This window comes from Arachis hypogaea, chromosome 16 (assembly GCF_003086295.3).
Source record: "Arachis hypogaea cultivar Tifrunner chromosome 16, arahy.Tifrunner.gnm2.J5K5, whole genome shotgun sequence".
Lineage (NCBI taxonomy): Eukaryota > Viridiplantae > Streptophyta > Magnoliopsida > Fabales > Fabaceae > Arachis > Arachis hypogaea.
This window is the reverse complement of record NC_092051.1, coordinates 140,323,637-140,389,858: the sequence shown is the minus strand read 5'-3', so window position 1 is coordinate 140,389,858 and position 66,222 is coordinate 140,323,637. Positions and strand designations below refer to the sequence as shown.

The 66,222-nt window shown below is 33.7% G+C and overlaps 3 protein-coding genes and 1 long non-coding RNA gene across 7 annotated transcripts in view; all 4 read right to left on the bottom strand.

Annotated features, from left to right (window-relative positions):
* LOC112755344 (rust resistance kinase Lr10) overlaps nt 1–7,051 on the bottom strand; it is a 7,406-nt gene extending 355 nt beyond the window's left edge. The window contains exons 1-6 of one of the 2 annotated variants that reach the window (XM_025803377.3): nt 6,582–7,051; nt 3,775–5,226; nt 3,163–3,659; nt 2,236–2,268; nt 1,952–1,975; nt 1–1,223 (exon numbers count right to left, since the gene is read on the bottom strand). The exon at nt 1–1,223 is cut by the window's left edge and continues 355 nt beyond it. In XM_025803377.3, the coding sequence (XP_025659162.1) occupies nt 1–1,223; nt 1,952–1,975; nt 2,236–2,268; nt 3,163–3,451 (1,569 nt within the window). In that variant the 5' untranslated portion in view covers nt 3,452–3,659; nt 3,775–5,226; nt 6,582–7,051. Of the gene's footprint in view, nt 1,224–1,951; nt 1,976–2,235; nt 2,269–3,162; nt 5,227–6,581 lie in introns of those variants that run through there. The other variant, XM_072221336.1, reaches the window with a different exon arrangement.
* A 178-nt stretch (nt 7,052–7,229) lies between these two features.
* On the bottom strand, nt 7,230–7,954 carry LOC112755346 (uncharacterized). The gene has a single exon (XM_025803378.3). It carries the CDS (start codon nt 7,827–7,829, stop codon nt 7,467–7,469), a length of 363 nt encoding a protein of 120 aa, XP_025659163.1. The 5' UTR covers nt 7,830–7,954; the 3' UTR covers nt 7,230–7,466.
* Nucleotides 7,955–25,030: 17,076 nt separating this feature from the next.
* On the bottom strand, nt 25,031–37,956 carry LOC112755343 (glutamate synthase [NADH], amyloplastic). Of its 3 annotated transcripts, XM_025803369.3 has the most exons (22): nt 37,053–37,956; nt 36,834–36,953; nt 34,858–34,962; nt 34,440–34,592; nt 34,136–34,236; nt 33,939–34,035; nt 33,362–33,471; nt 32,921–33,024; nt 32,629–32,808; nt 32,189–32,532; nt 32,034–32,104; nt 31,487–31,956; nt 30,522–31,391; nt 30,032–30,186; nt 29,583–29,744; nt 27,909–29,486; nt 27,337–27,543; nt 26,963–27,231; nt 26,538–26,843; nt 26,128–26,395; nt 25,687–25,944; nt 25,031–25,577 (listed from the first exon to the last, which is right to left on the bottom strand). In XM_025803369.3, exons 1-22 carry the CDS (start codon nt 37,419–37,421, stop codon nt 25,281–25,283), a joined length of 6,594 nt encoding a protein of 2,197 aa, XP_025659154.1. In that variant the 5' UTR covers nt 37,422–37,956; the 3' UTR covers nt 25,031–25,280. The 3 variants fall into 3 exon arrangements, with proteins under 3 accessions (XP_025659154.1, XP_029149773.1, XP_025659156.1); XM_029293940.2 differs by lacking the exons at nt 34,136–34,236; nt 34,440–34,592; nt 34,858–34,962; nt 36,834–36,953; nt 37,053–37,956 and adding an exon at nt 33,817–33,877 and having other exon boundaries at nt 33,961–34,035; XM_025803371.3 differs by lacking the exons at nt 33,939–34,035; nt 34,136–34,236; nt 34,440–34,592; ... (1 more) ...; nt 36,834–36,953; nt 37,053–37,956 and adding an exon at nt 33,734–33,881.
* Nucleotides 37,957–61,300: 23,344 nt separating this feature from the next.
* LOC140180393 (uncharacterized) lies at nt 61,301–62,004 on the bottom strand. The gene is made up of 2 exons (XR_011874600.1): nt 61,880–62,004; nt 61,301–61,750 (listed from the first exon to the last, which is right to left on the bottom strand). It is a non-coding gene; the product is annotated as an uncharacterized lncRNA (long non-coding RNA).
* Nucleotides 62,005–66,222: the final 4,218 nt, after the last annotated feature.

Genomic DNA, 66,222 nt, shown 5'->3' with positions numbered 1-66,222 from the left:
GGTTTCACCAAGATAACTAGTACCAGAGGAATTCATGCTCGACGCTTGGTTGGAATTGACCTCCTTAACATATCTAGAAGCTTCATGTGAATAGAAAGAAGGCTTTGGAGGCAATGCAAGACTGCCGTCGTTATCCCCTTCCAGCATCTCTACTACCTTGTTCATCGAAGGACGATCACTAGGCTTTAGCTGTATGCACCAAAGTGCAACTAAGAACATCTTTTTAACTAGGCTCTTTTCCTCCTCTGAGGCATCTTCGATTTCAATCTCACTCTCCTCATAAAGCTGATCATGTATCCAAAATGGGAAGTAAAATTGGCTTGATTCATCGGCATTAGGATTTGAATTCCTCCTCCTACTTGCCATTTCCATCAAAAGCATTCCAAAACTATAGACATCAGCCTTATAAGATACTCCTCCAATGTTTTTGTAGAACAACTCCGGAGCCATGTAGCCTAAAGTTCCTCTTGCTGCAGTCAAAGTGACAGTGCTACCATCCACGGGATATAGCTTTGCAAGTCCAAAATCAGATACCTTTGGGACGAAGTTGTCATCTAAAAGAATATTATGCGGCTTGATATCAAAATGTAGAATTTGCATATCACAACCTTGATGTAAATACGCAATTCCACGAGCCACTCCAAGAGATATTTCATACATCTTCTCGTAACTCAAAGGCACAGTCCCTTCCTTAGCAAAAATGTATTTATCCAATGATCCATTAGGCATGAATTCATACACCAGAGCACGCTTTTTTTTCTCGACACAATATCCAACAAGACGTACCACATTAACATGATGTATTCTTCCAATTGTAGCAACTTCGTTGATGAAGTCTTGGCCATTAGCATTGGGTTCGTTCAACATCTTTACCGCTACATCAGGACCACTACGAAGTTTTCCTTTGTATACTGCCCCAAAGCCACCTTTACCCAATTTCACTTTGAAACCACCACTCATTTTCTTGATTTCTTTGTATTCATACCTTATGGGATTTAGATTGCTGTCTAGCAAAAAATGTTCAATGTTTCCATATATTGACCAATGTCTTCGTCGCCATATGTAGATCAATACTGAAAGTAGAACTGCAACTCCAAGTACGTATCTAGTTACAAGTATTACTGGTATAATATTTCTACCAATGAATATTCCCCCATCAAAATACTCCAGCCCAACTGCGTTGCCCAGGTTTCTTGTGCTGAATGTTATTCTACTTCCTAATCCTGCACCCATAATTGATCATTAGGCAAGGTAACCTTCTTTGAGTTCTTTCACGGGTTAGTTCACAAACATGCATAAGAATCTATGATGCACGAATATTGACACAAACACGAGACATGACACGACATGGGATATGCGGACACACGAATTTAAGAATCTTATAAGACACAGAGACACCACATATATATAAAATATAAAGTTTTTTTTTAAATAAATTGTAATGATATTTTGGTATTTTATTGATATCAAGATATAAATTAATTTTTTAATTATTTTTAATTATATAAAGTATTTAAAATATTTTTTGTTTTTAAAAATTAATAATATATACTATTTCTAAACTCATTTCAAGAATACATGTCAAAAATAAAGTTAAACATATTGACACGTGATGATATTTAAACGTGCTCAAGTGTGTCTGGAGAAGAATTTTTTACTTTTTATTAAGACACAGTTGGACACCGAAAACACGCGTGTCGGACAAGTGTCGATGAGTGTCGTGTCCGAAATGTGTCCGACACACGAACAAGGCAAATCAGAAAAGTGTATGTACTTCATAGATAAGTATATACATTTAAAAAAAAAATTAGATGCCTTCCAATATGTGAGTATGAGTAAACTATTCATGCTAGATTCAATTAATTAACACGAGTTAGACAGCAGAGTTTAACACATCGCCGCTCCTTACTAAATTATGCAAATAAACACTTCAAAATGTAGATAAACTTACCAAATACAATGCCTCTGAGATAAGCTGCAAAAGGAATCAAGAAAAATAGACTTAATACATATATATACTAGGGGAAAAAAAGCAATGATAGACATAATGTGTCTATTATGCTCATTATTATTATACATACGCTAGTGATCCACTAACCATAGTCAATCATCATATTCAGACTTCATTCTTTTCAGTTATACTTCAATTCGTACTTTAAATATATCAACATTTTATTAAATATAGATTAAAAGGATAAAAAATAATAGGAAGAAGGAATATCCTTACGATCTTACCTCGAGCATAACCGATAGCCTGTTCTGCAATTCCTATAATATTCAAAACATCAATAATTTATATCAGCAAATGATAGAAATGATTATATGATTAAAATAAATAAATAAATGCTATATGATAATATGAACCATATTTGATTAGGTCGACTAAGTTGAGACATATTATCTGCTTGTCAATTGATTATAATATTTGTGAATAAAAAATTTAAATGACTTTAACCATTGCCTAACGATGAGCTGATATAATCATAGTGAAACAACAAGTATATACGTAAGATCAAACTATGACAAGCCGTCTCCTATGTCTCCTATCTACTTTCCGTGCGTGTACACGTTATACTGTTATAGACCATGGAAAAACAGGTCAGTTAGTCAAATATGATCAGTTTGTGAAGCTAGTTAATGGAAGAGGATATTTAAGATAATATGATTATAAAATTTTAATATACAAGTCAGACCCCCCAAAAAAGGAAAAAAAAAACCCAATACATTAATTTTTTTAACTGCATTTTTTATACATAAATAGATTGATTTAGTTTTACTCTTTTGGCCATTAAAATAATTTTATTTTCAAATGACTATATAGAATCATTTAAAGTGTAAAAATAATATATCTATATGATTTTGTTTCATCTTAAGAATGGATATAATTTTTTTTTTTACATACAACTTTTTTTTTCCAAGTTATACTACATGGCAAATAGTTTTTTTTTTCTTTGAAAGAAAGAGAATAAAAATGGATCTGATATTATATGTAAGGTAAAATACTATGAGACACTTAAATTAAACTTTAACTTATATAAATGGTTTGCAACTAAAGAAAACACATGTATAACTGAGATATTCCTATTAAAATGAAAATAAATTATTAATTAATTAATATTAATATTAATAATATTTATGAATGAATGAGTGGCGTTCACATACCGCACTTATCGGTTGTATGGTAAGCGTAGTGGCAATAGCGCCTGTCACATTGGACTTCTCCAGTCGAAACATTGACCACCTTGCAATTTGTCTTCTTTCCACACTTCTCCTCGCAAACCGCCGGCAACCAAGAGACGCTAAACCCTTCGCCAACCACCTTCCGGATCTCCTCATAAGACACGTTGTTACTCCCTTCTCCGATCTCCGCCGGAATCTTATCCGTAAGCGTAGCCACCATCAAACTGCACCCAACCTTGATTTCAGTCACACTGTACCATGCTCCCACCATTACATACACATTCCCCAAGTCCAAGGCACTACAACGACTTGCGGTTATATCTACCTTCACGTATGCAGCGCCATCAGTTACTGCATCGGTGCAGTTAAAATACGCTACTCTTGATGGATCGAAAGTGTCTACTGTATCTGGATCGAAATTGTTTAAAGTGAATGGTTGCGATCCAAAATCATCGGGGCCGATGGCGAACTTGAAACTTCTGTCATATAAGAAAGTGCGAGGGATGAATGAACAATTAGCGTTGTCGCTGAGACCCGCATCACTCAACTTGATGCTATAATTCTTGTAATCGATGTGGTGAACGTGGTAGTTACCTGAGAAGAGAGTTAGCACTGTGGCGTTGTTGCTATCGCATTCGAGTTCGTACCTTTTGTTGCCGCAGTGGCTTGGGTCGCCTTTGAGTCGGAATGGGAAAGTTATGTTGCGGATTTGGCCGCAGGAAGAAGGGGGGCATGGCGAGTGGTGCTTCTTGGCGGTGGATGGTTGTAGGAAAAGGAGGATGATTGTGAAAAGGAGTGATACAAATTTTGGTGTGATTGAAGAGCAGGGGAATGGTGCTTGGCTTTGCATTATTGTGTTTGTGTGCTGCTGTTTAGTTTGGTCTTTCCATTTTTGGGAGTTTATAAATAGATAAAATATCATTTCTCAAATATCATATCAGAGTCAAAAACGTTTCGGTCGCTACTGAGCCCCACCACCCCAACTTGCTTCAATTTTACATCAATTATTCATGAGAAAAGGGCAATAATAATAATAATAATAATAATAATAATAATAATAATAATATGGACTGTTGTTATTAATTTTAGAGAATTGGACAAATCTATCTCGACTTTTTAGTCCACCGACATTTCAGTCTCTAAAGATTTAAAAATATATTTAAGTCTCTTATATGTGCATCTGTATCAACCAAGTCAATTCAATACAACGGGAGTCACTTTTAATTTTTCCATTGAGTCTGATAGACACAAATAAATATGAGAAATCAATATGTCTAGATTTTAAAAAGGTCACAAATTTAAAAATATTTTTAAATTCTTGAAAACTTAAAAGATCAAAGCTTTATTTGTCCTTTTCTCTTAATTTTGTAATTATGTGTGTAAAAGATGTCAAAATATATGTTTTGTTAACACTAGATAAATACAAGATAATGGACTGGGACAAATTTGTGAATATTTTAGGCAGTTCCATTGGATGGAATTCTAGCAGAGAGCTCTATCAAATTCTTTGCCTTCTTTGTTAGGGCTTAAAAGGTCAAGGAGGGTTGATCTCGATGCCCAATAAGAAGTTGAAGTGAATCCATCGGAAATCCAACCAAAGGAAATATGCCTATCAAATAAGCATTTAAGAAACTCCATGGAAAAATGAATTGTTGATGGATCATGGATCTGATCAAGGCACAAGCCATGAAAAGATGAAATGTAGTTTCCTTTGAAATTTTCTATCTTTTTAAGCAAGAATAAGAACAATAAAAATAAATAATTCTCATTCTAAAACAGAAAATTAGAACCAGACCATAAGACATGGCTCCGGCATTGTGTCTTAGCACTTACCTTGGTTTTGTAGCTCCTACAACCATGACAATGACAACATTTTCTTCTCAAAGCCATTCAAGAGAATATAGAGGATAGTATAAAATTTGCTTTCACAATTATATATACCATACTCGGCCAAAGAGTACACTAGCTTTAAAATCCATCCACTTTGCCAGTTTTCATGTTCGGTCCAATTTGTTTACTTGACTAGCAACTACTAAATCTTTTTTCCTGTATCAATAATGATATTAATTAAGGACACTGTTTATCTAAACAATGATAAGGAACATTTTCAACAATGAAGCATTATCACGTTTAATATTAATAAACACGGTAACGGTTGAACAGTTCAGTAACAGAAAAACCAAACATATCAACTGGAAAAAGATGTTAAAAAGAAAAATATTACTTCCCCACTTCCCCCGACTCAGGATCAAGGCATCATCTGACCCCTCTCAAAAGGTTTGTCTACAATAGGACAAAGAAACCCCATAACACCAAGGCCACAAGAACCTTTACATTCTATTCGCTACACATGATTAGTAAATTCTGGGAAATTATCTGCTTCAGAAAACCTCTCTAATAATGCTTCATGCCACCTATTTTATGAGAATATCTTCAATTTGAGCTAAAGAATGTTCCCGATATGCATAAAAATGAACACTTCAAAGCGTAAGTCCACACCCAATGATAGAGAGGTGTACTAGAGACTAGAGCTTTAAACGGACTGACTCAGTTTTCAGAGGTGAACCATACTTTTCCTTTGTCTCTCACAGACTCATACTCTTCCTTCCAATAAGTCATGTGAGTATTAGGATCCCCTACCTCCCTAGAGTGAAAACTATTGCACTCAAAAACAAAAAAACCACTATGTTTAATGCATCAGCCACTTGGCTTGGTCATATAGGTTATTCAACCCGCACATATTCAAAGAAATTAGCAGGAAAATTCACAAATACCACTTTAGGTACTTACTCCTTTCTTGTACATTCATAATCAAGTAATGAGAAAACAAAACACCTCCATTCTTCACCCAAAACAATGGAGATCATCAAACATATATATTTACTAGTTTTAGCATTAAGCATCTTTGAGCATTAGGGAGACCTACAGTGAAGAGAGAGCACTAAAGGAATAACTGGCAGTCTTTAGAAAGTCCTCAGATTAAAACTTCTGGGCAACCCTCCATTATAAACCACGGGATAACCCATCACTGATACCAATATAGAACTAGTATCCAAAAGATATTGTTTATTAATGGAACAACGTTCTACAATGATAAAGGGCAAAGTAGCGAGCCTCCTCAAGTCTTCCAACACACTAACAAATGATCAAGGAAACCTAACTAAATCCTTCTTACCTTTATTTATACTCCAACTTCACTAACTAACTAATTGATGGGATTCTAGAAGAGATATTCTACCAAACTCTCAATAAAGTATTACACTGATCAAAATCACTAAACTAGTTTAATCTTCAAATTTAGTTTGGTTTGTTAGAGAGAGACACAAAAATAAAGTAAATAAATTAAAATGAGAGTGCAAGCACCATAAATAAAATATTTAACATGAAAAACTAGCAATTACCTGAAGAGAAAAGGCAAGCCCCAGAATTGTATTGCATAGAAAATAGTTTGCTGCAAAATTGTCTCTGAAGTCTGAACTAAAGTTGAAAGATGCCAAGGTTCATTGTTGGGGCTATTTTCTTCAGCCAAATCACTAGTTGGCAATATTATCCACAAAAAATAGTTGTAGCAGGTTTGGGAAGTTTTAAGGCTCTAGTTTGGAAATATTTCCATCAAAACATTCTTACTTCCCTATATTTACTGCAACAAATGTACCAAGAAGGATCCCTCAGTTGGCGAATTGCTTACAAAATTACAATACTTTCAATTCCAGCATAATCCCTTCTATGCGACAGCTTGCTCTGAATTGATAACTTCTGACCAAATGATAAGGAACGATAAACACCAATTTCACCTTCATATTCGAAAGACATATCATGCACCTTTAAAATGTAACCAGTACCTCAAGATTCGCCGAACCATCTCTTGGCTCTCGTCTTTACCAATCATTAAAAATGACCACAGCAGTAAACAAAAAGAGGAAATAGCACAATATCAATCTTCATCCACAATATTCATCTCAATAGTAAAACCAACAAGACCATCTCAATTATAAATAAAGTTACATGCCTTCTACAGTTGCTAGAAATAAAAATGAGATGTTTCTGCATTGTTAAACCAAATCATCAGTTCATTCAAACCCGTGGAAATTACATAACCATCCTATTGAGAGCAATCACTCAACTGATTCATTAGGGAGAAGAAAATAAAAAATTACATAATCCTCTCTTACAATAAGTATAACATCAGAAGAAGTAAGCAAATCAAGCACAATATCCAACGGAAATGTATTAACTTTATTATGCCTTCATTATTAATATTTTAAAATGGAAAGAAAAAAAAAAGCTCAGAAATCAAAGCATCGACCCTTACGCTCCCAATCGCCGTACCTGGTGGGCTCGGGCCCTTTGGGCCCACCAACCTCACCGGTCTCGTCGTTCACAAGCTCGCCATCTTCATCATCATCGTCGTGTTGTTGTTCTTGTTCTTGTTCTTGTTCTTCGGTTCGCATGCTTTCCTCTTTGTGAGAAAGGCTCGGTGCGTGTTCTTGTTCGGTAACGGTGTTTTCGCGGGGCTGCTGAGTCGAGTAGGAACAGAGGAGGCGCGAAACTGAGTTGGAAATAGAGCGAGTCAGGGGTTCGGATCTGGTGAGGTAAGGTGCAGGGTTTGGTACCGTGGAGAGCAAGCGAGGGAGAGAGGAGGTGGTCATTGTGCTTGTTGTTCGGATGAAGCGAAACCCTGGAAAGTGGAGAGGGAAGAGGAAGACGAACGAGTAATTGCGGTTTGTGAAATGTATTTGTCACCGCACTCGCACTCATGTCGTGTCAAGCTATGAGAATTCCACGAGTACTTGTTTCATTTCGTTTCCATGTGAAAATGCGCCAGTAAAAACCAATAGGAACAGCACGATGAAAACTCACATGAAGCATATATTCTTCGAGAAAGTATAGGAGCCAATGACCTAAATAAAAGTTTAGTATTAGAGATATGATTATTAGTGTTACATTGTCCTATCAAGTTATGTTTTTGGGATGAGTGGTTTCAGGACATGGTATTAGAGTTCTAGATCCGGAATGTCAAGAGTTTGAACCTTGGTGAACTAAAAATTAACTTTTTATAACATGAGATGTTTATTATTCCTGGTATTCGGATGTTTATTCTGGATAGTATAGGTGATATTCATTTTATTCATAAACCAAAGATTTAGCCCATCCCTAGCACTACTCATATTCTTCTTACCAGGAGGATGGAATACTCCAATTTTTTTTCGATAATGGAAAGTTAATAATTAAAAGATGTCAGATAATAATTTAATTAAAATTATTAAATTATTTAATAATTTTTAATTATTAATTTTTTGAATTTTCATTCTTGAAAACAGATAATCTGCCTGGAGAATAATTAAGAAAGAGTGAAAATATATTTATTGAATCTACTCTTTTTTTTATAATTATTTAATGACACAGATAATTATTTAAAGGTAAAAACTCAGGTAAAGTCGACTTCACGCGAAGTTGATATCTGAAAGCCGTTAAATGAATTATTTATTTAACGGCTTTCAGATATCAACTTCGCGTGAAGTCGACTGCACCTGAGTTTCCACCTTATTTAAATCTACTTTATTATACTATCTACTCTTTTTTTTTTAATCTTAATCATATCAATAGACAATAATTATCTGTGTCATTTTGTTAATATATTTATTGGTCTCTTAGGTGTAATTTTCAAATTGTTGTGGTTGAGATTGATCAAATTCTGAGACCCGAAAGTATGTTTATTGTTCGAGACACTGCTAAAGTAATTAATGAGCTTGAGAGCATGGTGAAGTTTATGAATTAGGAGGTTGTATGACTTATACTAAAAAAATGAGGGCTTTTTAGGTGTTCGAAAGTCTACGTAACGGCCTACAGAGGTTGTAACGCTCGAATATGTTGTTTGATTGATAGAATGGATAGGTGAATTTTGAATTATGGCTTAGAAAAATTCTTGTGTAATTGTATTTTAACATTTATCTATGTATCATAGTAGTTAGACATTCATGTATTTAGCTTTTTTCTTTTTTTTTTTTTCATTTGGTTATTGATTTCGATCTCCATTTAGAGGTTGGTATATTTTGTTATAAGATGGTGATATAGATAAAGAAATTTCATCAAATTCTTGAAAATATAGAGGTCCTCGCCTTAGAAGTCAAATAATTAAGATTCTGGACTGTTATATAATAAAGTAGATAGTATTTATGTAATTGAATATTTCTAAAGGAACAATAGATTGGAAACATAGACGAAAAAAGTTAGAAGAATTAATATTATTAGTATAGAAATTGAAAAAAATTATTAAATTATACAATTTAAAAATAAGGCCATTTAAATTTATAGTTAAATTTTTTAATTTATATTTATAATCCAAACTTATCAATAGTTTATAATATGATTTCACAAGTTATAAAATGTGATATTAGTCATTGTTATATATATGAAAAATATGACTCATTTAATATTTAAATATTTTATTTTTTATTAATATTATTATAATAAGATACATGTAATTTTATGAGAATGATATAATGTGGACTTTGGTTATCTAAGAATTGACTAAGTGGCTGGTATAATTCCACGTTACGAACCGACGAATGCTAGCAATTAGAATGATAAAAAAAAAATAGCCAAATAGATGTTCGTAGAGATTAATCGCGATTTGGGACTTAATAGAGATATGTTAAATGTTCATGGGTGGGATTGTGGGAATCTATCCATATGAAATGGATGGGGACGGGGACATAGTTACCCTCTCCATAAGACCTGTTAAAACAACGCGAATATAAAATTACCGATTTTTTCTAATATATATATATATATATATATATATATATATATATATATATATATATATATATATATATATTTGAATTTAGTAACCTTAATTCTTGCCTCTAATTCAAACACTTTTTTTTAGACACATCTTTAGTCTTGATTTTGCATCTCTCTCTAACTCACTTTCTCTGTCTCTTAAATTTGTCACTATACCGCTCAATTTCGTTCCAAAAAATTATGTTATGTAATTTGTTGAAAGATATTTTATATTTTTTTTGAAATGTTATTTATTATAATGAATATATTATGAATTGTGTTGAATTATATTGAATTAATTATTTTATGATTATTATATTATGATTTTTTTTTATTTAAAAGAAAATTAAAAAATATCTATAAATAACTGTGGATATCTGCATTTCTTAAGGGGATAATTAAAGAGGGACTTGCGACGAAAATGGAGAGGGGAGGAGGGTATTTTTTTTAAATAGAAGCAAAGGATAGGAATGAAAGTCTGCCGCGTCCACACGAGCATCTATTACTATCTCTAACTAACAACTGAAATTCAATTTGAGTCGATTTGAGATGGGACACGTGGACTTCATCTGCATTGAGTCCCAAGATAATGAACATAATTCGGATTTAGAATTCAGACAATGGACCTAGGTTGATCTTGCTCACTTGAGTTAATATTTTGAGTTATTGTTGCAAAACATACTATACTATTAAACATTATTACATTTAATATATATAAAAGTTAGATATGCTTACAAGAAAATTTTTAATTAAACTAAAAAATTTTAATTATATTTTTTCTCTTTTAGTCTAAATATTATTTACTAACGCAATAAAATAAATAATAATAATAATAATAATAATAATAATAATAATAATAATAATAATAATAATAATAATAATTACTCACATAATAATTAAAATGACATCGTAATATATACATGATACTATATATATTAAAGATGATTATATATAAAAAATTTTTATTTTTAATAAAGTTAGTTTATGTGTAAATTAACTAATTTTTATAACATATGGTTTATTACATAATTTTTCTCTATTTATATCATTAATATACGAAATAAACAACTTAAGTTAGGACAATAAATATAATATAAATATCCACTTATTTATTAATATTAAAAAAATATATAAATAGTAGAAATATAATTTTTTTTGGTAGAAAAATAATAATAAAGATTATTAATTAAGTTAATTAAGTAATAAAAAAAAATTATGAATAATTTTTTAAATAATAATAGAAGAATAAGACCACTATTTTTACATAGTACAATGTTTATAAAAAAAATTGGATAATAAATCAATTCTCAATAAATTATACATTAATTCTATCAAATAAATAAATAAATTATATATTAATTCTGTCAAAAAATAAATAAATTATACATTAGATATTATTATTTGTGTACTAATATATATATTATCAATTGATGAGTTTGGAAAACTCTAAATTAAAAATGTGATGACCAAACATTATTAATAGTATTAATTTGATTAATTGCAAAAATATTAATATGTTGATTAAATTAATTTTTGCAATGCAGATTTTAATTGGGCCGAAAATAAAATTCTGGTGCAAGCCTCATTATACTCAGCCTTGAATTAATGCAAGAATACATGATGAGTATGGCTGAATTGATTTGGGCCAAAATGAAAGAAAATTGGCAAGCCCAAATGTGTTACTTATAGCTCAGTCTTGAAACAAATGTTTAAATTAATTTGGCTGAAGCACGTTGGGCCAGAATGAGTCTTAATGCTACAAGCCCATGATTGGTTCTCATGCATGATCCGAAACCAATTCATCAGGAAAGCAAATATTATCATTTGCCTTATATCTTCCAACGGATCTCAATTCTAACCATGTGATGAATTTCAAAATTCATTCAATTATCATTTATTGCATGGGAACTATGAGAGAGAAATTGACAAATTGATTTGATGGTGATTATTAATACTACACGCTACTTCACCTAAGGGAAGTAAAAGCAACTCACTTTAATTAATTTATTCAAACACACTTGATTGCTTTTATTCATATTTTCTTCTCTCTCATCTCTTTCCTTCTCTTCTTCGGTCCTTACACAACAAACCATGGAGACTTTGAGCTATCAAAGAGAAGGGAAGGCAAGCTACAAGACCATCTCAATGATGGCAAGAAAACATAAAAAATGTAGTGGCTGAGATTCTTATCACTTGTAGTAAGATTCTGTGATGAGATCTTAACTTCTCCATACCAAAAATGGATGAAGAAGATTCAGCCAGCAAGGAAGAGATTCTTGGAGGCATGGCTTATCTTCGATTCTGCTCAACCACCACAGGAAGTAGCTAGAGTGGCGAAGTGATGGAATAGGCAGAGATTGGAGCAGATGAAGCCATCATCATCATGAAGCATCAAGGGCCAAAAATCCATCTTGGAGAGCAAGTCAAGGATGGAGCGCTCGGATTGATGAAGGGTGATGACCAAGGAAGGACTAGAGGTAATTGCATGTTGGGTTTTGCATGGTTATCTCTTCTCTCTCTCTGTGGCCGAACCGGATCTATTTCTTGGAGAAGAAGAAGTTGGCTTGGTTTTTGGCTTCAAAAGTGGAGGCTTCCCTCTTCTATAAAAAGGGAGAATAGCCACTGTTTGGAGCAAGGAGAAAGTTTGAGAGTGCAAGGCACATAATTCTCAGAGCTACCTGAGCTAATAGTTTTTCCTTCTCCTTCAATGTATTCTGTTTAGTATTTTTCTGTTTAATTTTGTCATGTCTTGAGTCTCATGGAAAAAGGCAAATAGTGAGGTTTGTATGAAAAAGCCATAGAGCGGAAAAAGGCAGAGAGTGCAAAATTAAAAGAAAAAGCCATAAATGTCCTTAGAGTTCCTTTGTTCATCTATGTTGTGTTTCATGATTCTGTGGGAATCCCCTTGTAAGTTGGGTTAGCACTTTACAGATTGTAATCAGGAAGATTATAGTGAAATTCCATCATGTTTGTGATGGAGACTGGATGTAGGCTGCACTGCACTTAGCAACTGAACCAGGATATATCTGGGTGTAATTTTCTCTCTTCTCTACTCCCTTTCTGTTTCTGCTGCACAGGAGCTAAAACCGAAAATATCTCGTGTCAAGTGACGAGACAAAAAGAAAAGTCTCGTGGCTGGGGACGAGACAAAAGAAAAAGTCTCGTAGCTAGTCACGAGATAAAAAGACAAAAAGTTTCCAAAGTTGGTTTCAAAGATCAGTAAGTATTTTCAAGCAAAAAGGGGGCTAAGATTCAACCCCCCTTCTCTTAGCCACTGATAACCATCAATTGGTATCAGAGCTTGGTCTCAAAGAGATCAAGCTTTGCAGCTTGGAGTAAAGATCATCATGGCAGAAAACAGTGGCTCAAATGTGGTGTCCTACATACAATAGGACCGAAGGACAATCAAGCAACAGACCTCCCCTTTTCAATGGGAAAAATTATACCTATTGGAAGGAGAGGATGAAGATATTTGTACAAGCAGTGGATTACAGACTTTGGAAGATCATCCTGGAAGGGCCTCAATATCCAACTATTACAAGTGCCGAAGGAGTTGTTTCTCTTAAACCTGAAGCAAGTTGGACGGATGAAGATAGAAAAAAGGTGGAATCTCAACCAAAAGGTCATTAGAGATGTTACATATTGATCTTTTTGGACTAACAAGAACTCAAAGTTTAGGAGGTAAACACTATGGTCTTGTGGTGGTAGATGATTACTCTAGATTTTGTTGGGTACTTTTCCTTGCTCATAAAAATGATGCTTTTCATACCTTCTCCACTCTTTGCAAGAAAATTCAAAATGAAAAGGATTTAAATATTGCCCATTTAAGAAGTGATCACGGAAGAGAATTTGAAAACCAAGATTTTGAAAAATTCTGTGATGACTTAGGAATTTCTCATAACTTTCCATGTCCTAAAACCCCCCAACAAAATGGGGTGGTTGAAAGAAGGAATAGGAGCCTTCAAGAGATGACTAGGGCTATGCTTTGTGAAAATGAGATTCCTAAATTTTTATGGGCTGAAGCTGTGAATACAGCTTGTTACATTTTGAATAGGATAATCATTAGAAAAGGGTTGAAGAAAACCCCTTATGAGCTATGGAAAGGAACCCATCCAAATCTTAAGTACTTTCATGTTTTTGGATGCAAATGCTTTGTACTTAATAATAAAGAAAACCTTGAAAAATTTGATCCAAAATCTTATGAAGGAATGTTTGTTGGATATTCCACCACAAGCAAGGCCTATAGAGTTTATCTCAAGGAACATAGAACTATAGAGGAATCCATACATATTACTTTTTGTGATTCTAACTTAATTCCCAGTGCTGTGATAGATAATGATTCAGATGGTGAAGAGGCTGGAACAAGTGAAGAAAATCCCAAATCTGCTCAAAACGAAGAATCTGCCAGTCCAGTTTTTCTCTCGTCAGATTGGAGGAGATATTTTCATTTTATCTCCTGAGCAGACACGAGAAACTGAAACAGTGAGACCACCAGAAACTCATCAAAGCTCAACACCACTTCGGAAGCCTAGAGAATGGAAGTCTATGAGGGGTTATCCTCATGACTTCATAATTGGTGATCCCTCTCAAGGAGTAACAACAAGATCCTCCGCCAAAAGGCAATCCGAACCAAGAAATTTTGCTCTCTTGTCTCAAATGGAGTCCAACAATGTCAAACAAGCTCTTGAAGATCCATCTTGGGTCAAAGAAATGCAAGAAGAGCTTGCTCAATTCGACAAGAATGAGGTTTGGACACTAGTACCTCATCCGGATGGTAAGAAAGCTACAGGTACTAAGTGGATGTTTAAAAATAAACTTGGTGAGGATGGACAAGTTGTTCGTAACAAGGCTAGATTAGTGGCCCAAGGTTATGATCAAAAAGAGGGTATAGATTTTAATGAGTCTTTTGCTCCGGTAGCTAGAATGGAAGCAATTAGGTTGCTTCTTGCCTATGCTGCCCATAAAGGTTTCAAAATGTTTCAAATGGATGTTAAATATGTTTTCCTTAATGGCTTTATTGATAGAGAAGTGTATGTGGCTCAACCCCCCGGTTTTGAACATAAAGATTTCCCAAATCATGTTTTCAAACTATCTAAGGCTCTTTATGGTCTTAGACAAGCTTCAAGAGCTTGGTATGAAAGGCTTAGTGCCTTCTTGTTGGAAAATCAATTTCAAAGGGGTACCACCGACACTACTTTATTTATTAAAGTATCTAATGATGATATACTCCTTGTTCAAGTTTATGTTGATGACATTGTTTTTGGATCGGCCAATGTATCCTTGTGTGAAGAGTTTGGAAAACTTATGACTAGTGAGTTTGAAATGAGTTTAATGGGAGAGCTAACTTTCTTTCTTGGCCTCCAAATCAAACAAACTCCTAGTGGTACTTTTATTCACCAAGGAAAGTATGCAAAAGAACTTATAAAAAAGTTTGGCCTAGAAAATTCCAAACCAATGGGTACACCAATGCATCCTAACACAAAACTTGAAAATGATGATGATGGCCAAGATGTGGATGAAACAAGGTATAGAGGAATGATAGGTTCACTTATGTACCTTACCTCCTCTAGATTGGATATTGTCCAAAGTGTGGGTGTATGCTCAAGGTTTCAATCTCACCCAAAAGAATCCCATCTAACGGTTGTTAAACGCATCATTAGATACATTAAGGGGACTTGTAATTTTGGATTATGGTATCCTAAATCTGATGATTTTTGTGCAGTAGGGTTTTGTGATGCAGATTATGCGGGAGATAGAGTGGATAAACGGAGCACATCCGGCATGTGTTGCTTCCTTGGAAGCTCACTCAACATGTGGTCAAGCAAGAAGCAAGCCACAATGGCTTTATCCACGGCTGAAGCAGAATACATTTCCGTATCTGCTTGTTGCTCTCAATTAATTTAGTTAAAAACACAATTGGAATATTACAAATTAAAAATCAATAGTATACCCTTATTTTGTGATAATATGAGTGCTATAAATATTTCTAAAAATCCTGTTCTGCACTCAAGAACCAAGCACATTGAGATAAAATATCATTTTATTAGAGAGCATGTGCAAAAGGGTATTATTGATATTCAATTTGTAGAATCTGAAGACCAAATTGCTGATATTTTTACAAAACCCCTCTGTGAAGACAGATTCTGCACCTTGAGAAAAAGTTTGGGAATGTTTGATTTAAGTTCTATTGATAACTTATGAATATTTGACTCTGTTCAGTTTTATCTCGTAGGTTTGGACGAGATAAAAATAAGGGCATGTTAGAAGAGCTATAATCAAGGGGGAGGCAACGCCAAATTCAATTTTCATGGGTCCCACAAAAAATTTCTTGACCCCACCATGACAGTTTTGTTAGTTCCTCATTTTTGTTTGAAAAATAAATTCACAAAATCTCTTGGTGTCTTATCAAATCTTGTTGGAAGAAGCATGTTGTCAAATCAAATCTTTCCTTCCAACTAATCCCTTGATTCAAGGAAACTCCCTTTTCAGTTTTTGAAACCTCCTTGGTTAATAACCGCGCCCTTAATGGTTAATAACTCCCTCCACTATCTCTTTCCAATCAAGCATTTAATGCCCCTCTAACCTCCCTCCACTCACCTCACCCTTTGGCCACCTCTCTCTCTCCAACTTCCATCACCATTCATCTTCCTCATAATGAAAAAGAAAACAGCACCAAGGAAGAGTGAAAGAATTTGTCTCTCTCAAAAGCCTTCCACTCCCCAAACACATACACACATACACATTCACTCCACTTCTTCATCTTCTCCTTCACCTCCCACCAAGAAAACCGAATCCATGAGGCGCAAGGTTATAGCCCAGAAATCATCTGGAAGGAGAAAAAGTGACAAGAACAAGGAACCAAGCATGGAGGAAGAGGAAGAGGAATCGCATACATCACCTCCTCCATCACCATCGAAGAAGTCCACCCCTCATGCGTTTGGGAAAAGCTCTCAGAAAACCAAAGGTTTCGTGCTTCATGAAACCCGTGAACCCGCAAACCTTGGCTCAATGGATTTCAAGAACAAATTTCATAAGCCACATTCTCACTTTGATCCCTCAAGGTTTTCTACATGTGCTTTCTATGAATTCCACAAAGAGATTTTGGAAAAGAGGCATCTGTGCCCCTCCTACTTGGTGAATCTCGAGTCTCTGGCCTCCAAAGGAATCAATCTACAAGCCCTATTTGATAGTCTCAAATGGTCACCATTGCTCCTTATTCACAAAATGGTTTACCCAGGGTTGGTGAGACAGTTTTATGCGAATCTGAGATTTATTGATGGCAGCCTTCACTCCTACGTGAAACGTGTGCATATCACTCTGAATACTGAGACCATTGCTTCTGCCCTTGGTTACATTGATGAAGGGCCGAAGGTTTACATGAGTGATAAATGGGATTCACACGTTGGGGTTGCATACAAGCAAGTTCTTCATCAAATCTGTGAAAATCTGTCTGGACTGGACGGAACCATTCCTACTCACAAGGCTTTGGGACCAACCAACTCCCTGCTGCACCGCATCATAACTCACATTCTCACCCCACAGAGTGGCTCTCATAACAGGGTAACCGTAACTGATTGTCTCATTATATTTGCTCTCATTACTTCATCTTCCATTTCATTTAGTTATCTCATGATTAGACATATGTGGGAGTCTGTAAAGAGTACAAAAAAGGCTAATTTACCTTATGGAATATTTCTCACGTGCATCTTTGAGTACTTTAAGGTAGATTTAACAAATGAGGATGTAGAGAACAAAGTCTCTATGATCAAAGGAGGCGGGGCTGTTAAAAGGGGAAAGAAATCTATGGCTTCTGATGATGACTTTGAGAGCCGGCCAGAATCCTCAAAGGCGACCGATTCCCTAAGAGACATTCTCACAGAATTCTCAAACATGTCCGATCTCATGGTTCAATTTCACAAATCTGCTCGCAAACTTGCATATGAAAATGAGTCGGCTTGGAAGAAATGCCAAGAAAGGGTCGGTCTAATGCTTGAAAGCCTTGATGATAAAGTTGGTAGTGAAGTAGGGGTTGAGAGATCTGACTTTAATCTTTCTGATGATTAAACTTATGTTTACTGTTTGATATTGGCACATTTAGGCTCAATTTGATACTTTGTTTTGGCTTGTTTCTATTGGAACAATAACTCTGTGATACTTTGTAGACACTTTTTAGTTATATTTTGCATATTATGCTTCCATGTTATATCTTCTTGCAGGTGCCCCTTTGATGACAAAAGGGGGAGAAAGTGCTGAAAATTGAAATGAAAAACAAGGGGATGAACAAGGAAAACAGGGGATGAAATTTTCGTTTGAAAATTCATGATCACCCTTGTTAAAATGATACATGTTGATAATATTTGATTTGATTCACTGTGATTACTGCTGCTGAAAATGCATTTGGCATTTGGTTTATGATGATGTTTGACAATGCATTTGTTTTGATTATATAAATGCCTAGTTGTTGAGTTATCTTGATGAATATGCATGCCTGTATTAAAATAAGAATATTTTGATTCATCTTGGTAAACATGCTGACTTGATAACTTATTTTTGGCAGTTCCTTTAAACTTTGATATGTATATGCTACCATGTTTGATGTGATCATGTGTGTTTCAAAAATATTTTCCTAACCATAATCATATTGCTCTGATATCTTGATTGGAAAATATTTGAAAATCTTTTGAACAATTTTTGTACTAAATTGATATGTATAATAGTTGAGCAGAAAATCAGTTTATGATATCAAATGAATTTTGATTATCATCCAATTTTGCTCATAAATCAAGCATTTAGCATCATGTAATGAATATGCTAAATAACATTGTTATTTGAAGCTTGATTAAAATGTTACAGGTTAGTGCTTCCCTTGGTAAAAATGGCATATATTAAGGGGGAGTCTTGTGATAATTGGAAAGGGGGAGAAATTCAAATCTTCAAAGGGAGTACTCTATACTCTAACTCTTAAATTTCTTTCCATTTTAATTTTAATAATGTTTATCATCAAGGGGGAGATTGATGAGTTTGGAAAACTCTAAATTAAAAATGTGATGACCAAACATTATTAATAGTATTAATTTGATTAATTGCAAAAATATTAATATGTTGATTAAATTAATTTTTGCAATGCAGATTTTAATTGGGCCGAAAATAAAATTCTGGTGCAAGCCTCATTATACTCAGCCTTAAATTAATGCAAGAATACATGATGAGTATGGCTGAATTGATTTGGGCCAAAATGAAAGAAAATTGGCAAGCCCAAATGTGTTACTTATAGCTCAGTCTTGAAACAAATGTTTAAATTAATTTGGCTGAAGCACGTTGGGCCAGAATGAGTCTTAATGCTACAAGCCCATGATTGGTTCTCATGCATGATCCGAAACCAATTCATCAGGAAAGCAAATGTTATCATTTGCCTTATATCTTCCAACGGATCTCAATTCTAACCATGTGATGGATTTCAAAATTCATTCAATTATCATTTGTTGCATGGGAACTATGAGAGAGAAATTGACAAATTGATTTGATGGTGATTATCAATACTACACGCTACTCCACCTAAGGGAAGTAAAAGCAACTCACTTTAATTAATTTATTCAAACACACTTGATTGCTTTTATTCATATTTTCTTCTCTCTCATCTCTTTCCTTCTCTTCTTCGGTCCTTACACAGCAAACCATGGAGACTTTGAGCTATCAAAGAGAAGGGAAGGCAAGCTACAAGACCATCTCAATGATGGCAAGAAAATATAAAAAATGTAGTGGCTGAGATTCTTATCACTTGTAGTAAGATTCTGTGATGAGATCTTAGCTTCTCCATACCAAAAATGGATGAAGAAGATTCGGCCAGCAAGGAAGAGATTCTTGGAGGCATGGCTTATCTTCGATTCTGCTCAACCACCACAGGAAGTAGCTAGAGTGGCGAAGTGATGGAAGAGGCAGAGATTGGAGCAGATGAAGCCATCATCATCATGAAGCATCAAGGGTCAGAAATCCATCTTGGAGAGCAAGCCAAGGATGGAGCGCTCGGATTGATGAAGGGTGATGACCAAGGTGTTAGTGTTGCAAGTGTGAGGAGTGTTGAAGTTAGTCCCACATCAAAGAAAGCATGGAAAAGTGAGGAGTTTATAAGATGAGAGACCCATTAACTTGACACCTTAAGGTTTTTGAGTTGGATGTGGTGTCTTCTCATCTTATGTTCTCTCACTTGATTCCTCCCCGAATTCTCCCCAGTTGTCAAGAGCTCCCCACGGTTGGCCCAACAAGTGGTATCAGAGCCGATGGTTTAATCGGTCTAGTTTTAAGGAGTATTCAAGGTGAAGCATCGAAAGTCTTCCCGGCAAAGGTGGTCCGGGCGGCGTGTCCCGCGGTGTTTTGCGGCGGTGTGATGGACGAATACTCGTGGTGGTGGAGGAGCTAGAAAGAGGGGGAGTTGATGCTTGATGTGGAGGCTCACACTTGAGGGGGAGATTGTTAGTGTTGCAAGTGTGAGGAGTGTTGAAGTTAGTCCCACATCAAAGAAAGCATGGAAAAGTGAGGAGTTTATAAGATGAGAGACCCATTAACTTGACACCTTAAGGTTTTTGAGTTGGATGTGGTGTCTTCTCATCTTATGTTCTCTCACTTGATTCCTCTCCGAATTCTCCCCAGTTGTCAAGAGCTCCCCACGGTTGGCCCAACACAAGGAAGGACTAGAGGTAATTGCATGTTGGGTTTTGCATGGTTATCTCTTCTCTCTCTGTGTGGCTGAACCGGATCTGTTTCTTGGAGAAGAAGAAATTGGCTTGGTTTTTGGCTTCAAAAGTGGAGGCTTCCCTCTTCTATAAAAAGAGAGAACAGCCACTGTTTGGAGCAAGGAGAAAGTTTGAGAGTGCAAGACACAGAATTCTCAGAGCTACCTGAGCTAACAGTTTTCTCTTCTCCTTCAATGTATTCTGTTTAGTATTTTTCTGTTTAATTTTTTCATATCTTGAGTCTCATGAAAAAAGGCAAACAATGAGGTTTGTATGAAAAAGCCATAGAGCGGAAAAAGGCAGAGAGTGCAAAATTAAAAGAAAAAGCCATAGATGTCCTTAGAGTTCCTTTGTTCATCTATGTTGTGTTTCATGATTCTGTGGGAATCCCCTTGTAAGTTGGGTTAGCACTTTACAGATTGTAATCAGAAAGATTATAGTGAAATTCCATTATGTTTGTGATGGAGACTGGATGTAGGCTGCACTGCACTTAGCAGCTGAACCAGGATATATCTGGGTGTAATTTTCTCTCTTCTCTACTCCATTTCTGTTTCTGCTGCACAGGAGCTAAAACCGAAAATATCTCGTGTCAAGTGACGAGACAAAAAGAAAAGTCTCGTGGCTGGGGACGAGACAAAAGAAAAAGTCTCGTAGCTAGTTACGAGATAAAAAGACAAAAAGTTTCCAAAGTTGGTTTCAAAGATCAGCAAGTATTTTCAAGCAAAAAGGGGGCTAAGATTCAACCCCCCTTCTCTTAGCCACTGATAACCATCATCAATTATTAAATTATAATTAATTTCTAACCTAATTTTTGTTAATTAAAATTTAAATAATTGAAATTATTAAATACCGAATATTTTGCACTTAACTAATTTTGTTTTTGTTATTAAAATTTAAAACAGGTGAGTTGTTAATCAATTTTAAAGTCAAATTTAAATTTGTGTAAAAAATTATTTTTAATTTTATTTTATTGACCAAAATTAATTTTAAAATAAAAAATTATTTTATACATCATATTATAAGATAGTATAGTCATTTATTTTTTTAACGATAATTATTGCCAAATAAACTGGTATAAAAATGGGAGAAAAATACATTTACCAATCTAAAAATAATAATTTTTTTGAATAAATTATATATATATATATATATATATATATATTGAATACCAAAGTTATTATGATTTTTTTCCACACAAATTAATACTCAACGATAGTGTTTTAGTAATATTACTAAGGAATATTAATCAATCTAATAGCTTTTGTAAAAAAATAAGTTTATATATAAGTTTGAAAACTTGAAAATCATGTCATAAAATGTGAAATATTAACCGATAATAATGTTGATCATATTGTTTTAACTTCATAAATGAATATGATACCAATAAATAAAGTTGTCACATTTAAATTTTAACAAAGACAAATCTCCACAAGTATTGCTATCAATGATAATTGTTCTACTTTCAAGACAAATAATATTTTTTCCCCGTATTTTTCAACTCGGCAAGCCGAGAACTAATCCACCACGGATTGAAACTCCATTTATCAAGAGTCTGTCGCTAGCCAATGAGTTGTTATATACATAAGCGAGATTCAAAAATACTTCCGTAAATAGACGAGTGAGATAACTACTCAACCAACTCAAATTGATTAAAATAAATACTAATTATTTTTAACATTTTTAACATTAAAAACCGTTAACCTTTGATTTTAATTATAACTTTATAAAATATTTATAGTAATAATTGTTATATGTTTTTTTTGTTTAATTTTTTAATAAAAACTTCATATATTTTTATTAATTATTCCGTGCACTACATGAGAACATTGCCAAATAAAATGGTATAAGAAATTAAAAGAAAATGTATTTAACAATTTAGTAAAATAATAATTCATTTTACAATAGAATAAATTATATATCGAATAACAAAAATTGTTATTAGTTTCTCTTCCCATAAATTGATACTCAACAATGGTGTTCCAGTAATGTTATTAAGGAATATTAACTAACTTAATAGCTTTTGTAATGTCTGAGTTTGAAAACTTAAAAATCATATCATAAAATGTGAAAATAATATTGATGATATTGTTTTGACTTCAAGAATGAATATGATGCTAACAAATAAAATTGTCGCAGGTAAATTCCAACAAAAACAAATCTCCATAAATATTGTTATCAATGAGAAATTATTCTACTTAAAAAAATCTATTTTTTTCTATGGTGTTTTTTTAATTGGACAGATCGAGAACTAATCCACTACGTATAGGGTTGGCAGTGAGGCGGGTTTTTGCCTTACCCGACCCTGCCCGCCATCCTTAAACTTCTCAACTACTCGCTCCACCTATGCCTGTGGGTAGTAAAATATTGTACCCTAACCCTTTTATGTGGGTAGTAAAATGTTGTACCCTAACCCTTTCCTGCGAGTACCTTCCCCACTTTTACGCATCCTATAATAATTAAATAATACTTTAAGATTTACATATTCATACGTAAATTAAGATTAAAAAATTAAAATTTATACATAAATTAAACTGCAAACATAAAATTCATATAATGTCAAATAACATGAAATTAAAAAAAATTAATGTCTGATCACTACAAATTTAACATTAAATGTATTAGCATTACTCTAAATGTCAATCTCAATATCGTTAGGAGCAACACTGTTGTTTTGTGCGTCCTCTCTAACATTACTAGCCATGAAATAATCTTAAAGCACCTATATTGAAAAAATTGAAAAATCTAAACAAACCATATATAAAGTACTTATTGAAAAAACTGAGCAAATCATTACAATATCAGTAATTAGATCCATTGCATATATATAAATCAACCAAAATCATAAAAGCTCTAATTCTCGATCAACATATATAAACTATTGCAACATGCCAACATCAGTAATTAGAACCCAAAATTAATAACGATTTAAAATGAAAAATACAAAATGAACTTTATGTAATGAGAACATTCACACTTCAATGAAGAATTAATCATGAAACATATTTATTTTTATATAAAATAATCTTAGAATCAAAGATGAAAAATATTAGTATATAATATGGACAGAAATCATTGAAATGTAGATTAGATCCACTGCACATATATAAACAAAATTGCAACACAAATTCACAACTTCACCAATAAAATTACAACACAAACTCACAACTTCACCAAGTAGAGATTCAATGAAATACAGATTCAGTCATTCATAATGTGTGAGAGAGAGATGGAAACTTATCTGCGGACAGATAAATAGAGGAGGAAGACAGCGACACGCTCAGGAGAAAGAGGCTCTAGTAACAGATCACACAAAGCTGCAACGACGACCAAGTGATGAGACTGTAGAAGAAGAAAAGAAGAACTTAACAGACTCACAATGTGATGGGAGAGAGCGGGGGGGAGAAATTTACCTAGAGAAAAGGGTCTCAATAGGAGGAAGGCGGCAACAGGCTCAAGGAATTTACCTAGAGAAAAAGGGGCTCAGCAAGAAGGTAGCGATGGACTCAACAACGACGGTGATGGGTTCAGCAGCGGCGACGACGAGAGCTATGAAGGTAGGCAGTGACGGGATCAGTAGCTGTGACGATGATGAGAGCTGTGAGGTTTTCTATAGAGAAGCCGAGAAGAAGAAGACTCTGGGTGAGGATGACTAAGTCTCTCTGGCGTGGCTATGGAGTATGGACTCGGACTAATCATTGAATCTGTGATGTGAGGCAAATTCTAATCAATAAAAGGTGTTTATATGTATATACCTTGGGACGGGTACACCTTAAACTCGACCCGTCCTGCCCCACTCGAACACTCGTCCTGAACGAAACCTGCCTCGCCTCGAGTCGAGTTATTATTCGTCTTGATACTCCATTTATTAAGGGTCAATCGCTTGCCAATGGATTACACATAAAGCGAGATTCGAACATCCTAATACTTTCTTAAGCGGATAAATGAGATGATCACTCAACAAACTCAAATTAATTAAGACAAATATTAATTATTTTTAATATTAAAAATCCTTAAATTTTGATTTTAATTATAACTTTATATAATTTTATATATTATTCCGTACAGGATACGGAACATACACTAGTTAAATCCTTAAAAGTGTTTTGATTTTCTCTATGTTTGGCTTGATATTACCACACCCTTAGTAGTTATACACAATTTTAAGTAACATCATTTTAAGGTAATTTAACCATATCAACTGTCATGCTTTAATCGATGGATTGAAATTGAAGAACCAAATGGAGGACGACGGATCCAGCCTAACATAAGTTAATACTACTATACTAGATCATTTTCTCTTATCAAGTTTCGTAGCCCCGTGAACTCATTTGGACTAGTTTAAAACTTTATACTGTACATTCCATTTATATAACCGTCATCTTTATCAGTTATAAACGAGCTAACCTTCCCAATAATAACACCCTCAAAAGAAAAGTGCCAAGACAAAATTTTTCCTTTCTACATACTACACTCCTTTATTTTTCTCATTGTTTTTCCACTTTGGATCACCAACTTGCCACACAAGAAATTGCCCAAGGTAAACAACCTTCCTTTTCTTTTTATTCTATGCGCTTTTATTGAGTCTTAGGTAATCACTGTGTGTTTGCTACTGTCCTGGTGCTTCTTGTTGAGGTCTCGTTGCCTCTTGACTAGTTCATCCTTACTCCCCACAACTTTGTGCTCTTTTTCCTCTTTAATGAGGTACTTGTCAACTTGTGCCGCGGCTTGTCGTCCCTCTGAAATAGCCCATACCACCAGGGATTGACCCCGGCGACAATCGCCAGCTGCAAACACTCCTTTGACACTGGTTGAGAAGCGACCATAATCAGCCTTGAAATTTGACCGGTTGTCTCGCTCCATACCCAACTTCTTTGCAATTGTCTGAAAAGCAAACAAACACCAAACAAGGTATGATCAGCTACTGAAAGATCAGCATAAAAAGTTCATAACTAATTCACTCCAGAGTAACCAAGCTACTAAGAATACTTACATATTCAGGGCCAAGAAAGCCCATGGCTAGTAAAACTAGGTCAGCTTGAATGATCTCCTCAGTGCCTTCAATTTCTTTAAATTGAAACTTGCCAGTTTGATCCTTCTCCCAACAGACACGTACCACTTCAAGTCCTTTCACCACTCCATTTTCATCTCCAACAAAACGCTTGGTCAGTACCTCATATGATCTTGGATCTTTCCCGAATTTAGCAGCAGCTTCTTGGTGCCCGTAATCTACACGGAATATGCGAGGCCACTGCAATGTGGAAACATTGTGATCAAACTCAGTTCATGCACAGATCCATTAAAATATCAACCACTCATTTAGCTATTTAGTAATGACAAATGAAGTTTAAGTAAAAGAACATTGTCCAATTCCTCATGTCTACAAAGTAAGAAACATAACAGATATTTGGAAAATCAATGGATCTAATTTAACCTGAGGCCAAGGGTTTCCTGGGGCTCTTGTGCGAGGTGGCTCAGGAAGAAGTTCGAGATTTATAATGCTACTGCAACCATGACGAATGGATGTCCCTATGCAATCGGTACCAGTGTCACCCCCACCTATGACAACAACTTTCTTGCCCTTGGCAGAAATGTAATTACCATCCTGAAGATTGCTATCAAGCAAGCTCTTAGTGTTCGCATGAAGAAACTCCATGGCAAAATGAACTCCTGAGAGCTCACGTCCAGGCACCGGAAGATCTCTGCATGAAAAAGTAAACTCTTTGAAGCATCCTTCTATAACAAAATTCTGAAGCATCCTTCTATAATAAAATTCCTGGTAAACTTCAACCGCAAAAGAAATTGAACTAAAACAAGATATAGAGGACTCCCACTGTGTCTCACCTTGGTTCTGTGGCTCCAACAGCCAAGACAATAGCATCGTTCTCCTCTCGAATCCGATCAAGAGAGTACAAAGGATCACGTCCAACGTTAGCATTCACAACAAAAGTTACTCCTTCCTCAGCCATAAGGTTGACTCGCCGTTGAACTATATCAACTTTGTCAGTTTTCATGTTGGGAACCCCATACATCATAAGCCCTCCAATCCTATCAGCTCGTTCATACACTGTTATTGTATGGCCCATTTTGTTTAGTTGATCAGCAGCTGCTAGACCAGCTGGTCCACTTCCAATAATGACAACCCTTTTCCTGAAACAGCAGTGGTAACAAGTAACTAGTAGTTCAATATTACTAATCATTCCAATGGGGTTGCAGTTACAACAAAAATGAAACTGAAAAAGTGTCCAAAAAATACAAACATAGCATACCCAGTTCTCCTAAGTGGAGGTCGTGGCACCATCCAACCTTCCTCAAAAGCCTTATCTATGATGGCACATTCAATGCTTTTAATAGATACCGGATTTTCGATAATACCAAGGACACAAGAACCTTCACAAGGTGCAGGGCACACCCGACCAGTAAATTCAGGAAAGTTATTTGTTTCAAGAAGCCTTTCTAATGCATCCCGCCATCTATTTTGGTACACTAATTCGTTAAACTCTGGTATTTTATTTCCAAGAGGACATCCAGAATTCTCCTGAAATTTTATGCAAATATCTTAGTTTTACAAGCAGCCGAAAGACTTAAAGGAAAGTTTTAACTTGTAAGTACAACAATGAAAATATTGAATGGCAGACCACACCTGATGACAGAAAGGAGTACCACAGTCCATGCATCGGGCAGACTGTGTTTTCAAAAGGGGACCAGGCTTTGTCTTTTCCATCACCTCCTTCCAATCATTCATCCGAAGATTAGGATCCCTATACTGAACACCCTCACGCTCATATGCAACAAAACCTCGATGTTTAACGGCATCAGCAACTTGAGTTGGCCTCTTGGGCGATACAGCCTGAACATATCAGAGACATTAGCAGAAAATAATGTGCAAAAAGAGATCTAGGAAGACATTAAAGAGATGTATTCTATTCGTATAGGAACAATAGCAGTATCCCATCTCAGCCCAATGACTATGGACGACTAAGACTTCTAGGCAACCTACTGTAACAGATGAAGTTAAGACCCCAATTTCATCTCACCACATTTTAATCTAATATTACAAGGAGGATTTGCACTTCGTTTCAAAGATCACCAATTCAAACTTAATTTGTTTTGTTCAGGAAAAAAGGAAAAATAACAAAAGGTATACAAGCATTACAAATGAAACATCATAAAGGATAAAAGAAAAAAGAAAAAAGAAAAAAAGCTTGCAGTTACCTGACTTGGCTTCTCATTCACAGATGAAGTTGCCAGTTTCTTAAGCTCTTCAAATGCATCCCTCTCAACAGCCTGCGCTTCATCATCATCTACTGTATCGTTGGAGGTCTGCTCAGACTTCATATTTGCAAGAGCGCGCTTGTACTCCCTAGGGAACACCTTGATGAATTTAGGAAGTAGATTCTCAAAATCAGCAAGAACTTCTTTGGCAAGCATGCTATTTGTGTGCCGTTGATGTTGCTGTATCAACATTCTTAGGGTAATAATATCCTCTTCCTCTTCAACCTTATCCAAATCTACAAGCTCGGGGTTGCATCGAGATTTGAATTTTCCATCCACATCAAGAACATAAGCAATCCCACCACTCATACCAGCAGCAAAATTTCTACCAGTTTTCCCAAGCACAACGACAGTCCCGCCAGTCATGTATTCACATCCATGATCACCAACCCCTTCCACAACTGCCTCAGCCCCTGAGTTACGCACACAAAATCTTTCTGCTGCCATCCCATTGAAATATGCTTCACCACAGGTTGCACCATACAGCGCCACATTACCAATTACAATGTTCTCCTTAGGGTCAAAGTTGCTTCCTTTTGGAGGATACACTACAATTTTTCCTCCTGACAATCCTTTACCGACATAGTCGTTGCCATCACCTTCAAGTTCCAAAGTGATGCCAGGACAGAGGAATGCACCAAAGCTCTGGCCAGCACTGCCAGTAAATCTGATATGGATGGTGCCAGTTGGAAGACCAGCAAAGTGGTATCGTTTAGTAACCTCATGGCTAAGCATAGTTCCCACAGCACGGTTTACATTCTGGATTGGAGTTTCAATGTATACTGGGAGACCCTTTTCCAAAGAAGCATTGGACAAACTGATGAGCTTATTATCCAAGGCCATGTCCAAACCATGATCTTGTTTTTGCATACAGCACTGTGCGGCTCCCGGTCTTAGTTCAGCTGCAGGTCTAAGCAATAGAGAGAGGTCAAGGTTTTCCAGTTTCTCATTGCTCTTAACAATTTCCTTATCAACTTCAAGCATATCTGAACGGCCAACCATCTCATCAACAGTTTTAAAGCCAAGGTTGGACATAATTTCTCTCATCTCTTCAGCTACCATGAAAAAGAAGTTAATAACATGCTCAGGTTCTCCGGCAAACTTCTCTCTAAGTACTGGATCTTGGGTAGCAATGCCAACAGGACAGGTGTTCTTGTGACACTTCCGCATCATGATACAGCCAAGAGTAATGAGTGGAGCAGTACTGAAACCGAACTCTTCTGCTCCAAGAAGAGCAGCTATGGCCACATCTCTTCCCGTTTTGAGTTGGCCATCAGTTTGAAGAACTGTGCGACCACGTAGGTCATTTGCAACCAATGTCTGGTGAGTCTCAGCTAGGCCAAGTTCCCAAGGCAGCCCAGCATTCTTTATGCCGGTCCATCTAGATGCCCCTGTACCTCCATCATGACCTGAGATCAAGACATGGTCCGCATGACCTTTAACAACTCCGCTAGCAATTATCCCCACTCCAGCTTCAGAAACTAACTTCACGCTAATTCGAGCAGATGGGTTGGCATTCTACAGATTAAGAAAAGCAATTAAAGAGCAAGAACTAATAGCAGAAACATTCAGCCTGACTTTACCGTCCGTAAGAGAATCTATATACAAACATACCTTTAGATCATAAATCAGTTGCGCAAGGTCTTCGATTGAATAAATATCATGATGGGGAGGTGGACTGATAAGTCCTACTCCAGCAGTTGAATTTCTAGTGATGGCAATGTCTCCTATAACTTTGTGGCCAGGAAGTTCACCTCCCTCACCAGGTTTTGCACCCTGAGGATAAGAATTCGGATGTTAAAACAATACGACCCTACATTAAGTGAAAAAACTACACTTTTATTTAACCTCACCAAAGGTCATATGTAGGTATCAACTAAAGCAGCAAGAGCACCAGGAGGTGCCTTGAAGTCACAGCGTCATCTGCCATGAATATAAATTCATAAACAATAGAGCCATAACTCCAACAGGATTGTAGTGGCTAGAGACCAGTCGATGAAATTGAGATATAAGGCAAGAATGGACAATAACCTTAATACAAATGAACAGATTTCAACAATTACCTGGGCCATCTTTATCTGTAGTTCATCAGCATTAGTAAGGTAGTAACTTGAGACTCCAAATCTTCCACTAGCAACTTGTTTGATGGCACTCCTTTTGGGATTCATTGAACCATCAGGAAGAGGCTCCATACGAGATGGTTGTTCACCGCCCTCACCTATGGCAAATTTGCAGAAACAAATCATCAGATAAAAAATTACTAATTTTGAGGATGCTAATCTTCACATGGAGGTGAAAAAACGGGTAACCCCCCAAAACTTTTCATTAAAAAATTAAGCTAGAAAGCATGTTCATGTGTAGACACCCTGTGTCGACATCAAGCTGGCCCTAGCCACTGATGCTTCTTATGTGCCTTGAACATGAAAAAACTACACTGAACCACACCTCATGATTTATCAAAATAAACTAAACTTGGTAAGATGAGAATTGTTGCCTTTTTTAAATGGAGAAAATAAATCAGAGGAAACTTTTTTAAAAAGAAGTCTAGCAAACCTGTATTTGATTTCCCTCCAAGTTTATTCATAGCCATTGCTAATGTTGTGTGTGCCTCCAATGATATTGACCCGTAACTCATGGCCCCAGTGCAAAACCGTTTAACTATTTCACTGGATGGTTCCACTTGATCAATGGGAATCTTTGTGGATATCTCTTTGAATTTCAGAATTCCCCGCAAATTGCAAGCTTTATTCAACTCGTGAATGAGCTTAGAATACTGTTTATATGCATCTATACTGTTAGTTCTGGCAGCTTCCTGAAGCTTTGCTATTGCAAGCGGATCATTCAGATGAATTTCACCACCTTTCCTCCAATGATAATCCCCGGGATTGGGCAATGCAACAGCTTCAGCACTTCCAGGAGAGAAAACCCGAGTAGGAAATGCCAATGCATGCAGTTGTAGAGCATCCCGAGCAAGCATCTCAAATGTAGCACCCTCAACTCGACTAGGTGTTCCAGCAAAGCACTTTTCAATCACCTCTGAAGAAAGACCCAGAGCTTCAAAAATCTGAGCACCTTTGTAGGAGGCCAAAGTTGATATTCCCATCTTTGCAAGAACCTTCATCATGCCATAGTTGCTTGCTTTAAAGTACTTCTTGACCAACTCATCTTTTGAGTAGAATTCACCACTTGCTTTAGGTGGGATCCTTCCATCAACTTGGAGTCTCCATATTGCCTCCACAGCCAAATAAGGGCATATAGCATCAGCACCAAAACCGACAAGTGTGCAGAAATGGTGCACTTCACGTGGTTCAGCAGACTCAACTATTAAGGCAACTCTAGTGCGCTCAAGACTTTTAACAAGATGTTGATGGACAGCACCAACGGCCAGGAGGGAGCTCACAGCAACACGTTTCCTCGAGAAAGCTACAGATTAAATCCCACAAAAATACAAATTATAGACAGATAAGTACATGTATAGTAACTCTACACAGTGCGAGGAAAACACGGCAGTATAATACCTCTATCAGAAAGAACAAGGGTTGTGTAGCCTTCACTAATTGCACCATGTGCTTCTGCACATATCCTGTCCAATGCTTCTTCCAATCCTCTCTTACCACATTCCTTTGAGTAAGTTATGTCTATAACTTTGCTCCGCCATCCTCTATAATTCATCTTTTTAATCGCTTCCATTTGTTCAATGGTCAAAAGGGGACTTTTTAGTGAAAGGCGGTGACATTGTTCCTCTGTTGTTTGTGTCAGATCACCTTCTGGACCAACCATACATTCCATTGAAGTAACTATTTTCTCACGAATAGGATCAATTGGAGGATTTGTCACTTGAGCAAACATTTGCTTGAAGTACTCGAAAGTGAGCTTTTCTCTATTGGACATGACAGCTAATGGAGTATCATTTCCCATTGACCCTAGGGCTTCTACACCATCTTTTGCCATAGGAAGTAATAGCATTTCCAATGATTCAACCGTATATCTGCATTAACAGAGCAGAATATAACTTCAAACAAAGTGGAAAAAATGCAGAAAATATTCACAAAGGACGTTGCATACCCAAAAGCTTTCAATGGAGCCAGTAGACCATGAATTCCCATATTTTCCATATCCACATCATCACTAGAGAGCTGTAGTTTATTGTAGATGCAATAGTTAGTCATGCAACACGAAATTTAGGAAAAGCTAACATTGGTTGCTCTTTTAAAACTTACCGGAGCCACTCCTGCGATTGTTGGTGGAACTCTTTCAGATTCATCAACAGAATCTACTATGTCTTTGAGTTCAATCTTCTGTCTTTTGAGCCACTCCCCATAGGGCCTTGCCAACGAATACTGTTCCTTTAAGGCATCATCATCAACAACAATGTGCTTCTCAAAATCTACCAGAAGCATCATGCCAGGATTTAATCTTCCTTTCCTACACACATCTTTAGGAGGAATGTCTACGACTCCAACTTCACTTGCCATTATAACTCGTCCACTGTGAGTAACATAGAAGCGGCCAGGTCGCAGTCCATTCCTATCCAGTGTGGCTCCAAGATAGTGACCATCAGTAACTGTAATGATGTTAGATCAAATTAGTGCCAAATTGTAAAGCCAGTGTCGAGAGGACATGCACATGATATAGAATCAGAGTCCAACAAACAATTTACATGATATAAGAGCTGGTCCATCCCATGGCTCCATGAGAGCTGAATAGTATTCATAAAATGCTTTACGTTGAGGATCCATGTTTTTATCGTTTTGCCATGCCTCAGGAATCATCATCATAACAGCTTCAGGAAGACTTTTTCCAGATTGAACCAAAAACTCAAGAACGCCATCAAAAGCTCCTGGAAAAGAATAACTACCCATTAGATTCAGTATGTAAATATAACCTAGTCGAAAAAATAAAAATACAAATTTAAAATAAAATCAAAAAAATAAAAAGGGAAAATTTTTCACCTGAATCAGATGAATTTGCATTGACAATGGGCAAAAGCTTCTTTAATTCATCCTCTGATAAACCAAGTGCCTTGCACTTCAGTAACCCCTCACGCGCCTTCATCCTACAAAATATACCATATTAGCTGATACAATATAGATCAATCAGAACATGATGAGAACATCCAACACAATACTCAATGCTGCTATGCCCACCCACAACTAGCATCAAGCTTATTGCACACCATAATGAAACAAAGTATCCTCTTATTTAAAAAATAAGATTGAGAAAAGAAAAAAGTAAGCTAGGTATCCATTAACTCTAACAAACAATACTGAATGGTCAGATCAGCAGCACTGGGACAATACTGCTAGCCAGTTTAAAATCGCAGTGCAACATATTATTCATTCATATTTGTCATACCGTTAACTAGCATAGTGCAAAAATTATTCAAGGCATACCAGTTGACATTGCCTCTTAGAGTGTTGATCTCTCCATTGTGTCCCAATATTTGCATAGGCTGAGCACGATCCCAGCTAGGGAAGGTATTTGTAGAAAACCGTGAATGTATCTACAGATACGCACAATAAACTTCAGTCTTCATGCAGTGCATACTAGAAACCAAAGTAGAAATTCAAAAATGTTTTCCTCCAGGAACTTCAATACAAGCATATATTGAAGTGCCAGGAAAAATTTCAGAGGCACTATCCACTTTCACCAAAATTATTTTTTCCTCCATCACTTTGAAGATATTGTCTCCAGACCAATTAACGACAGAAAGCATCAGCAGAAACTTTTGCAAACATCATAATCTTGATAATGAACTTTCTTACCAACTCAACCATTGCATTCAATCCAAGTATCCAAACTCAAATAGTAATCAAGGAAGCGGAAGAACTTAAGAGATCATTCAAACCTCAATGCCTCAGAAGTCATTCCCCAACCTTGCATCTCTTCAGTTACTGGTTGTTCCCTTGCTGTTTGTTGGAGTATAGAGTTAGTGGAGAAAGAAGATAGGTTAATGGATAATATATTTACCAGGGCCATGTAGCTCGTAAACCTTTCATTGCCTAGGTCCGCAAAATAATATTCCCTCAGTTGAGCTGGTGTTAGCTGACCTTTGTAAACAACAGTCCTGTACCAAATTTGATAAAACATGAGAATTTTACTTAGAAAACCTTATGTAATAACAATAATTTGGATCTCAAGAAAATGATGTCGCCTCTTAAACATACCTTGACGAAAGTGAACAGATATAGAAATCAGCAATGCCGTCATTTTGGAGGTTCAAGGCGGATGTAATAGCGGCCATGCTAAGCTTCCTTAATATGTACATCTATAAGGAAAGAGCCAACTATCAGTAACAAAGACCAAAATCTATTCAAATCTTAAAATACACCATTTATGTATAAATCATTATATTCGCTGGAAATAATTTATCTATCAATTCATTTCCTGGGGAACAACTGCAGTTCAATCAAAATGTTAACAAATTAATGCAAATTTCTTGCTGCCAATTTCCGCATGTAGGCAAGGTACCTGTCTTTCCAAATCAACTTTTGATTGAGCACTTGGAGTAAGAAACACTTGCTCAATCACCGGTTCAGTCTGTACAGCTGATTTGCCCAATCCTGTGTTGTCTGTGGGAACGGAGCGCCAACCAATAACTGAGTGCCCCAGACTCTCCGCAACCTGAACACAAAAACAAAGCACAGATACAAACAACTGTCAATAAGATATAAAATCATGAAAATGCTACTGCTGAAACTCAAAAACACATAATACAAAATATCACAAAAACACTTCTTGAGTCATTGTTAGCTCGGATTACAGCATGCAGCTACACAGTGAAGGCTGGAAACAGTATATTGTGTGCTGAATCGAAACTAGACAGAACTCTACAACCACTATCCATCATGAAAATTTTCAGACAAAGATATTTCAGAATTAGATTTACCTTTTGAAATATATTTTTGCTTTCTTTCCTACGAATATCAGATTTAGGCAAGAAAAGCATGCCAACTGCATAATTTCCTTGGGGGGGAAGCTCAAACTCCACAACCTGCATTGAAGCAAAAACATCTTTGAATTGACAAGAACTGCAAAGTCTGAATCCCAGATTTTTCCTAATTGTAGTCCTTTAACCAATAAATAAAACTTTGATAATGGAGTGAGAGCATTATTTCTTGTATGCACTGACATTTTAAAATATTTTACACTATTCTCCAACCAAATAATTCTATTAATCTATAGTGGATGTAAAAAACAGCTACAGTGGCCTAGTCGCCAATGTGATACTGCATATATTAGATGACAGTACAGGAAAAGTATACGCCGTCAGTAGATCTATACAAATTCCTTCTGCTTAACAAAAAAGCTATTGAAAGTATTAATCTCAAACTAACTTAAGGAAAAAAGGAGTTCAGAAAAGTGCTAGCAAAAACAGGACATAAAGAAATATATTTCATTTTCAATGATTCTTTGATAGAGGAAAAAGACAATTTATTCTCCTCTTTATTAATATTATATTTTCAATTTTAGACATATGCATCACTGAATCATTTCAAAATATTCCATTTGAGCAAAACTGAAAGAAAGTCCTCTTCCACTTGTATTTTTCAACATGATGATGATACCTAAGAATTTTATGCTTTTCTGTTCAAACCAACACAAGAATAATGTTTATAAACCAGAATCTAATGCAAACATTAAAAAATTAGATATATCTGAGATTAGTTTTTGTGCAGCTTTATACCATCGTTCAAATCATTCGTTTCAGATTGTAATTGACTCGAACAAAATTTTGTAGCAGCACAATATTTATGATTAAATATATATACAGAACTTTTTTAAATAACAGTTCTCTCATATTAAATTTATTATTCTCCATTACATATTTAAATATATTATTATATGTACAAAAACTATTCTGGTGTCCAAAAACCTTTTTATAAAAGTTTAGATTTAGATTTAGATACTAAAGTTGACATACAGGACAGTGGCAGTTTAAAAAGATATGAATTTAAATTTCTTTAGATCTAAACATAAATGAGTTAGCTCTAGATGTGATTAATGACATAATACAATGGCATCATTTGATTCATATAGCGATCATACCAAGTAAAATAAGGCTTTATGGTTTTTTTATGGAATTTAAATTTCTGTTGAAATAACTATCCACTTTAATTCTATTTATGTAATGATTGAACCAAATTCAATAGTCTTTAGAAAAAAAGCTAATAAAGGCAGCAGTTGTCGACTTGTCGTGTCATCACAAAAAAAAAAAAAAAATTCTAAACTTATACACATTTTTCAAATTATTTATATGTTTTTACTGTGTTACCTAATTACTGTGTCTATCTTATTTGCAAAGACAACAAAATAAGTAATAGAGTACAAAAATATAATTAATCCAATGCAAATATATAAATAATTGAACAATACATATAATTGGAAATATGAAATTTAATTTATTTATTTAAAAAATCCCATAAAAAAAACAAAACCAAAAGCATACTCCTTCACACACTCCCTCATACCACACGCACATAAATGTTGGTCCCGAATAATTTTTGCTTTCATTAAATTAATTAAACAAAAATAAATTAACAATTAGCTCCTAATAAAACAAAAGATTAAATTAACCCATATCTTTTAGAATTTCAGAAAATTTAATTCATATACCAAATTATTTTTAAAGAGTCACCAAAAAAACAGGAAGTCACCAAAAAAAAAAAAATATTTTTAAAGAAAATTAGAAATAAAACAATTCAGGACTGAATTATTTTTTGACTAAAAAAACTCATTTTCCGTACAAAGTGCAAAATTTAGCAAGGACTAGGAGTTTACGGTTACACTTACACATACACCTAATAATAATAATAATAATAATAATAATAATAATAATAATAATAATTTAAAAACAAAAAGTACCTCCTTGTAAAAATCATGAGGCAGAGCCACAAGAATCCCTGCTCCATCACCAGTGTTGGCCTCGCACCCGCAAGCACCTCTATGCGTCATTCTCACCAACATCTCTAACGCATCTGTTACCTGCACACCACACAACACACAATCAAATAAAAAAAAGTTAGTTACATTTTTATCCAAAATCAGAAACCGTAACCGAAACACGCAAATCAACTTTCTCACAGTTTTGCGGCTACTTTGACCAGACAATTCAGCAACGAACCCAACCCCGCACGAGTCCTTATCCATTTTGGGATCATAGAGCCCCAACGGCTTCTCTGGCACTGCCGAGAATGCGGACCGGACTGCCACCTTCGGTAACCAGCCCGGCCCACCAAACTGCCACAAGAGGAACCTCTCGGACCCGCTTGATCGCAGCCGCGGGCCGAAGAACCTCTTCTTGTCCCCCGGAGCAGAGCATAGTGTGAATGCTTTGCTCCGATTGACGGAGAGGCTCACCAGCCGACCCTGTGGGGAATTGTTGAGTTTTCGGAAACCATTCAGCTGAGGGTTGTTGAGAGACGAGGACGTTAGCGAGAGTGACTTTGACATTTGATTCAATTTCTTTTTTTTTTTTTATTGAAGACTTAGATAGTTATCAAGTGGAGTGTTCAACTGTTCACTTTTGTTGGAAGAGTTTTAAATATTTAACTATGTATGGAACTCTTGTTGCTTATGGCAGAAAATATACAATAAAATAAGTAAAAAGGAAGGATTGGATTGGATCGGATTAGAGTTTTTTCGCAATATATGTGACAGATTACAGATCTGGGATTAAAGGACCAGATTTAATCGAAGATGAAAATGGTACTTGTATGCGTGAACCAAAAGGAGGGAAGTTGTTAATTGAAGGCTTAATTTAATTCTGGACACTACAGAAGTGAGAAGACCGCTTTGGAAAGAGGGTGAATCGGAAGAAACAGACAGAAAGAAGAAAGGGGAGAAAACAGCGCCGCTTCAAGGAGCTGTTTAGTATCGTGTGAGGGTTCTTTGGTGGAGAGAGGCACAGAGGATGGTTTTATAGAGGGAGCGCGTGGTTTTTTAATTTTTAAATTGGGGTCAATGCTGAATAGTGAATAGTGAGAGTATGTCTGAGAGTGTAGGTGTTGATACTTGAATGGAGAAGTGAACGGGGTGGGAAGACTGGGGAGTGTGGATCCACCGATCCACCAAGTTCTTGTGACTTTGGATTGAATAAAATATCAAAATAATTCACTAAATTTTCATCGGAAAAAAATAGTAATATTGGGAAGAAAATAGGCTAATTTTTTATATGAAAAAAATATTGGTATTTTTGTTGAAAATATAATTATTTGGTATAATTATAACTAGATGAATTTTATCGATGGAGAATCAATATGTACGGTGCGTGATAGATATGTATCATTATTTTGACAGCATGTAGGGTGCGTGTTGAACACGTATCAATATTTTAGGTAATATATAAAATGTGTGTTAATATTTTTTTTGTATATTTATAATACTTTAATACACTTTAAATATCATCTTTATCTCCATATTAAAAATAATTTCAAAAGAAAATAACATTCATTACGTTTCTAAGTCTTTTTCATAATTCAATCTAATTAAATTAGTCTACGCCCAATAAAAAAATCAGTTTATTAGTGAAAGTATATTAGACACGCTTTAGCTTCCCATTAATACGAACATATACAGTCTTATTTAATATGAATATCTTATTCTTTTTTTTATGTATTTTTTTTTTATTGTTGTTCTTTTGTCGTTGTATTTTTTTTTTATAATGATGATAAAAAAAAAGTAGGAGGAATTTTAAATTATACAGAATTAATTAAAAAATAACAATAAAATTTTTTAACTATGACACAGAAGTTTTTTCATTTTGACACCAAAATTTTTTCAATCGTGACATATTTAAAAGGGTAAAATAAGAATTATAAAAATGTAGAAGAAGAAGAAGGAGTGTTTTGAATTATACTGAATTTATAAAAAAAATAGCACTAAAATTTTTTAACTGTAACACATAAATTTTTTAATTTTAACACCAAAATTTTTTAACTGTGTCATTTATAACTAAATGATGTATTTTTCTTCTTATTGAACTAATTGGATGATATTGAATTAATATATAATAAGTTTAGCCAATTCTGAGTCATTTATAATAAATTGATGTATTTTTTATTTTAAAATATATTTGAATGTATTTTGTTGGTCGAGTGAATTAAGGTTTTAGATTTGTGATTCTTTAAATTTTTTTTGTGTCATTTAATAAAAATTTTCGTGTCATTTTTAACTAAATGATGTATTTTTTTAGTTATACTAGGTGTACACTAGTATAAAATACATGCTAGAATATGAATACACATTGAAAATAAATTAAACTATACATATATTTATACACAAATATATTGGTGATTAATTTTAGTAGCTGATTTTGGTATACAAATAACATTTTTCATTTTTTTTTATTATTGAATTGATTGCATGGTATTAAACTGAAGGAAAAAGAGGAGGATGAGGAGAAAAAATTTTGAGATATAGAGAATTTAACAAAAAATAGTACCAAAATTTTTTAATCGTAATACAAAAAATTTTTTAATTTTAACACTAAAATTTTTTAACCGTAATTTTTAAATTTTAATACTAAAATTTTTAACGTGTGATTTATAACTAAATGAATTATTAAACTAATTAAAAAAAGCACGTAGATATAAAATAATATTTATTTATTATATTTATATCGATAATTCATATTTAATAGTAAATTAATTTTTATTTCTCTCTACTTTTTTTCAAATTGTATTAGCATCTGTCACTTATTTATAGATATTAACGTTTTTATTTATTTATCTTTTTATAAAGTAAATGATTCCATTAGCACCCAATTAAATTACACATTCAACTGACGAAGTAGAAGTTTTTGAATCTCCAGGTTAAGATATCTCTTCCTTGAGAAGGAAGCTTAAAGTTTTGAAGGAGGAAGATGCTTAATGATCGCTGGAAAATGTTATCGATATATATATATATATATATTATAATTTTTTTTAAATGAAAAAAACTTATCTCAATGAAAAGTTTTAATTTCTTTAATAACAACACTAGAGTCATGTTAATTATGACATATCAATTTCAGCTGATTTGGGAACCACTGTGTGTGAAAATAATTTAGAATATTTGGTGAAATTAAAAATAATTTATTAAGTAAAAATAATAATTATTATATGTAATAAAATATTTTAAAATTTAAATAGACTATAATAAATATAAATATAATAATAAATTAAAATATTTATTAATATATAAGATTATATTAAATTTGTTAATTTTAATAAATATAAATCATCTTTTAAAAATATTTATTTAATTATTTTTAAGGTATTTTTAATTTTTAAATAACATATAATTTTTTAATTTACTAAATAGAAAATGAAATGCTTGTACTTCAGAAAAATAGATGTAGTTTTTCAGGAAATCCTTTTTTTCGACTAAAGCTTAGTTTGGTAAAGCTTTTACTTTTTAAAAGTAGTTTATAAAAGTTAACCTTTAAAAGATAGCTTTTTAAAAGTGGTAGCATTTATGTTTGGTAAATTAAATTAAAAATTGCTTTTAATAATCACAAGCAACAACAATTGTATTTGGTAAAATAGCTTTTAAAATTTAAAAATACTATAATAAACATAAATGCAAGCATTAAATTTGAAAATTAGTTAACATATAAGGTTATATTAGACTTTTAAATTTTGAAAAGTACAAGCCAACTTTAAAAAGCTCTATCTTAGGTGCTTTCAAAAGTACCTCGATCTTTTAAAAGTTGCAAACACAAGCACATGATCTTTTTTATTTACCAAACATAAAATGAGAAACTTAAACTTTAAAAAAGCACAAACACCTCTTCGAAAAGCTTTATCAAACCAAGTCTAAGTACCATTGCAATACGGTTGATTCTGTTGGCACTTAGTAAAATGGTATTTATTGTTATCACTTCTTCTATTGGCCGCGTCTTTTGTCTGATTATATTTAGAATTAAAGGTAATAAAATAAATTTTTATTAATTTGCATATAAAAAACACTACCAATGTAATTATTATATGTGTTTGTTGAGCTGTTAGTTTATATAATTATTTTAATAAAAAAAATTTATATAATCGATTTAATTTTTGGTAATGTTAGTGAGACTTAAAACAATCAATTTAAAAAATTTAAATTTATTTTATTTAATAATAATAATATTAAAATAACAAAAAATAATCAGTGTAAATAATTAAAATTTATTTCATTTAATATTTATTTATTATAAAATACATTAATAAAAATACTTAAATAAAAAATCTATTATTTATGATTTATTTTATTTTTATTTGTTTGGTTTTTATTTTTTTTTATTTTTTTATTTTTACAAAACCCTGGCATGGTCATAAATATAAACAGAAACAACACATGCATAGTTACGTGATGAACTCCGATCCGTTAGCCAATGCAGACGAATTTAATATATGAACAAAATAGAAAAATATTAGATAAATTAATTACTTTTATAAATAAGTTTAGTCAATTTTTTTATGTGACTTTTCTTTTTCTTCTTTTTTTATTTAATTTTTTAGTTATCCAATAAACTATATACTAATTTAATTATCAAAATAACTTAATCATACAGTATTATCGAACAAAATATGTACTTAAAACATGTAATCAACAGCTATCACAATTAAAGAAAGAAATAAGCAACTTTCGAAAAGAGCATAAAATTTTGCACATTATTGGGGTTCTATTGAATAATAAGCAATTTAAAATTGCCAATTAAGCGCCTAAATCTGAATAATTCCCAAAAAAAAGGAAAGAAATCCATCACAAATCTTATTCTCATGTATAGAATTTCTTCGGGCCCCATTATCCAACTATATAATAACAAAACATAAATCGACTTATTTTAGTAAAAACAATAATAAACTTTTATTTTTTATTTTCATCTCTTATTTTTTATAAAATATTATAAAAATATAAAATAAAAATATAAACAAACACAATCTAAACCTTTATATTTTCATAGTGTTTATTTATAATAAAAAAAATAAAATGATTATATTTTAAGAGAACAAAATCAAAGAATGAAAACATATTTAGAAATACAGTTTTATTAATTAACTGAGCACCTTCAATATTTAATTAATGAAGGGACACGATTTTTGCCTGTTTTTATTTTGGAACGTAAAAAAATTTATATATTTATTTTTATGTAAAATTATTAGTTAAAAATTATTAAATAATTTTATATATTTGACTTATCTAATAGTTTTTAATTATTAATTTTAGATAAAGACAATTGTAGGTTATCACTTTATATATGGAACACGATTTTTTTTTCTCATTATAATCCAATAAGTAAATGTTTTTTATCCCTTTATATCCATGTTTCCACAAAGTTGTAGACATTAACCAAACATAGCAAAGTCTCACACGTGGTCCTCCATACTTCTAAACTCCATCTCCATTTCATAAGAATAACACCAAATAATACTAATCCCCACTCCCACTTATATAAATCTATGAAAATTCCAGAAGAATAAAGTAGACACAACCATAATGTACAAATAAATTATTTATGACAATAAAATATGTAGCAGCATAGAACCCATGTGCTATAAATCATACCGAAGGAAGAATTCATCCTTAAAGATGTGTTGTTCCTGTAGTTAAATCAAATATTGAATTATATATAAGAGTAAAGTATTATTTTTATCTCTAATGTTTGGGATAAATTTTAAAGTTATCTCTAATATTTGAATTGTTCTATTTAAGTCTCTAACGTTTTAAAATTTACTTAATGTTGTCCTGCTGTTAGGAATATGTTAATAAAATTGATGGCGGGATAAAATTAAGACAATTTTGAAACATTATGAACTTAAATAGGACGGACACGTTGGGACAAAAACGATACATAGAAATAAATTTTAATTTTATCATTCAATAATATCATTTTTTACGGTACATAATTATTCAATTATTTTTCAATCACATCTAAGTAAATTATACTTAATCACATTAATTTTATTCTAAATAAATTTATTTTTTTATAAGTTTACTCTTAAAAATTTTTACTCATCATAAAATGTTTGTAGAAGGACTAGTACATAAACTTATGGGAAAAAAATGATACATATACAATAAAGTAATGTGATTTTAATCATTTTATAAACATTTCATGAGAGTAAAAATATTTAAGAGTAAAATTATAAAAAAAAAAAACTTTATTTAGAATCAAAGTAACATGATTAAGTATAATTTATTTAAATGTGATTAAAAAATAATTGAATAACTATGCACCGTAAAATATTGATATTAGTGAAGGATAAAATTAAAATTTATTTCTATGTATTGTTTTTGTCCCCAATATTTTCGTCATATTTAAGTTCTTAACGTTTCAAAATTGTCTCAATTTTGTCCTGCCGTCAATTTCGTTAACAGATTCCTAACGACAAAACAACATTGAGTCAATTTTGAAACGTTAGGATTTAAATAGGACGATTTAAATGTTAGGGACAACTTTGAAACTTACCCAAAATATTAGGACAAAAACGATACTTTACCCTATATATAATAAAAGAATATATATATAATTTATATTAAAAAAAAATTTGTTACTTTAAGTCGATTAACGATTAAAAAGTAATTAGTTTAACTTATTAATTATTCTTTATCGATTTCTTTGTAACTTGTAACTCATTTTTGTTTTAAATTAGACTGTTATTTATTTTTCTCTTCAAAGTTGTTATGTTATTTACAAAAATCACTTTTAGAGCATTTTTAATGTTTAGTTTTAAATTTAATTTTATTTTGGTTTAATAAAATGAAACATTAGTATTTATGAGGTTATATATTATATATTATATATAATAATTTAAAATTAAAAGTGAGATTTATTATTTTAATATTTAATCTCAATTCAATTAAAATTTTATATTATTAGATTTTTTTATTATTTTTAATTATTTTATTAAAATAATTATACAAATAATAAAATTTTTAATTTTTAATTAAGATGATACTTTTTTTTTAAAGTGAGATTAATTTTATTTTATTTATCAATTTTAATATAAATTTTAATTTTAATTAGTTTATTTTTTTAAAATATTAAAAATATACTCTAAAAGCATTTTATTGAAAATGACAACAAATATTGTTTGTGAAGTAAATACTCTTAAGTACTTTATTGGTCCAATAAATTTAGTTCATTTTGACCTTTCTATAAGTTGATAAGCTTATATATCCACGTATAATTAGTATAAATAGGTGATTTGATTAGTTTAGTTTAGTACGATAAAAGCAACAATAATGTAGTGAGTATTGAGAGAAAATTGTAAAATTTTTTTGAGGATTGTGTTTTTATATTTGTTTTATATATCACAAGTCATTAGTCATTCCTTTAATTAGAGAATTTTTTTTTAAGTATCATCTTTTTGTATTTATATTAGATTAAATGTTTACATTATTTAGTTTGATATTTTAGATGTAATTGAGACTTAATTTTAGATAGAATATTATAAATTATTATTTTGTATCTGGTTAGAGATTTAATTAGTATAAAATAGTTACGCATATTTATATAATTTTGTTGTATTTTAATTTTTTTAATAAAATAAATAGTATTTTTTTATGTCAATGGTGTAAATCTCGTATTTCTGTTTCGGTTACTCCGTTTTCGAACATATATTTCAAGATAAATATAAAAGAAAAGTATTATAAGAGGGTCTCGTAGCATTTCAGAGGAAGAATATCAAATTTGCCAAATGTCAACATTAACCAACGTGGAATTCATAAAAATATTAAGTTTTTATACAAATGCTAGTAATTTAGTTATTGTCGGAAAAATAGACATGAATAAAATAAGAGAGTAAACTTTGTTAAATTCTGTGGGTTGATGTCATGAAATGTGGCATGTCGAAGCCGCCCATGCGTGTTCATGTTATAAACTAACGACTTCGATGAATACTTTTGGCTCTATTATTTGTCTGGCTTGGACTTTTGGAGTGATGAAAATAACATTGAACTAATTAATCGACCATGAATCCGAATGCGAATGCGAATGCGAATGCGAATGCATCATCATCTGGTTGCATCGTATACGACACGACATCGTTGGTTGGCAAATCGCAATTATTTAAGTTAAAAAACAATTTGTTAATCGGCGTTCGTTAATCGTCAATCGTTGTCAATCGTCACCATTCCGGCTGCATGTTGCTATATGTATAGTATATTGCAAGGAAAAAAAATGTTATATAATTAATAAAATTTATTATATTTTATTAATTTTTTTATTTTAAATATTAAATTTTAAATTTTAATAATATAAAAATAAATTTTAATTATTCTATTAATTTTTATAATTTTATCAAATTTTTAATTAAGTATTTATACTTTTTTTTTAATTAAGTCTCTATGTCAATATATATATTTTTTTAATTTGGTCCATATTCACAACATTAAATAAAACATTTACATGTGTTTAATTGACCAAAATATCCATGTCTATAACCCTACATAATCGTTATAATCTCCTGAATTCCATTCTATTCACCTTTTTTCTCTTCTCTTTTTCCTCTTATTTGTTTTTGAAATTATCTCATTTTGCATGGATTGCACCCAACTCTCATCGAAAATTTCAAGTTCAAGAAATCTCAACAAGAGAAGATATTTGTGTTATTTTGAGAAGGTAGTTGTTCTGTCTTCTTTAAAAGTGTCAAGTCATAAAAATAGGTATGTAGCTTGTGGAAGAGTGCTAAGATACAGATTCTTTGAGTAGATTGACAATGAGTGTTAGAAACAAGAGACTGAGAGAGTAATCTAAAAAGTGTATTATTGAGTTGTGATGAAAAGTACAATATACAAGGCGTATTTATAGGTGCTAAATGAATTAAAGTAATAAAGACATAGAGTCCTACAATTAATGTATAGATATACTATATAAATATAGACGATACTAATTGATCTAAATTGATTCTAATGATTCTCTAACATGATTCTCTAACATCCCCCCCCCCCTCAAACTCAAGTGGGAGCTAAGGAGACCAACTTGAGTTTGGATAACAAAGTCCGGAAACGAGTCGGGTGATGAGCTTTCGTGAAGATATCAGCAGTCTGATCCAGTGTTCCAACAGTAAGGAGACGAACAGCATCAATAAGAATACGTTGCCGAATAAAATGACAATCAATCTCAATGTGTTTATTGCGTTCATGAAACACATCATTATGGGCAATCTGAATAGCACTGCGGTTATCACAAAAAACATCAGTAGGGGACGACTGAGGAGCACCCAGATCTTTGAGAAGCCAACGAATCGAGATAACCTCAGCAGTGGTGTCAGCAAAGGCACGGTATTCAGCTTCTGTGCTTGAGCGAGAAGTGAACATTTACTTCTTAGCACGCCAAGAAATGAGAGCGTCGCCAAGGAACAAATAGTAACCAGTAGTAGAACGACGATCAGTGGGATCACCAGCCCAATCAGCATCGGAGTATGCCTGAAGGATCAAAGAGGAATGGGCAGAAAAATAAAGGCCATGAAATAGAGTGCCTTTGACGTAGCGAAGAATGCGAAGAACTGCCGCATAGTGAGTAGTACGAGGAGCAGACAAGAACTGGCTGAGGACATGTACTGGATAGGCAATGTCTGGTCGGGTGACAGTCAAATAGACGAGACCGCCAACTAACTGTCGATAGAGAGTCGGATTATCCAAAACAGTGCCATCCATAGGGATAAATCGAACATTAGGCTCAATAGGAGTAGACTCAGTGCGACTATCTGTAATCCCAGCGCGAGCAAGAAGATATGAAGCATACTTAGCCTGAGAGAGATAGATGCCATCATCTATGGAGATGACCTCGAGACCAAGAAAATAGCTGAGAGAACCAAGATCTTTCATCTCAAAGGTACGGTGAAATGAGGCCTTGAGATCAGAGATACCATCAACATCATCTCCAGTAATGATCATGTCATCAACATACAAAAGTAGAAGGACAACTCCACGTTCGCTTTTACGAATGAAGAGGGCATTCTCATGAGGACTAGAAGTAAAACCAAGACTGCATATGGTAGTGCTGAACTTGTCGAACCATTCACGAGAAGGAGACAAACCTTACGAGAAGGACAAGGATATCCCGGAGGTGGTTTCATATAGACTTTCTTTTTCAAGTCCCCATTAAGAAATGCATTTTTCACATCCATCTGACTGAGAGACCATTTTTTAACCGCAACAATGGCAAGGAGAGTTCTAACAGATGTAAGGCGAGCGACAGGAGCAAAAGTCTCTTCATAATCAATACCATACTCTTGCGTGCAACCTTGAGCAACCAAGCGTGCCTTATAACCAAGGTTGTGAGAACCGGACCGATCATTGAACCGGTCAAGTGACTGGTTCAAAGGTTCAATGGTTCAATCGGAATCGAACCGTAGTTGAACCGGTTTAGTTAAATATAGAATAAAATTAATAAAAAATTCAATATATAACAACAATAAACTGAGTTGACCAAACATTTGTTCCTTGGTCTTATTCATAAGCTCATCTTAATCTTAGATTCATTGAAGTATACATTGCCAGTTACAGCTTCCATATGCAGCAATCATAAGGAGGGAGAACCATTAAACTGAGGATGTCCCTGTCTCTAATAGAATTGTGTCAAATATTATCACAATCATCGTTTCTTGTCGTTTCTTTTAATCAAGAGAGGCAGTAAGAATTAAAAAATAAATAAATAAAGTATCAGAAACTCAAATTCAGAAAGGAATTTATGTTGGATCACCAAATTATCATGAGCCAACAACAATATTAGCCCCTTTCCAACCTAACCAAAGACTTCCAAAATTTGATTAAGCAAAGAAATAAAAAATAATAATAAAATTTATTTATTTCCAATTGTAGTTATATAACAAACAGTACTTACACATATCAATAAAATCTCTGCCATTACCGTAATTACAGTAAAATTGAGAATTACAGCCGTTCAGAATCTAAAATTATATTAAAATTCTATTGAGCATTCAAAATTCAAAATCTAAAATTGAAAAATCAGTACAGCAGCCATTACATATAATTAACCAAATAATTAATTAAATAAATAATCCAAAATTGAATTACATATAGTAGCCATTACATACAGAACTCTACATCAATCCATATCATTAACCAAATAAAGAACTCTGCATCAATTCATATAGTTCATTAACAAAATAAAAAAAATAGTTGAAAAACCAGCACAACTCACCGCAACAGAGAGCAAAGTCGGCGTCTAGGTCATGGCGGTAGAACAGATCCACAACAGCATTGACAGAGAAGCTTACCAGACGAGTAGACAACGCCGACCATGGAAGCTTCGGAGTTCAGATTCCGAGACGACCAAACGATGCCGACGCCGTCGCCCGTTTGATGTCCTTCTGCCCGGTGATAGCAGCTCTGATGTGGTGTCGATTGTGGTAGACTGGGAGGGACGATGGCCTTCGTTGGATTTGGATGAATTGATGAAAATAGGACTTGGAAGTGAAATTAAGGTTGTGGGGTGTGGCTGATAACAGGTATGTGAGAGAACTGAGGTGTCACAGTTTGTATAAAGGGTTGGGTAATTGGGTTACTGGGTCAGTTTTGCGGGTAAGCGGGTTGGGCTTGTTTAGATTTTTTTTTTGCGTCAAAACGACACCGTTTTGAATCTATAGTAAAAAACTGGTACTGATAAAAACCTAGCCGGTTCGGCCGGTTCACCGGTTAACCACTGGTTCAACTGGTTTTTTTACCGATTTTTTGCAGAACGGTTTTAGAGGGCGACCGAACCGGCTTAGTGACCGGTTTCTGGTTAATTCGGTTGAACCAGCCGGTCCGGTCCAATTTTCAGAACATTGCTTATAACGGTCAATAGAGCCATCAGAGCGAGTCTTGATCTTGTATACCCATCTACTGCCCACAACTTCCTGATCAGAAGGAGGATCAACCAACTCCCAAGTATGTGCTTTTTTAAGTGCCTATATTTCTTCCTACATTGCTTTTTGCCAATTTGGATTTGTGGAGGCTTCTCTGAATGACTTAGGTTCATGTTGATTAAGAAGAGTAGAAAAGCAATGATAATCAAGAAGATGAGGAGGTGGATTCCTTACCCGAGAAGAACGAGTGGGAGGAGGAGGTATGACGGTAGGAGCGGGATCGCCGTCCGGACTGGAATCAGCGGGAGATGGGGAAGGCGGAGGGGCAAGAGCCTCGAGGGGTGGCCTTGGGATAGACCCTGTAGTATCATCACTAGGAAAGAGATCAACATTTGGGTTAGTAAAAAACGGTGACGGAGTAGAAGGAATGGACTCAAAAGAGGAAATACTAGAGAACATGTGATGCTCCCGGAAGACAACATGACGAGATATACAAATACGGCGAGAGATAGGATCTCAACAACGATAACCCTTATGTTCAGAAGCATAACCAAGAAAACAACACATGTGAGCCCGAGGTTCAAGCTTATTATGTTCATGAGGCTGAAGAAGGACAAAGCAGACACAACCAAAAACACGGAGGGAACTGTAATCGGGAGAAGTACGATAAAGACGCTCAAAGGGGGTAGTGTTACCAAGAACAGAAGAAGGGAGTCTATTGATAGCATGAACAGCAGTGAGAACAGCTTCACCCCAAGCACACTCAGGACAGGAAGAGGAAATAAGCATCGCACAGACAGAGTCAAAAATATGACGGTGTTTACGCTCAGCTCTGCCATTTTGTTGAGAGGTACCAGGACAAGAAAACTCGGACAAAGTACCATGTTCAGCGAGGAAATTTAAAAGTTTGGAGTCACGATATTCCATAGTATTATCACGTCTGAAAATTTTAATGACCTTTGAAAACTGAGTTCGAACCATAGTAGCAAAGTTAAAGTAAATCTGAGGCAACTCACAATGATTAGTCATCAAATAAACCGAAGTAAAACGTGAATGATCATCAATAAAGACGACAAAATATCGAGCCCCTCCCATAGAAGCGGTGGGAGCAGGGCCCCAAACATCAGAATGAATAAGATCAAAAGGAGAACATGCAATAGAGGAATTATTATTAAAGGATAAGGCAGGTTGTTTTGCAGTGCGACAAGAAATGCAATCTAAAGACTCATTTTGAACATGACCTAAAACACCTGTAGATATAAGAGGACGCAATTTTCCTAAGGAGCTATGGGCAAGACGACGGTGCCACAAGTGAAGAGTAGATGGAGAGGAAGCAGCACAGAGATTTATAGAGGGAACATGAAGGTTCTCGAGCTCAAATAAGCGTCCGACCTTATAGCCAGTCCTGATGATCTTTCCCGTCCGACAATCCTGCACACGACAACCAGAAATAGAAAAAATGACATCAAACCCGAGTTCAACAAGCTGACCGACAGAGATAAGATTAAAATTCAATTTTGGAATAAAATAAGCATCAGAGAGATGAATATTGGACTGAGAAATAATCCCGTGATGTGTTGCATGCAAGAGGGAACCATTAGCAGTGATGACAGAAGGTGCATTTGTAGTGGGAGACAACGACGAAAAAAGATGACGCAGAGAAGACATATGATTGAAACAACTAGAGTCAAAATACTATTTAGAGTTACCTGGAGGGGTGGAAAGAGTAGCGGGGGTATTACTAGAAAAAGAGAGAAGTTGCTTAAGAAGGTTTTCAATATCTGATGGAGATACCGAAGGTGTGTTGGGAGATGTGGAAGAGGTAGACTCAGTAGCAATAGCAACAGTAGAGGCAGACACATGCGGAGAGTTGTTGGGATGAGGTTGATACTTGTTCTTATCTGAACGTGGTGGTCGAGTAGGACAGGTAGCAATCAAATGACCCGAGAGCTTACAATAATGGCAGAATAGTTTCGGGAAGTTTGAGCCAATGTGGCCTTTTTGTTTGCACGTACGGCATTCAATAGAAGGACAGTCAGAGAAGGAATGTCCAGGCCGGTTACAGTTGCAACAGATTTTATCCTTTCTTTCGGTGGCAGCAAAGACAGTTTCACTTCTAGAACGAAGCAATCCCAAGCGCGTTTCTTCAGACTTGAGACAAGGAAGAGCATCTTCAAGACTAGGCAAGGGATTCTGATGAAGAAGTGAAGCCCTGACCGGCTCATAGTCATCAGTAAGTGCCATCAAAAATTGGATGAGACGTGTCCGGTTTCGATAATCCTCATATGCCTTAGCATCAGTGGGATCTTTAAGAACAGGCTCACAAGAGGTCAACTGATCTCAAATAATCTCCATCTGAGCAAGAAAATAAAAAACTGCTTGGCCACGTTCTTGCTTAAGGCTATGAAGTTCCTTAAGCAGTTGGTACTGATAAGAGAGATCAGAAATAGTGTAACGTTTTGCCAAATGATCCCATACCTCTTTAGCAGTTTCAAAACACCCAAACTGTAAATGAATGCCAGGAGTAGAAGTGTTGCGGAACCAAGTGATAATCTGATGATTTTTACTATCCCAATCCTCCAATTTCTCTGCATAGTCCTTCTCCTTCTCAGCATCCTCCTTGGATTTGGAGGCACCATCTTTGGATTTGTCAGTCACAGTTGGCTTAACAGGACAGGCAATATCACCAGTCACATATCGCCATAATTTTCGCCCTTTAAGAAATCCTCGCATAGCTTCAACCCAATGTGCATAGTTGGAGCCATTAAGGATAACAGGGATAGGCTGAAAGACATCTGATTTTTCCATAGTAATAGAAGAAATAGCAAAGGGAAGAAGAAAACTACAAATTCGGGGCAGAAAACGAGAAAATAGAGCGCGGAATCGAAAACAGCTCACCAAAAAACCTTAGGGAGGGTCCCACTTGTCCGCCACGTCAACGAGACAATGACACGTGGCGGCACCTGAGAGGAGGGAGAGAGACACGCTGGCAGCCAGGTGGAAGCACGGGTCAAAGGCGGGTCGGGCCGGGCGTGCGCGGGTCAGAGCGGGTGTGCGCGGGTCGGACAAGGATAGCTTCGTTGCGACACGTGGCAGCGCAAGGATCGTCCGATGGGAGCCGAGATCCAACGGCTGCTGAACCTTCTGAAAGAGAAACAATGGTGGTGGGCAGCAGGATTCTGGCGGCGCGTGACGGCGCGTTCGGTGGTTGATGGCGGCGATTTCGGCGGCTTTCAAAAGCTTGTCGTGGCAGCGTCTTTCGGCGGCGCGTGGCGGCGCGTCTGGCGGCGGATGGCGGTGGTTCTGGTTGCGTTGGAATCACGGCGACAAGACGAACAAGATGGTTACGGGGTGACGAACCAAAGCGTCGAAAAGAGAACGAAAAAAGAGGCCAAAGAACACTGTCGGAAAGGAAAAAACAATGGGGTTATGAACTAATATTCATTGAAAAAAAAAGAACTAAGCTCTTGATACCATGTTAGAAACAAGAGACTGAGAGAGTAATCTGAAAAGTGTATTATTGAGTTGTGATGAAAGGTACAATATACAAGGCGTATTTATAGGTGTTAGATGAATCAAAGTAATAAAGACATAGAATCCTACAATTAATGTACAGATATACTATATAAATATAGACGATACTAATTTATCTAAATTTATTCTAATGATTCTCTAACAATGAGGATGATATGAAAAGTGAGTGGTTGAAGCACAAGGAGAGGAAAATTCGTTACTTCTGTGGAGACACTCTGATTCTCAGAAGTTCTGGTACACCCAAAGATCTAAATAGAAGATTCATTTCTTGTCCAAGTAGGAGATGCAAATTTTTTGAGTGGGTTGATGAAGAAAGAAAGGTTGGCGATATTTGTTTGTTGGCTTCACAACATCATTTTGGTGAGATAGAGGGTGAAATAAGGGATGCTAATGCACAAAAAAGAATGATAGATAAACTAAGTGTTGACACAGAGAGGTTAAATGTGGAGATTGGAGAAGTGGATGCTTGTGTAGAAAGAATCTACATTGAGTTAAATTCGGTCCAAGAATAATTTCGAAGATTTAAAGAAAATATGAAGAAACAGACCAAGATGCAAATGATGATTTTCCTTTTCTTTGCAATCTTAATAGTTGCAGTACTTTATGAAAATGTTTATTAATGAAATGATCACTGTTGGTTTTAAATAGAGTGCAATTATAAAAAGTGTATTTTATGTTGTTTAAATTGAATGAAACGAAGTGTGTTTTTTGTTTCCTACTATTAATACAATGTTGTGATCTTTAATAACAATATGTACAATGAAAATAACTAATACAAGAAATTCATGCTTAGAATAATATAATGCATCAAAGTGGCCCTTAATATGTTCCAAACCTTACAAAAGATAAGTAGTCTAACTTATATAGTCACAAAATAAATGCTCCACCTAAAATGTATCATTAAAAGTGGTCCACCACAAAGCAACATAAACATAAAAAGTGATCTTTTCAACACCAAAATACTTCCATACTAGAATAAAATACACAAAAGATTATACATAAATTCACAGTATATAAACCTACATAACCCTAAATGCTTCAATCATTTGTGAGATCTATGTGTTCAACAGATTTGATTGTTGCCTTTCTTGCTTTCATCTTCATTTTTTCACTTCTTCTCCCCCCAAAAATCTTAGTCTTAGGCAAAGGCTGTGTTACTGGTGGAGTTGGTTGAATGAGTGGTCCAATGAAAGGAGTTGGTTGAGTTGCTGATGTATGAAGGAGAGCATGAGAAGTTGTTGGTTGTGCAGAAAAGAGATTTGGTGTAGTTGAAGGAGTAATGTTAGTTTCAATTGGATTGGATGGAAGAGGATTTGGGCGAGTTGGCTGGTGTGGTGGTGTTGCTCTTCCTCTATCCGGTCCCTTACCCCTTCCTATGCCTCTCCCACTTGCAACAGCTCTAATAGTAGGTGCACCAGATTCAGCAGCAGGTGAGCCATTTATAGCACCAGATCCAGCAGCAACAGTAGTTGGTTCAGGAGATGATGCAATATCAACTAAAACTAAACAACATTTCATAAAACAACAGTTGCAATCATCTATTATGAAACAACAAAAATTAAAAGTATTTGTCACAATAGGATTTAGACACTGTCTCCTAGTGTGTCCATATTGGCCACATTTGCTACAAGTCACAGAGGTACCCGTCTTTCTATATTTGGTTTGAGATCTATTTTTATCAAGTTCTCTAATCCTCACCATTCTTGGTCAACCAAGTTTAACCCTGAATATTTGAGGTATAATAGTATCACAGTTGACTTTGGGCCACATATTTTCTCCATTAATTGGAGCAATTGGCTTTCCATATGTTGCAAGGTATGCTGCTGGGTTATAGTAGTTGTTGCGATACTCTTCAGGGTTATCTCCTTTTTCCAAGATGGTGCTGCATGCATGTGGGCATGGCATACTACTCAAGCTCCAAAATCTATAGTTACAAGTTCTAACTAGCAGATTCACCACAAACCTCTCCATAATCATCTTATTTTTGTGATGAACTTCAAATTTCATCTCACCTGCCTCATCTAGCTTGCCATTCCATAGCTCTAGTTGCAATAACATCCAACATTTTCTTTAGTTTGGGCAGAATCGATCCTTCATACTTCTCAGTCTTCTTCTTTTTCTCTGTAAATCTTGACATCCAGTAGTATCTGATCCATTTAAACAGTCAAAATGGGTTTGTCTTTTGCCTCAAGAATCCTACCATTAAAAGCCTATGATATGTTATTCATTAACATATCACTCTTTGCCATAAAAGTGAAATGTCTCTTTGTCCATAACTTTTGGTCCAATCCCATCAGTTTATCATAGCATTCTTTGTGTTTTTTTTCCTTCAGCAGATTCATTCTTCTCTCTCACTCTTTCACATAGATAGCTTTAGCAATAGAGAGGATTAAATCCCTCAAAATTGTCCCTCCTCCATATGCCTTCTTACAGTTAGCATACAAATGTCTTAAACATAATCTATATTCAACAAAAGGTAACATCTCAAGAAAAACTTGCATCAATCCTTGTAGCAACAAAAACAATAGTTTTATAACTATCATCTAATCAACAAAAAGTATGCAACTAGAATAAAATAGTTAGAATTAGATGTCATATAACTCTTACTTTTTGTTGATCCGACATAAAAACGTATTTTCTTGATTCACAATATCATCCATCAATAAATCAAGGAACCATCCCCAACTGTCCTTTATTTCTGCCTCCACTGCCATAACGGCAATTGAAAAATAGTTGTCATTAGGATCTCTCCCTACTGCAACTAGCAGCTGTTGGCCATGGTCCCCTTTCAAGTGATATCCATCCACTCCTATAATCGGCCTACAAACCAGCCAAGAAGCCTTGCTTCACCGAATCGAGACACATGTACATCCTCATAAATTTTGCTTGGTGTGTTAAAGATGGCCTATCCACAATAATACTCAGCTTGGACCCCCGATTTGTCCTTAAAATTTTTGCACAATAATCCCTTAGTTTGGCATACTGTAGTATAGCCCTTCCATGCACTTCTTTCCTTGCTTTTCTCCTTGCCCAATAAGCCTTTCTTATACTAATGTTTGCCATATACTTATCCTGAATGGTTTGAATAACAGTGGCCAATCGCATCTCTTCCCCACAACTAATGTTGTTGACAATCTTTTTTTATATCCAGTCGCTTGATGCAAGCCTACCACTATAATTCCTCCCATAGGTATGCTTGCCGTTCAAGGTCTTTATCCGAAAATAGTCAGATCCTCCTACCTTGCAAAGCACATCCATTTGCACTTTCCTTTTGTCCCTTACAAATCACTCTGCTCCTCAACTTGTCATTCTTCTTGTACTTGATATCTCTCCCATTCAATAAGGCATGCTCCTTAATTTCATCTTTAAACTGGAAAAGTAATTTGAACTCCAAGCCCACCTTAAACTCATACTCTCTACACATTTCTACCTCATTATACTTAGAAAACCTTTTTTTCTTAATCATGTCATCAAAATCTCCCTCATAAATATCAATATCTTCAGTTTCATAACCATCAGAAATGCCTCCAACTTGTTCATCCATCTCCCCAGAAGCTTGATTATCCTTAGCAACCTTCTTTGTAGTCCCTTCTTGATTAAGCGGGCCGTTGAAACCATCAAATACATTTGATTGTCCACCATCAGCACCATCCTCTACATCAAACCTAAAGTAATCCTCATGTTCACCATCATCCGCATTATCATCAAATCTATCCTCCTCGGTAGAGGGCTCTGACTTAGTATCCACATCTACTTCTATCAGCCCACTATTTTCACCTTCATATGGGACATAATCTAGATCAATTGATGTGCTTTCAATCCCATTATCTTCTCTGTAACTATCAATAGCAAACATTACACCATATTTCACAAAATTCATTACTAAAGCCCTAGCCATTCTAATGGCATCCTTGTCTGACTTTAACTTTTTGAGATCTAACTTCAAGTCCACTCCAGGTTCGTTCCATCATAGCTTCGCATATCCCTTGTAGTTGTCAAAATCGAACTGGTGATTGAACCGATAAGGCTACTGGTTTACTGATTCATTAATTCAACCGGAGGGTCACTGGTTGAACCGATGACTCGGTCCCACGTAAATAAAAAATATAAAATATTAAATGACTTAATATTAAAATTTGAATTAGTCAGCTACAATGGTATCTTAATTTAGCAATAATCAAGTCTCAATTGGTTAGTACTACAATAGTATCTTAATTTAACACACAAGAGTAACAATTCATGAATTATATCTAAAGGAATAATTCAGCAATTCATAAACTAATTCAGAACTGATTCAAAACCAATCCAAAACTAATTCAACTAATTCAGCAATTTAAAACCAATTCAACATTTCAATTCTGCCAAGAAGCCAACACTAAATAAAGAACTATGCAATATCTTGAAGAACAAATAACAGAAAAAGAACCCTTCAAGAAAATAGAAGGAAAACCAGTAACCTATTGTAATCTGAATATACCTCTTTATTAGTGTAAGAAAAAAAGTGTATACAAAATCAATGATTTATATCTCTCTCTTTAGAACCTGATGACTCATAGCTATTTATACATGTACTGCAAAATTATTATGTAGACTAATAACCAATTTTAGAACACCAATCCTAACTAACCAATCTAATCTTCTTGACTTCTTTTTTTAATATCTCTGCTATCTTTATTTATACCTTCAACAAATTCAACCACTTTCATAGTTATTTCTAATTAGTTCATAAACTAGTCAACAATAAAATTCATAGTATAACACAAGAAGTTTCAGCAATACAGCAAATTCAGCAATTTAGCAATTTATAAACTAATTCAGAATTGATTCAAAACCAATTCAACTAATTCAGCAATTCAAAACCAATTCAATATTTCAATTCAACCCTGCCATATTTATTTCTAATCAGCTCATCAACTAATCAACAATAAAATCCACAGGAATAACACAAGAAATTTCATAGGAAAAAACTGAAAAAATAAGTAAATACTCACAGCAAGAAAGAGAGTATAGCAGTGGAGCAGTAGAGCAACGAAGCACTGGAGCACCCCACAAAGAGAGCTCACGGTAGGGAAGCAATGGAGCACACCAGGGAAGCACAACTCATGGCTGCAAGAAGCACATCTCGAGACAGAGACAGAGACAGAGATACGAGCGAGATGCAGGCGGCCAAAGGAGGAGACACGAGACAGGAGCGGAGGAGAGTTGGTGGATCCAGCGAGAGGCGCGGCGATGGAGGTGAGTGTGTGGTGGCGCTGTGGTGGTGAACCGAGGTGACAAAGATAAAGCTGGGGTGGTTGCCATTTTGGAAGGTGGATTCAGCTGTTTGGTTCTTCAAGAGGCCAGGAAGGACGAAGTCACGAAGGAGAATGGGGGAGAATAACAAGGTGAAGCTGAAGCTTAAAGGAGACAAAGATGGGAGAGAGTCTCAGTCTCTCTGAACTCATTAGGTAGCGTTTGGTGGAGAGACAGAGACAGAAAGACTGAGACTGAGAGACAGAGACTAAGAGACAGGGATTGAAATAAATTTCAGTATTCTGTTTGGTGCAAAATGGGAGACAGGAATTAAAACAAGAATAAAACTCTAATTTAATTTGCACAAAGGGTAAAATTAGAATTAATTAATTGAAATGAAAGTATTTTAGGTATAAAATGTTATTAAAGTTTCAATCTCCATCTCTAAAAATTTCAGTCCCCTGTGTCCCTACTTTTTGGAGGTACTGAAATACTGAAATTTTAGAGACAGAGACAGAAATTTTAGTACCAGTCTCTGAACTAACAAACACGATACTGAGTCTCAGTCTCAGTCTCTGTCTTAGTCTCTCAGTCTCTGTCTTAGCGTTTGTTTTGAGGTACTAAGACAGAGACTAAGAGACTGAGACTCAGTATCGTGTTTGTTAGTTCAGAGACTGGTACTAAAATTTCTGTCTCTGTCTCTAAAATTTCAGTATTTCAGTACCTCCAAAAAGTAGGGACACAGGGGACTGAAATTTTTAGAGATGGAGATTGAAACTTTAATAACATTTTATACCTAAAATACTTTCATTTCAATTAATTAATTCTAATTTTACCCTTTGTGCAAATTAAATTAGAGTTTCATTTTTGTTTCAATTCCTGTCTCCCATTTTGCACCAAACAGAATACTGAGATTTATTTCAATCCCTGTTTCTTAGTCTCTGTCTCTCAGTCTCAGTCTTTCTGTCTCTGTCTCTCCACCAAACGCTACCTAAAGGGAAGGAGAACGGAGGAGCTCACTTTTTTTAATTTTTTTCCAATTTGAACCGGTCCGGATTTTAAAATCCGACCGGTTCACCAATTTTCCACCAAACCGGCCAGTTTAAATCGGTTCCACCCGATTTTCTTTCTTATCTAGTCATATGCATCAGCATTACCCAGACCGATCACATGGCCGGTTCACTGTTTTTTGGTCCAACTGACCGGTTGAGTCTGATTTTGATAACACTGATCCCTTGTAGCCTAAACCCTTCAGCAAACTCATTATCTCTTGCAGAAACCATTCATCTAGTTCATAATGCAAATCTTCCACAACCACCCCATCTAAATATTCTAACCCATGTCTCGTGGCAAGGAATTTTTTGAAGATGGAACAGCTTCAGAAGTGTTGACTAAGGCTTAGTTTGGTAAAACTTTTACTTTTCAAAAGTAGCTTATAAAAGCTAACTTTTAAAGATGGCTTTTTAAAAGTTGTAGCATTTATGTTTGGTAAATCAAATTAAAAATTGCTTTTAATAATCACAAGCAACAACAATTACATTTGGTAAAATAGCTTTTAAAATTTAAAAATACTATAATAGACATAAATGCAAGCATTAAATTTGAAAATTAGTTAACATATGAGGTTATATTAGACTTTTAAATTTTGAAAAGCACAAGCCAACTTTGAAAAGCTCTATCTTAGATGCTTTGAAAAGTACCCCGATCTTTTAAAAGCTGCAAGTACAAGCTCATGATCTTTTTTATTTACCAAACACAAAATGAGGAGCTTGAGCTTTTAAAGAGTACAAGCACCTCTTTAAAAAGCTTTACCAAACCAAGCCTAACTCATCAGGTACTTCTATAAATATCCTAACACATTGAGATATTTTTCGAACCCTAACTCATAAAAATTTGTCTCAAACTTTTATTAACTTAAATATCGGAGTCCCTAGTATATATTACCCATCAACCTTGCCGAAAAACTCACGGTTTCACCTCGCTAGAAAAGATATCAAAACATCCCATAAAAAAGAGTTTAGATCTCATATTCAGACCCAAATGACATTGATTTCGGATAAATCTTGAAACACTATATAATTAGAGGCATATAATTTAGTTTAGGTGTTGACACTGAAAATGAATAATTAAAATAACAAAAAGAAAAAAAACTTGCAGATTAAATAGAAAAAGTTGCATTGAGCGAGCTTCAATGGGTTCACAGCATGAAATTTCTTGAATGGTTAATCTCACCTCACTTATGAACACAAACAAATAATAATCTAACTTCGCTAACTTGCTTAACACACTCATTGACTTGTTTAGCAAGCAACCAAAATTAGGGAGCTGTAAGCTTAATTCTAATAAGAAGTGTCCAACAATTCAAGTTTTTTTTAGTAAACGAGAAATAGGTTCCTGACATTTATTTTATGGACATTTTTATCTCTAATTATTGAAAAATACTTTTAAGTTTCTGATCTCTTTAAAAGTTAGACGGATCAGTCCCTCTGTCCAAATTTCTCCGTTAGACTCAACGGAAAAATCTGACGTGTTTCCCGTAATGCCTATCACGCGTCCCGACCGATTTTCCACTCACGTGTACGTGTTGCCTGACAGATTTTCCACTCACGCGTACGCGTCGCCATGAATTCAGCATACCCTCCCACCTTTATGAATTATCCACTTTGTATGCTTTTTTTCCATTTCTTTCAAACCATTCTTACCTTCAAAAACTTTAAATCACTCAAACAAACATATTAAGGTATTGAATGGGAGAAAAGTAAGAATGATACAACCTCTACATTAAAGAAAGTTACAATGATAAAATTGCTTTCAAAGTTAAAAGTCACGGATAGTTACATTTTTCGTCGGCTTTTTTTTTTTTCTTTTTTCTTTTATCATCGTAGCCTTACATTGTACATCAAAATATTAATTTAGTATTCTTTTACATGGTACTCTTATTCCAGTAATCTCAATAATTTTATTCTTAATATTATTTTGGAATCTAACGTTTATGATTATATTATTAGCTATGATTAATTTTTTATTTAATTTGTCTTTTTTAATGAGATCATGATTTATATTATAAAAAAATTACACTAAAATATAATACACGAGAATTACAATTATAAAAGAGAGTACTAAAGATAATAAAAATTAAATATTTATCTTGACAATGATGGAAATAAATCTAAAAGTTTTGTATGATATTTTTATATAGATATTTTTAGTACTCTTAGTACTCTTTTTTAATATGTTATAATTTTACTATTATTATTCTATACAAAAAAATAATAGGTAAAAAATGTATATAAACTAAAAAAAATAAGAATTCTATAAAGAATAATAATATTCATGAGAAAGTACTAGAAAAAAATATTATAAAAAAAAACAACAAAATTAATCATACGAACAATGAAGTACAAAATTGGGAGATAGAAAATAAATTTTAATCTAACGTGAAAATATAAACGCAAAAACTATTATTTTTAGCTTTGGCTAAACATGGGTTGAAGAGCAGAATCACGTTTACGTTCATAAGAAGAAAAAATAGCCAAACTAAAAAGTTAAACTTAAAAAAAAAAACTAAACCTCGATATGTTTGTTTGAGTGATTTAAAGTTTTGAAAGTAAGAATGGCTTAAAGAAATGAAAAAAAAAAAAAAAAACATGCAAAGTAAAAAATTAATAAAGGAAAGAGGATTTGTTGAATTCATGTCCGCAAAAAAAAATCAGGAACTTATTTATCATTTTTTTTTTGTAGTTTTATTTTTCACGTAAACGGTCTAACAATTTTCTTCTAACGATATAATCGAAGCTTTTCCTTGCAATTTGATTGGTAAGAGAAGATACATACGAAATATACTGAGGCTTGCACTAGCTTTTATAGAACGAAGCAATATTATAAGTCCCATTTACAAAACGCCAAGAGCCTAAAGCCACTACGGCTTTTATTCAGCGCCATAATTCCAAGAAAACCAAACACTAAGAAATTGGGGAAAAATTAAAAGAAAAATTTTTTTTTTCCACTTTTGTGTTTTCTTTCCTGTACCTATGGTTTGATTAAAATTACAGCTTAGGTTAACTATGAGGTTCCCACTAATGAAGGGGATGGGTTAGGCTCCTTGTGGAGAAACAATAATGTCATCCTGATCTGTGTATATAGTCCTAATTCATGAACTTGCGGCAGTTCGGAGCTTTGCATAAACATGGGACTTTAAATTCATCTGGCTCATCAGGATCAAACAAGTAGTCATACCTGCCAGATACATTCAAGATTAAGTTAATTTGAACAAACAAAATGTATGCTGTAGTTGCAACACAAGCACAAGCACATTGCATGAAAACATGCAAACATGAAAAGATCTAGAGAGAGAGAGAGAGATACGTTAGCTCATCGCCAGCCGTTACATCAGTCTTGGCAATGAGTGCGATCCGGCTCTCATCATCACCTACACTCATGATCCTTGCATAGCAATTTGGCATACACTGTGTTACATGAACGAAGATCCGGTAAGATGGGAGTATTAATAATCAATGGTAAGGGTACAGGGGGAACAATAATGTACAAAACCAATAAATATCAGCCATGATTGGCCTCTCCAACAGGTACATATTCAGCTTCAAGGATTTCATATTCATACACATTAAATGATATCACAATCACAGGTTTCAACAAAATAGGTTGACTAGTTTGATATTGTTTTAAGTTTGGTTGACTTACAGAATGATTAATACTTTTTATTCTTATATTCAGAATCTTTATTTTTATCTTTTTTTTTTTTCTTCTTCATCTCAACACCACCACAACTTATCTCCAATAATATAGTTATTATTATAGATATTAAATTTAAATGTTAAACTTTAAATATTAAATTTTTTATAAGTGAAAATTAAAAAAAAAAAATTAACAAAAACTAATTAATTTAAAATATTATATATACTAAAATTAGTTATAATATTTTTGTGTATAAATATATATAATTTTATTTATTTTTAATATATATTTTATATAAATAATTAATTTAATAGTAAATTTTGATTTACGTCTAGTGATATTTTCAATAAATATATAAACTATTAATCGATCATAAATTGTTATTAAAAATGATCAACAAAAGATTATTAAAAAATAAACTCTATATCCCTCCTTTGAATAAAAAAAACTTGGGCATAGTTGAGATAGCAGACAATTGAGTTAGATTTAGAGGCGAGTAAGCTTACTGTCTTCTTCATATTTTTTTCTTTCGATATTAAATTTTTAAATTATTTACATAGTCCATCCTATTTCAAAAAGCCAATCAGATAGAGAAAAGATTCCCATGTTATAAAGGAGTCAATTGAATAAATACTTTTGGAGTTGAAGAAAGTTTTCTTTTTTTTTATGTTAAAGAGTAGTTAATACTTTTGGAAGTTTATCACATGTTTAGTTGTACTTGAGTGAAACATGTTATTTTATTTTTTTCAACTATCTATATTTAATTTAAAAAATGTAAACGGTGGAGATTTAATATAACTTTTTTTGTGGATTTATACTAAAAGTAGTGCACATTGGACATTCAAAAGGTTGAATCTGTCTTATTTGTCCAACTCCATTTAAAGCTGGCGCTATATTTTGGAATTTTGAATAGTTATTAGTTGGTGTTTAAAGCCTTTATTAAACTAACCATAGATCTAAACGTCTATATTAAAATGGATACTATAAAATAATTTTATAAATAAGATATTTTAAAATATAAGATATTTACCTCAAAAACTAGGGTTATTTTAGTCTTTTTCACATTGACTACAGGATAAATCTAAACTTAGTTACCTATTCGTACAAAGAATATCATGTTCCTGTTCTTATTGGTGGAATATGTGATAAATTTTTAATACTTTTTTATTTTTATATTCAGAGTCTTTATTTTTATCTCTTTTTTTCTTCTTCATCTCAACACCACTATAACTTATCTCCAATATAATTATTATTATTATAGATATTAAATTTAAATGTTAAACTTTAAATCTTAAATTTTTTATAAGTGAAAATTAAAAAAAAAAATAATTAATTTAAAATATTATATATACTAAAATTAGTTATAATATTTTTGTATATAAATATATATGATTTTATTTATTTTTAATATATATTTTATATAAATAATTAATTTAATAGTTAATTTTGATTTACGTCTAGTGATGTTTTCAATAAATATATAAACTATTAATCGATCATAAATTGTTATTAAAAATGATCAACAAGTGATTATTTAAAAATAAACTCTTTTAGCTACTAATTGAAACACTTACAAATTAAAGTGATTAATCACGATATATTATATCCCTCCTTTGAATAAAAAAAAACTTGGGCATAGTTGCGGTAACAGACAATTGAATTAGACTTAGACACAAGCGAGGTTACTGTCTTCTTCATATTTTTTTTATATTAAGTTTTCTAAACTATTTACTTATTGGGAACATAGTCCATCGCTATTTCAATAAAGTCAATTAGATTGGGAAAATATTTCCATGCTATAAAGGAACCAATTTAATAAATACTTTTGAAGTTGAAAATAACATTTTTTGTTTTTCATGTCAAAGAGTAGTTAATACTTTTTATTCTTATATTCAGAGTCTTTATTTTTATCTCTTTTTTTTTCTTCTTCATCTCAACACCATCACAACTTATCTTCAATGTAGTTATTATTATAGATATTAAATTTAAATGTTAAACTTTAATTCTTAAATTTTTTATAAGTGAAAATTAAAAAATAATTTTAACAAAAAATAATTAATTTAAAATATTATATATACTAAAATTAGTTATAATATTTTTGTGTATAAATATATATAATTTTATTTATTTTTAATATATATTTTATATAAATAATTAATTTAATAGTTAATTTTGATTTACGTCTAGTGATGTTTTCAATAAATATATAAACTATTAATGGATCATAAATTGTTATTAAAAATGATCAACAAAGGATTATTAAAAAATAAACTCTATATCCCTCCTTTGAATAAAAAAATTTGGGCATAGTTGAAGTAGCAGACAATTGAGTTAGACTTAGACACGAGCAAGATTATTGTCTTCTTCATATTTTTTTCTTTTGATATTAAATTTTTAAATTATTTACATAGTCCATCCTATTTCAAAAAGCCAATCAGATAGGGAAAAGATTCCCATGTTATAAAGGAGTCAATTAAATATATACTTTTGGAGTTGAAGTAATGTTTTCTCTTTTTATGTTAAAGAGTAGTTAATACTTTTGGAAGCTTATCACATGTTTTGTTGTACTTGAGTGGAATATGTTATTTTATTTTTTTCAATTATCTATATTTAATTTAAAAAATGTAAACCGTGGAGATTTAATATAACTTTTTTTGTGGATTTATACTAAAAGTAGTGCATATTGGACATTCAAAAGGCTGAATCTGTCTTATTTGTCCAACTCCATTCAAAGCTGGCACTATGTTTTGGAATTTTGGATAGTTATTAGTTGGTGTTTAAAGCCTTTATTAAACTAACCATAGATCTAAACGTCTATATTAAAATGGATATTATAAAATAATTTTATAAATAAGATATTTTAAAATATAAGATATTTACCTCAAAAATTAGGGTTATTATAGTCTTTTTCATATTGGCTACAGGATAATCTAAACTTGGTTACCTATTCGTACAAAGAATATCATGTTCCTGATCTTATTGGTGGAATATGTGATAATTTTTCAATACCTTTTATTTTTATATTCAGAGTCTTTATTATTATCTCTTTTTTTCTTCTTCTTTATCTCAACACCACCACAACTTATCTCCAATGTAATTATTATTATTATAGATATTAAATTTAAATGTTAAACTTTGAATCTTTAATTTTTTATAAGTGAAAATTAAAAAATAATTTTAACAAAAAATAATTAATTTAAAATATTATATATACTAAAATTAGTTATAATATTTTTGTGTATAAATATATAATTTTATTTATTTTTAATATATATTTTATATAAATAATTAATTTAATAGTTAATTTTGATTTTCGTCTAGTGATGTTTTCAATAAATATATAAACTATTAATCGATCATAAATTGTTATTAAAAATGATCAACAAGGGATTATTAAAAAATAAACTTTATATCCCTCCTTTAAATAAAAAAAACTTGAGCATAGTTGAGGTAGCAGACAATTGAGTTAGACTTAGACAAGAGCAAGGTTACTGTCTTTTTCATATTTTTTTTATATTAAATTTTTTAAATTATTTTCTTATTAGGAATATAGTCCATCCTATTTCAAAAAGCGAATCAGATACGGAAAAGATTCTTATGATATGGAAAAGATTCTTATGTTACAAAGGAGTCAATCAAATAAATACTTTTTGAACTTGAAGTAACGGTTTTCTTTTTTTATGTTAAAGAGTATTTAATACTTTTGGAAGCTTATCACGGCGAAAGCTAGTGCACTCTAGGTAAAGTAGAGAGTGCAGCACTCTTTAAAAGTTAATCTACTATCAAAGGTTATCAGGTAAATTAAATTTATTTATTATTGTTATTATTTTTTTGTGATGGGCTGAGTAAACAAATTGATACCGACAAAAAAAACTAATTCCCACGTTTAACACAGGTCCTTTACACCACAAAGGTACTCAGAAAAACTTGATCGAATTCTTCCATTACTTTGTTATTGTCGATGCAATGTCTTCAAATATCTTCACTGTTTTGTTTGCTGACGGTGCTTCCAT

Excerpts from the sequence above, each read along its gene's own strand:
- LOC112755346 (XM_025803378.3), bottom strand. The coding sequence starts at position 7,829 with ATGACCACCTCCTCTCTCCCTCGCTTGCTCTCCACGGTACCAAACCCT.
- LOC112755343 (XM_025803369.3), bottom strand. The coding sequence starts at position 37,421 with ATGTCAAAGTCACTCTCGCTAACGTCCTCGTCTCTCAACAACCCTCAG. Across the intron at positions 34,963-36,833 it reads CTCATGATTTTTACAAGGAG|GTTGTGGAGTTTGAGCTTCC; the intron begins GTACTTTTTGTT and ends GCTTCAATGCAG. Across the intron at positions 25,945-26,127 it reads CAGGAAACCCTTGGCCTCAG|TGGCCTCGCATATTCCGTGT; the intron begins GTTAAATTAGAT and ends TCCACATTGCAG.